This window comes from Panthera pardus, unplaced genomic scaffold, assembly GCF_024362965.1.
Source record: "Panthera pardus isolate Hobbes unplaced genomic scaffold, ASM2436296v1 HiC_scaffold_8, whole genome shotgun sequence".
Taxonomy (NCBI): Eukaryota; Metazoa; Chordata; class Mammalia; order Carnivora; family Felidae; genus Panthera; species Panthera pardus.
The window spans coordinates 68,999,159-69,071,247 of record NW_026527013.1 but is presented as its reverse complement, the minus strand read 5'-3'; the positions used below and the strand labels follow the sequence as shown (position 1 = coordinate 69,071,247).

The window sequence follows — 72,089 nt, the reverse complement described above, 5'->3', positions numbered from 1 at the left end:
CACTTGGCTTCTGGGAATGATTTAAATTTATCCCCCATCTCAAAATGTTTCTGCCAATGTAAAATCTCTTGAAGAAAACTTCCCTAAGAAGTCATGTATTTCTAAGGAGTTATTAAAGAGAGAACATTTTTCATAAATAGAAATTATTTTATTCATTTAAATAAAGGAGGTATTTTTCTCTCTGTAGAACTCTTTTTCTCCCATTTGTCTATTTAGCTCAGGAGTAACATTTCCTCTTGTTTGGTCAACTCAATTTCTTCTTGTTGTTTGAATAACAGTTTATTTTTTTTTTTAGTATGAAATTTATTGTCAAATTTGTTTCCATACAACACCCAGTGCTCACCCCAACAGGTGCCCTCCTCCATGCCCATCACCCACCCACCCCTCCCTCCCACCCCCCATCAACCCTCAGTTTGTTCTCAGTTTTTAAGAGTCTCTTATGTTTTGGCTCCTTCCCTCTCTATTGAATAACAGTTTAAAAGCATACAGTAGGGTATAGACGGTGGTTGCTAATTGGATTGTTGAGAAGGAGGTATCCCTAAAGTGTGAATAGCTTCAGGTGGGCAGAGTGGTCTCCCTGAGGGCAGGCATCTGTCCCTGCTGCATCTTTTTTCCATAAAAGATTTTTGGCACCGTCAAAGAAAATAAAAAGCCTAGAAAATGACAAATGTTAAATGTGGAAGTGGCAAACAAAATAAACAAAAATGGGAACATACCATGGTGCCAAGAGTCAGGCGAAATTGAGTGAACTGGGTCAACCACAGCATGTTTTCCACATGTCATGTTTTCAGCAAACAAAGCAAAAGTAAAACATGTTAATTACATAAGGCGATTTCCTGAAGGTTAACTAAATTTTCTGAAGATGTACGATTAGTCTTCTATGAACAGCAAGGAAGACTTCCTCTCAGGGGTAGCTGTGGCATGGTGTCCATAAAGTAACCCTGACGGTACCATTTACCTAAGATCTATTAATGTGTTTATAGCTTCTTTATTTTTTAAACTGACACTCATTAGATCTATACGCCATTGTGCTGAAGGGAACTAGAATAACAGCAAGAATTCTTGTGGCCAGTGTGGTCCAGGCATCCAGCTCTCAGATTTCCTTTGACTTAGAAATGGATGGCAAATATCTTCAGAGGAAGATGGTAATCGTTTCGCTCAAGTGTGGATTGTTTTAGCACAGCTGTGATAAATACCGGCGAGTGAAGAGCTCAAGGTTGTGTGCTCCCAATAGGAAGCGTGGGTCTACCTAATCCAGGTTTCCTAATGAAGACCAATGCTCATGAATTTACACATAATAACTTGTGGATAGAGTTGACATTCTCTTTTGAAAACTTGAGGTTAAGAAGGCATCTGCCTAAATAGAAATATGCTTTCATCCATTTCAGTGAGATTATCTCTTACCAGTGGGCAAAGTGATCAAGGAAAACAGAATGACACCAAACAGGCTGGCTCATTGAGTAAGAGCAAAAGATTATAGGTGTGTTAGGACATAGGACATCAGCCAAGGAGTCCAACCCCTACTCATGAACAATCAACCTTTAGGCAAATTAAATATTTGCTAGAAAAGTGCAAGATCCTAATATTATTTTGGAAACTGGAGATGTTTTGGGGAGTTCTAAATGGCTCCAAATTAAAATCGGGTGCTCACAAGTTTAAAAGTGCCCAATGTTTCCATCGTGTCAGGTTCCATTTCTGTTTTCAGATATGTGTTAAGCAGTTGCTGATGTGTATTTGTAATACTGGAGTCTTCTAGATTGTGTTCAATTAAACAAATCACCAGTGCATAACAAACAGCCTCCAATCGCATAAAATCACTCCTGCCTTGTTAAAATCTCATTTGTTATAGGAACTCTTAAAAACATAAGGTGCCTCCAAGGAAAAATTATTACTACTCATATTGCAACAGGAAATAATGCTCCCTATAAATCAATACCAGCAGGAATGTTCTTATTAAAAAGGAATCCACAGGTCAATTGCTAATTTCCAGTTGACAGCATAATTGAGTAAGGCATACTGTGCCCTTATGGTGGCTAGTGATCATTTTCCGAAAGAGCAGGGGTTATTTTAGTCTGGTTCTGATAGAAGCAATTTGCAATAGAAATAAAATAGGATCAAAGTCGCATATATCATCTTGTTCTGGATATTTTCATTTTTTAAAACAGCTTTAGTGAGGTATAATTGATGTACAAAGAATAACACATATGTAATAGGTACAATTTGATGCTCGCACATATGCAAACACCCATGATACCATCATCACAATCAAGATAATAGACATATCCAACACTTTGCACAGTTTTCTTGTGTCCCTTTGTGTTTTTGGTTTTTGTTTGTTTTATGTGTGTGGCAAAAATACTTAACACGAGATCTACTCTGTTAACAGTCTGAAGTGAACAATACTGTGTTGTCAACTTCAGGCACTGTGTTGTACGGCTGATCTCCAGGATGTATTCATCTTGCATAATGTGCATTTATGCATGCCCGTTAACAACAACTCCCCATTTCCCCCACTCTCCAGCCTCTGGCAACCACCACTGTATCCTCTGCTTCTATGAACGTGACAATTTTAGATCCCTCATATTAGTGGAATCATGCAGTATTTGTCCTTCTGTGTCTGGTTTATTTCACTTAGCATGAATGTCCTCCAGGTTCATCCATGTTGTTGCAAATGACAGGAATTTCTTTCATTTTGAGGCTAACAGGTGTATTCCATCAGGTGTGTGTGTGTGTGTGTGTGTGTGTGTGTGTGTGTGTGTGTAATTTTCTCTATCCAATCATCTGTCAATGGCAACATAAGCTATCGTGAATAATGCTGCAATGAACAGGGTGGGGATATATACCAAATGTATATCTTGGTATTGCTGAATCATGTGGTAGTTCTATTTTTAACTTTTTGAGGAATCTCCATACTGTTTCCCACACCTGCTAAACATTCACATTTCCGTTAACAGTGAGTTCCAATTTCTTCATGTTTGTCTCTATGTATATATATTATCTGTTTGTTTGTTTACTTATGATAATAGACATCCTAATAGGTGTGAGGTAATACATCGCTGTAGTTTTAATTTGTATTTTCCTGATGATTAGTTAGGTTGAGCATCTTTGCATATACCTATTGCCCATTTGTATGTTTTGTTTCGAGATATGTCCATTCAAGTCCTTTGCCCATTGTTTAATTGGGTTATTTATTTACTGCTGAATTATAGAAGTTCCATATATATTTTGGATTTTAACCGCTGTATGCTTATTAACTGTGTGTGCTTATCAGATAATGGTTTGCAAATATTTTCTCCCATTTTCTAGGTTGCCTTTTCATTCTGTTGACTGTTTTTTTGTTGTGTTGTGTTGTGTTGTGTTTTTTTGTTTTTGTTCCTACGCAGAAGCTTTCAGTTTGATGTATCACCTGCCTATCTTTGCTTTTGTTTCCTGTGCTTTTGATGTCATATCAAAGAAATCATTGCAAAGAACAAAATCAAAAAGATTTTCCCATCCGTTTACTTCTAGGAGTTTTACAATTTCAGGCTTTACGTCCATTTTAAGTGGACAGTGTGTATAGATGACCACAGGAGTCCAATTTCATTTTTTTTTGCGTGTAGTTACTCAGTTTTCCAACACCATTTGTTAAAAACACTTTTTTTCGTACTCTTGGCATTTTTGTCCAAGATCAGTTGACCATATGTGTGTGGGTTTATTTCTGGGTGCTCTGTTCTGTTCCATTGGTCTATATGTCTGTCTAACAGATATTTGATTTAGCATTTGAATTGAAATTAAACTGTGAAAGACTTAGTGAGAGGTGATTGCCTTAGGCAAGCCAGGGCAAGTTTCACCAAAGGAAGCTGGGACTCCTGAAGTCAGAAGCTTACAGAAGAATACAGGGAAGGAAGAGAGCATGTGATCTAAGTCTCTGACCTCAGGTATTTAGGACAAGGCACATAATAAGCAAGCCACTTCTGTACACAGTGCTGCTAATGTGCATTCAAATCTCCTGAGAGGTCTCAAAATGCAGATTTTGATTCAGGTGGAGGGAAAGGAACATACTGAGATGTGGGAAATCAAATAGCTATGTCCTGGGTTAGGAGATTATAGGGAACACATTGCAAAGCAGAAAACTACTTTCTAGCCTTGCTGAAAACAGTGGCCATGCTTCGCTTATTTAGTTAATGATTATCCAGGGGGGGCACTCACTTTGCTTATCTAATTAATGTACATCTAGGGGTTAGGTCTTGCCTATACTCATAAATTCCTTAGGCAATGTTTCTTTTTTAATTTCTTTTTTAATGTTTATTTTTGAGAGAATGACAGAGAGACAGAGTGCGAGTGGGGGAGAGGCAGAGAGAGAGAGACATACACACACACACACACAGAATCCAAAGCTAGCTCCAGGCTCTGAGCTGTCGCCACAGAGCCCGATGCAGGGGTCGAACTCACAGACCGCGAGATCGTGACGTAAGCCAAAGTCGGATGCTTAACTGACTGAGCCACCCAAGCACGCCAGGCCATGTTTTATCACATGGAATATATTACCCTGTCTTAACTTGTTTTCCCCTCACGTTTTCTATACGTGCTCACTGGCATATAGCCCACCGACTATATGTGGTGGGCTATATAAACAATATAAATATTGTTTATTGTTTCCCTAGATGTATGTTCAATGAATATGAGAGCTTGAGAGCAGCTTGGGAGACTTCTCTTAGCCTCCCTCTCATTTCTCGTGACTTGTATAGACTCTTGAGTATCCTTTATGCCGTCCTCGGCTTTGCTGGACAAAGCCAAAAGCTGAACTCACACTGAGATTCTGCATTTTGAATAGATTCTTAGGGATGAAGATACTGTTGACCTAAGGAATATAATTTGAGTAGCAAGACTCTAGTCTATTCATGTTTATCTATGACAGCCTTATCCTCTATCCACAAGAGTTACCGTTTTATAAGACAATATTGTTAAGCAAATATGGTACTGCCTATTTTACTTGTCTGTTACTTTATTTTCTAAATACGAATAGTAGCTAACATTTCTTGAGGACTTACTGTATACAAGTGCCTTATAATTAAGAACGTATGTGAACGTCACATTTATTAAGTCATTACAACATCTCTATGAGGTAAGTGCTATCATTATCCCTAGTATGTGTGTGGAAATTGAGACACTGGGGTTAAGAAACATCACCAAGCCAAGTGGGCAATGTAGGGTCTGGACTGACACCAAAATGTGGATGCCTGAACCTATGCTCATAAAATTTACTCTTTGTTAAAATTACCTAAGAAAGAAAACCCAGAAATGAACCCACAACTATACGGTCAATTAGTTTTCCACAAAGCAGGAAGGAATATCCAATGGAAAAAAGATAGTCTCTTCAACAAATGGTGTTGGGAAAACCAGACAGCAACATGGAGAAGAATGAAACTGGGCTGCTTTCTTACACCATAGACAAAAATAAATTTAAAATGGATGAAAGACCTAAATGTGATACAGGAAACCATTAAAATCCTAGAGAAGAACACAGGCAGTAACTTCTTTGACATGGGCCGTACCAACTTCTTACTAGATATGTCTCCTGAGGCAAGGGAAACAAAAGCAAAAACAAAGTATTGGGACTTCATCAAGGTAAAAACCTTCTGTACAGCAAAAGAAACAATCAACAAAACTAAAAGGCAACCAATGGAATGGGAGAAGGTATTTGCAAATGGCATATCTGAAAAGGGTTAGTATCCAAAATTTATAAAGAACTTAGAAAGCTCAACATCCAAAAAAATGAATAATCCAGTTATAAAATGGGCAGAAGCCATGAAGAGATATTTCTGTAAAGAAGACGTACAGATGGCTGACAGTCACATGAAAAGATGTTCAACATCACTCATCAACAGGGAAATACAGACCAAAAACTACAATGAATTATCATCTCACACGAATCAGAATGGCTAAAATTAACAACACAGGAAACAACAGATGTTGTTGGGGATGCGGAGAAAGATGAACCCTCTTACAGTGTTGGGGGAAGGCAAACTGAGGCAGCCAACTGTGGAAAACAGTATGGAGGTTCCTCAAAACATGAAAAGTAGAATACCCTGTGGTCCAGCAATTGCACTACTGAGTATTTACCCAGAAGATTAAAAAAAATACTAATTCAAAGGAGTATACGCAGCCTGATGTTTATAGCAGCATTACCTACAATAGGCAAATTATGGAAGGAGCCCAAGTGTCTGTCCATTGACGGATGAATGGAAAAAGATGTGGTATACATATACAATGGAATACTACTCAGCCATAAAAAACAATGAAATCTTGTCATTTGCCATGGCATAGATGGGGCTAGACTATAATATTAAGCAAAATAAGTCAGAGAAAGACAAATATCATGATTTCACTCATATGTAGAATTTAAGAAGCAAAATGAACAAACATAGTTGGGAAGAAAAGGAGAGGCAAACCCAGAAACACTCTTAACTCTAGAGAACTGATGGTTACCAGAAGGGAGGTGGGTGGGGGGATGGGTGAATGAGGTGATGAATAGGTGATGGGGGTTAAGGGGTACACATGTCGTGATGAGCACCGGGTGTTGTATGAAAGTGTTGAATCACTAAATTGTACACCTGAAACTAATATTACACTGCACGTTCACTAACTGGAATTTGAATAAAAATTTTTAAAAAAGGGACACCTGGGTGGCTCAGTCAAGTGTCTTGATTTCGGTTCAGGTCACAACCTCACAGTTTGTGCGATCAAGCCCTTGTATTGAGGTTGCTTGCGATTCTCTCTTTTCCTCTCTTTCCCTCTCTCTCTGCCCCTCCTATGCTTGCATGGGTGTGTTTTCTTTCTCTCTCTAAATAAATAAACTTAAAAAATTAAAATTTAAAACTACCTACCTAAGTGATGATAGATTCGAATACATTAATTTCGTACTTTTGAGTAAATTTTGCATAGTTTATTTGTAGGTCTTAATGGTCTCATTTTTCTGAATGTCATTACCTTTTTACCCTGTCTAGTTTAAAAGTATTATTTACCATTATCTCCTTGTTATTTAAAACATATATAAATGTGTATTTATTTTAGATAATTTTAAAAATTCAAGTCAAGGGCTAAAGAAGCCCTAAATAAAAAGAGTAGGAAGGTGAGTCCCCTAAATTGAGTCAACTTGGTGACAACTCAGCTCTGAGCCACATACTCCTTTAACATACATAAAATCCATTTTGATTTGGCAACATAACTATACAGATGGCGTCTTTTATATTGTATATGTTAATTCTACCACTTACATTGGTGTGGGTGTATGGTAATAATTTTTTTAATAAAATGACTTTACTTTCACATTTTAGGAGTAGTACGTTGTTTCTTTTTATAAGTAAAAATTACTAGGTTGAAAAGAAGGTCTACAAATATCCTGTAATATCATAGTTCAAAACCATGACCAATAAATAACATTTTGGCTTATATCATTTTAGCATTAATCATGAAATATATGTATATGCATATATAGTCACAAGAATTTGAAACCAGAATGAATTGCTTTAAATCCCAATTCTGCCATATCATCTCTCTGTAACATTGAATAATTTATAAGTTGCTTAACCTCTTTGAAACTAAGTGTCCTCATCCAACAAAGGGGAAAGAAGCAGTACCTACATCAAATGTTTATGAGAATGAAAGAAGTTAATATATGTAAATATCTTAGAAATGTGCTTGCCACATTGTGAATACCTAATAATATTAGCCATCATCATCATCATATTTTTCATAAAATTTCATGTTTTTATATTTATCAGTAATTTTCCTTGAGGTTACAAACCTTTAAATGTCTTTTACACATTAAAATAATAGTTCAGGGGGCCTGGGTGGCTCAGTCTGTTAAGCGTCCAACTTCATCTCAGGTCATGATCTCAAGGCTTGTGAGTTTGAGCCCCACGTCAGGCTCTGTGCTGACAGCTCAGAGCTTGGAGCCTGTTCAGATTCTTTCTCTCTCTGTCTCTGTCTCTCTCTCTGCCCCACCCCCACTCATGCTCTGTCTCTCTCTCTCTCAAAAATAAATAAGCATGAAAAAAAATTTTTTAAATAAAGTAATAGTTCAATTATATAACAATCGAGCTGATAGATTATTTTCCCCATGTTTGAGGTCATTTGTTTCAGAGCAAATATTAGAACTGTTTACAAATAGTTGGACTTTATATATTACAACTTTTATTTTTATTTTGTTTTACCATTTACTGGTAGCATTTGTATCTGATTGATTTTTGTGACCAACATGAATCCTTTTCAATAAGTTCCACTATTGTTGGTTCATTTGTTTTTTAATTTATTTATACATGAGTTTTCTTTGTGCAAAATTTGAACTCATAAAGCTCTGTTGAGGGCTACTATCTGCTGTCAGGGTACTCAGATTAGTCTCTCAGCCCTTCTGACTTCCACCCTGACCCTTTATGAATTTTCCCTGTTTTCGACAGCTGCTGGATGAGCAAAACCCCTGCATAAATGTCCAGGGATTGGTCTAGTGTGGTTCTGCTGGACTGAAATGACATCGTCCTTCACTGACACCTGATTCGTCTTTTGACACTGGAGAGAAGGTGCTGGGAATGAAAACCCACAGTTCCCAGGTTGCTAGGACATCAGGACTCTGCCCATCTTCTCCCATTCGAGTGCTCTGGCTTGGAGAGTGGAGCTCTCCAGCTACCCCACAGCAGCCACAGCTCAACAGAGGACCCACAGCTCTTTTCCTCACAGACCTTGCAGTGCTATGAACCGCAGCAGGGAGCATGGAGGATTGGAGGTTGCTCTGTGAGTGGGCAGGCCTGTGAGTGAGGCTCTAACTCCAGATTCATTAATGTGATGGTTGATACGAAATCCTCACAGATTCTGGCAATGCACGAACTGTCAATCTCAGTCTTTAGAAATAGAATGTGTCTTCCTCAGTGTTCATAGACGTTATTTTGGAAATTTCTCACGAGATTTCAGTTTAATCTAGGCACAACTGGCTTTCTTACTCAAATCCTAAGGTATTGTAGTCTTAGGAAAAACGTTTCTAAGAATTCTTCAATGCTCTTAATCTTTTGTGCGTTTGATACTTCTTTTGATACCTTAGAGACCATTCTATGTTTTATTTTATTCTTTTGTACCTTGAAGGGCATTTTAATTGGAAATTGCGAAATCACAAATCAGATGTCAGTTTATTCCAAACCTCGATTCAGTGTCTAGTAAGGACCCATGCAGTAAGAGATTAAACCTGGTAGTTTTAATCCCAGTACGCTTCAGCTGCTTTCCAGGTGAAGATCATGAAGTGACACTTTTAATTTTTTATTAGCGCTTCAGAAACTCCTTCACGTGCATTATCTTATTTGCTCCTTGCAGCCGCCATGTAAGATAGGCAGGGCAGGACATATAATTCCCACTGACACATGAGGAAATTGGGGATCAGGGAGGTTAAGTGTCTCATCACCGGCATGTTACTTCTTTGGTGAAAGGCATCAGTTTTGTAGAAAGCAGCATGGAATGGGAGAAAAGACACCAGCTTAGGAAACAGTGTCTTAGAATCCTGTCTTTTCCCATCTTCTGCACTGTCTTGATTGTGCCATTTAAATTCCCTGAATTCTGTGTCTTGAAATGAGACATCTAAAATGGAACACACTCAATAACAATAACACCCTACATACAAACCCAGAGGAATAATTTGAAGTTTGAAATAATGGCTATGATGAACAGAGAGTAGGGAACATAGGCAGGGGTTGGAGCAGGCCAACAGGCAGGGAAAAGCGACAAGATGGGAGAAAGATGCTAAAGAGGGAGTGGAAAGGCGACTTTCAGTATTATTATTTGTATTTATTTTCTTTGTTAGAACTCTTCTTTGGATGGAGAAATCATCACAGAGCTACAGCATTCTTACTGGGGAGGAATGTGCAGACATCATTGTCCTTGGACACTATTACAATAGAATTCCCATACCACCTGCCGCTTCTTGAAAACAATAGCATGGACAGGTGCCATTTGGGGAGACACACTTTAGAAACAGCCTGAGATGTGTGGCCCCTAGGCTTGAGTCATGTGTCTGTGGATTGTTGTGTACAAGGGTGTGATGAATAAGGCTTTGGCTGGACTAGAGGGTATCTGGGAAGAATCTGACTGCCTGCTTATGTAATTTAGACTCTACCGACAAATGAGAGACATTGAAAAGTTTTAAGGAAAGTCATGCTGTCCAGTCATTGGATGCATTCACTGGTTTCCAACTGGATTTAACAAATTAAGTGACTTTTTGTAATTCCAAATTATTTATACTATATGGTTTGATATAATTATAATTATGCACGTATTCCTTAATTTATTAGATGCTTTTTCAATAAACATGTAGACATTACACCATGTATAGATAGGCTAATGCCTTGTAGCAATAGCTCATGAAGCTATTCAGTCTCTACATTTTCTACATGTTATGGAGAATAGCACTGGACCTGGAATGAATAGTAGCGTATCAGTACCTATTTCAGAGTCTAATTTTGCTGATAATTTAGTTCTGGCATCAGTAATGTTATCTCTTCAAGTTCTCATACTGTCGATATAATTAGTATGTAGCTTATAAAGTTTTTTTTATTGAATTTCTTTCTATAATGCTCTAAGATGGGTCCCCCAGGGCCAATCTTTATCGCTGTCCAATGCCAAGAGTATATTCTTATCTTTGCAAACTTATTTCCCAATGCCCAAACACCCATTCTTTTCAAATTTATGAGTCCCTTTTTCTCATCCTCTTACTCCCTGAGAGAGTAAGGAAAATAAGGATGATCAAATTAATGTATAACAGAAAGATGTGTCACTCTCACGTAAAAGCACATTTGATGTCTTTACAGTTAGTTGTCATTTTAGAAGCTTGTGAAAATTGCTTTCATTCTCTACCCTCAAATCACAGATAATAAAATGCAAGGATGCGTCACAACAAACATTTAAATGATGTGCCAATCCTGACCATTCCGACCATGCTGGGAATAGGTATGTGCCCGTGCTGAGGAATATGAGAAAATATGCTGTCGCTGCCAATTTAAAAATGAAACAAGGCTCTCATGAAAAAGAATAAGGCACTCCTGTATTAGTGTACAAACTATTTTAGACACATCCGCCTCATCCATAACTGTCATTAAAACAATACTTACACAAAATTGATGCTTTAAGAAAAACCTGCATAAGGTAGAGGTGGAAATGAGCTCAGCGCATCTAACATTTTCTGTATACTTTCAGAAATTTGAAACCCAAGTCGAATACAGAAGAGTTTGACTATCTTTATGATTCCCCAAAGAGCTCCTTCAGGCTTAGACAAAGAACTCAGGCATTTGCATAAAGAACCCAATCAATGCTTCTTCATCCTTTTCTTTCTTGGCTTTCTTTTCTTCCTCCTTTCTTCTCTCTTTATTTACATGCAAGCATTGCATTTTTACTCCAGGTAAGAGTCTACACTACTGTTAGGAATGCAAAGATACAATCCATGTACCACTAGCATCGACCCAAAGACCTATGATTCACATTTTCAAGCCTTTGAATGTGAGATGCAGGTGAAATGAAATCTCACAGCCAAAGAATTCCTAACTATGCATGATGTAGAAATACACACGATGTTGTGCTTTAGGGGCTCATTGCTTATAGAATAGTTTTCTTTGCATAATTGTCATCATAAAAATTTTAGTAGTTTAAGGTTTTAATGTATTATGCATCTTGGTATGTGAAGATTTAATTGTTGTTTGGCTTAATTTTTAATTGAAGATACTGACCGTTTGACGTAGTTAGTAACAATGGCATGTGGTTTCAAAGACTTACAAATAATCTTAGAGTGATTGTTACAGTCCTTCCAAAATCTTTGACCTCGGTCAAGCTGAGTCAGTTTGTAGTTGGAGTATCTTGATTTTTGTTTTTTGAAAGACAGTAAACTGTGTTGACATATTTTAAAACATCTGAGTCACCTTTTTTAAATGAACAGATTTTATTTTTTAGAAAAGTTTTGGGTTTTCAGGAAACTGAGCAGACGGTACAGAGAGCTAAGATATACTTTCTCATGCCCCCATTTAGTTTTCCCTATTATTCACATGTCTCAGTAGTGTAATATTTGTAACAATTGGTGAACTCCTATCAATACATTATTATTAACTAATGCCTATAGTGTACATTACCAACTACTCTTTGTGTTCTACAGTTTTATGTGTTTTGACAAATGCACAATGTCATTTAACCACCATTACCCAATATGTTTCATATCATACACAATAGTTTCCCTGCACTAAGATTCCCAGGCACTCCCCCCATCCATCTCTCATGGGAACCACTGAACTTTTACTTTCTCCATTGTTTTGTCTTTCCAGGACATCATTTATTTGGAATCACATGGTATGTAGCTTTTTCTTTCACTTAGCAATATACATGTAAAGTTCCTTTACACCTTCCAAGGCTTGATTACTAATTTCTTTCCATTGCTGAGTTATATTCCATTGCACAGATGGACCACAGTTATTTATCCATTCACTTTTTGAAGGATACCTTGGTCACATCCAGTTTTTGGTGATTATGGATAAATGTGCACATTTATGTACTTATTTTCGAGTGGAAGATTTTTCAACTCACTTGGGTAAATACTTGGGGATGTAATTGCTGAATCATACGGTAACACTATGTTTAGCTATGGAAGAAACGGTCAAACTGTCTTCCAAAAGGGCTGTACAAGTTTGAATTCCCACCAGCAACGAATGAGGGTATCTGTTACTCCACATTCTCACTGGCATCAGTGGTGTCAATGTTTTGAATTTTAGCTATTCTGATAGGTGGGTAGCGGTATTTTATTGTTTCAGCTTGGAATTCATCTTTTCATATACTTAGTAACCATTAGTATTTTTTTCACTGGTGATGTGCCTGCTCAGATCACTTGCCCATATTTAAAATGATATGTTTTCATTCTTATGAAAATTCAAGAGTTCTTTGTATGTTTTGGACACAACTTCTTTGTCAGATATGCATTTTACAAATGTTTTCTGTTCTGTTCTCTGGCTTGTATTTATATTCTTTTGTAACTATCGTTCACAGAACAGTTTTTAATTTTCGTAAACTTTAAGTTTTCAATTTTTTCTTTCATGGAGTATGTTTCTGGTGTTGTATCTAAAATTCTTCACCAAATATATGGTTATCTAGGTGGTTTTCTACTTTTTTTTTTCTTCTGGGAGTTTCATAGTCTTGTGTTTTACATTTAGGTCTTATATATAGATGTATTAAAAACATTTTTTTTCAATGTTTATTTTTGAGAGACAGAGACAGAGTGTGAGTGGGGGAGGGCAGAGAGAGAGGGAGACACAGAATCTGAAGCAGCTCCAGGCTCTGAGCCATCAGCACAGAGCCTGACACGGGGTTCAAACTCACAGACAGTGAGATCATGACCAGAGCCGAAGTCGGACACTTAAATGACTGAGCCACCCAGACACCCCTGTAGATACATTTTGAGTAAATTTTTAGGAAAGGTATAAGATTAGCACCTATGTTCTTTTTTTTTTCTTTTTTTTTAAATTTTTTAACATTTATTTATTTATTTAAATTTTTTTTAATGTTTATTTATTTTTGAGACAGAGGGAGACAGAGCACGAGTGGGGGAGGAGCAGAGAGAGACAGAGGGAGACAGAGCACAAGTGGGGGAGGAGCAGAGAGAGACACAGAATCCAAAGCAGGCTTCAGGCTCTGAGCTGTCAGCACAGAGCTCGATGTGGTGCTCCAGCCCATGAACGGTGAGATCATGACCTGAGCCAAAGTCAGACGCTTTAACTGACTGAGCCACCTAGGTGCCCCTTCCAATTACGCTTTTATTTTATTTTTATTTTTTTGTTATTATTTTAAATTTTTTAACGTTTATTTATTTTTGAGAGAGAGAGAGAGAGAGCGCGCACAAGCAGGGAAGGGGCAGAGAGAGGAGACACAGAATCCGAAGCAGGCTCCAGGCTCTGAGATGTCAGCACAGAGCCCGATGTGGAGCTCGAACTCACGGACCGCAAGATCATGACCTGAGCTGAAGTCAGCCGCTCAACTGAGCCACCCAGGCACCCCTATGTTCTTTTTTTTTTTCTAAGTTGGTACCCAGTTGTTCCAGTACCATTTATTGAATAGACTATCTTTTCTTCATTGAATAGCCTTGTGAAAAATCATTGACCATATTTGTGTGGGTCTATTCCTGGGCTCTCAATTCTGCTCCATTGATCTATTTGTCTGTTTTGCCAATACCACACTGTCTTGATTATTGTAGCTTTATAATAAGTCTTGAGGTTAGGCAGGGTCCATCCTACAACTTTGTTCTTCTTCGGTATTGTGTTGACTTGAAGCATCCTTCTCATCACTGTGTTGTGCTTCCCTATGTGTTGATTAACTACTGTATAAAAATGAGCCTCACAGTAATGACACAGAAATGGAGATCTGGGCTATTCTATAGTGACCTTGTTATCAAAAGTAACAATAGAAGGAAATACTTATTTTTCGCCTACTATGTGCCAGGACCTGGGCAAATTACTTTGGAACTCTAAGAACAGGTTGAAGGGGACTGTCTATGAAGTGTTCATTGTCAGACAGGGGCTTAATAGTTTGGCAGTTTGGATATGTATAGGTTCTTGCACACTTTGGGAACTGTCATGAGTTCAGACTTTAAGCTAAGAGCAGTTTTTCTGAACAAAAGATTTCAAATTTTTATTATTTGTTCCAGCAAAAAAAAATGACAGAGGGTAGTGATATTTGAACTATGGTTGAGCAGATAATTCAAGTGAGACAAGAAATATCTTCACAACAAATTTAATAGTAAGGTTAAAAAAAAAGTCCTAAAAGCTTCTGGGGAAAAATCAGCTGACCAACCCCAAAATAAAATTCACTCTGGCTTCAGACATTTTCTCCATAACTCTAAATTCCAGCGATAACCTGGGAAATATATATGTGTATAGGGTATTGAGTTAATGGAAAGAGTATCTAATGTCTATATTCTTTCCATGTTTATATTTTCAAATATATTTGCATAGCTTTATTAAAAAATTTCTCTTATTTCAATTTCCTCTATATCACTTATTATATATTATTATATAATAATTATTATATATTATATATATAGTATATACTCTTCTGTCTAATAGCTGTGTCTGTAGCCAACTTTCCAGCTGGAGGGTTAATGTCTTCATATTTATGATGTTCTTAACTATTAAGGATATAAGCTACTTATCTGTTTCGTTTTTTGCCTGTTCAAGATGTTACCTTTCAAAATTGTCTTTCTTATAGAAATTTTATATTTCTCCATATTTTATTTGCTAATTTCCTTTATAATTGCTTATTTCTAATGTTTTCTGCTTAGAAGTTTTTCATGAATTTTTTCATCTGTCTTTTTTTTTCATTTAATTGTCTAATCCACCTAGAATATTCATGAATCAATGGTGAACACTGACTATGAAACCATTTATTCATCAAATCATAATTATTGACTAAATAATTCCACTTTCCCAGTTGCTTGTTCATATCATCTTTATCATGCAATTTTTTTATATACACTTGAGTATTTCTAGAACATTCATCGTGTTCTATTTATCTTCCTGTCCATTTTTTGGCCCAAACTACATTATTTTAATTATTGTATTTTCATTAGCTGGGAGGTTAACTCTTTATTCATTACTCTTAATTTTTTTCCCCCCTGGCTATCTTCCATCATTTCATTTTCAAGATCAAACTTAAAATAATTTGGCAAAATTCCAAAACAAAACAACATCTAGCTAGGATGTGTTTAGAAATGTGTGGATTTGGGAAGGATTGTCATCTTCATAAAGACTTTTTCTGTAATATGGTATGGTTTCCCACGATTAATTTTGTGCCCTCAATATTTTTGTTTTTTTCTTCATTTAGGTCTGACATCTTTCTTCACATTGCTATTCTTATTTAATTTGTGTGTTTGTTGCCAATGTGAATGCATTTATTTTTTCATTATGGTTTTCTGGGTGGCATGTAGAAAATGCTGTTTTGTATTTTAATATCTGTCTTTTGTCATTTTATAGTCAATTACTTGGCTTAAAATATGCCAGTTTTCCCTCTTGTGCTTTTAGGTAGATAATTATTCGCCTCCAAATTATGATGAGTCTAGTCTTCTTTTCAGTATTTGTTTCTTATTTTTGCATCTTACACTGGCTAGATGATCAAATCACCATTACCAAATCACAAATATCAAACAATGGTAACAGGGATCCTGGTTATGTTTCTTAGCTTAATGAACATGTTTATAGTATTTAAATTCTAATAGTATGTTCTGCTGTTAGCTTAAGATAGATTCTGTTCATTTTACTGAGAAAGTATCTCTCAAATCCAAGTTTGCAAAGAGGTTTTGAAAAGAATTTTGAACTTTATGAACTATCAATTTTCATCTATAGGGGTGATCATTTCTTAACTGTATTACAATCTTATGGTATGCTATGTCATCTTATATTAATACATTTCTCTGGGCTCACTGACTGGGGCTTCCCCACATCAAGGCTGCTTAGTGCCGCCACACTGCTGAGCATCCATCTTGCTTATAGTAAAAACCAGTGCCAAGCCGCTGGCACCATTGCCAGGAAGACCTGGTAGGTAGGAGGTTGATTACATTGGATTCTTTCCATCGTGGAGGGAATGATCATTTGTTATATCAGGAACATATAAGAATTCTGTACATGAATTTCTGTCTCCTAGGTAATGCTTTTGCCAGTGCTATCATCCTAACATTACCTCTGATCAAGGAATTATTCTACAGCAGAAATACACCAAAGGATGCATGTGCACAGAATCCACTGGTGTTACCCCATACCCCACCACCCAGTAGCAGCCGGCCCGAGAAAACAGAGACATGGCCCACTGAGACTCTGTTATGCCCCAGTTGGTATCAACATCCGGAAAGAGCATATATGATTTGAATCAGCATCTGATATGTGGTGCTGATTTTCCCAAGGCCAGCATGTAAGGGTCCAGAAAACAAGGCTGGAAGTGAGAGTGGCTCCTTATTTTGCTCTTTTGGAGATTTTGGTTCTCAAAGGACGTAGGCCTCCACCAGTATACCTGGGGACTTCATTGAATTGGCAGTTGAGATTGCTACTCGCCATTCCGAGCTTTTTATCCCACTGAACCTACTATAGATAATCAGACGTGTATTTTATAGTCTTTTGTAATTTTCAGTGTCTTGTCTTTTGTTTGGTCTTCAACATTTTATTTTCTTCCACTTTGTTCCCTACCACCCAGAATTTTGTCTATTTTATTGTTTATTCAAACAACTTTTCCTTATAGCTGCTCTTTAAGGTTTTTCTATTATATCATTTGTTATTTTTATATTTATCCTTATTATTTCTTCTTATCCTCTGGTTCATTTAAAGGACAATTTTTACCTTCTTGGGTTGAGAATGTAATTTATCCAGTTTTTTTCTTGTTTCGTAATAAAACATTTAAGAACATTCATTTTCCTCAAATTCAGATGTATGTTTATAAAACATTGATCATGTTGTTCCTGCTTTCTTTTATTTTTAGTGAGATTGAATATTTTCATATATATTGGCTATTTATATTTCTTTTCTTGAAAAACATTGATTATTTACCCCCCGCTTTTTAAAGCTGAGATGCTTTTCTTTTGCTTTCTGATTTACATAAGTTTGAAAAATAGGGAAGGATATTTTAGGCATATCATAATATTGAAGCACTTTTCCCTTAGTTCTTCTTTTGAGTTTGAATTTTTGCCTAAATGAAGTTTAAGTTTTATATTGCCATTTAATTTACTCTTTCCTAACTTTATTTTGCTTGATTTTTTTTTCCAAATAGTTAATCAATTATCTCACAATTGCTGACAGAATCATTTTTTCCCAGTGATTTAGAATGCTGTCTTTATCATATGCTATCTAATATACACATTAAATGTGTACAAATAGGTGTATATACAATTTTGATTGTCAAGGATGCTGTTGAATATTTCAAATTTTGTATAGCTTCTAGATATCTTTTAAAAAGGGTTGCAAACTCATCTGTAAGTTGAATGTAAACATTTTCCTTTATGGAGAACTAATTCTTCATGACACTATAACGTGGGTTGATTGAGGATTGACGTTTATGGTGGGAATATGGAAACTGACAGTGTGGCATTTTTACGCAATTACTCGTACTTTTAGGATGTTCTCAGACACTTTCTTCTACATGATGGTGGACCGTTGTGGTGTGCTGGACTTCAGAGATAACACTAAGTTCCAGAAGGTTGCATAATTTCCTGGTATCTCATCTTTAATCTCTCCCAGGGGGCAGTGGTAAATGGTTTATTAAAAGCAAAGGAATAAACTACCATAGAAGGCATGGCTTTCCTACAAAAATCAAGTGATGTTCATAGTGATTCTTCTGGCAAGATTTTTAGTAGACCCCATATATATTAACAAGATACTTTGAGCACAATTGGACGTGTAGAGCTGTAAGTATCAATGGGCAGAGCTATTTGCTTCATGGCCTGGACCATATAAGAAGCCTTCTTTTCCTCTGGTTTGCACTCAAACCTGGCAAACTTTCAGGTCACTCAATAAGTCAGAACAGCACAGCAGACACACATAGTGTGTGTGTATCCAAACTCCAAACAGGCCCATGAAATATGGGACTCCTTTTAGTATTAGGAAGGATAAGGTGTGACATATTTCTTCATTGTAGAAGAAATTTTCTGACATGCTTCAGACACCGGTTCAATTTTACTTATTTCTGCATTTTGTATAAACAGAAATCTTACCATAAGTATATCTTATGTCTTTAATCAATCAGGTATCCATTACAGATTTAAAATTCATCCGTAATGTTGTAAATAGCCCTAATTAAAGTATTTTCTTTGTTGTCCAGTATATTATTTTGTGAACATAGTACATATACATATATGTTACTATTAATGATTATTGGTGTTCTTTCCAACTATGGATCATTAAAATGCTTTTGAAAACATACTTCTATAATAAATATATGTGGGATAGTGGGTTTTATTGTCTTGCTCCTCAATTTTGAGTATAAAGGAAAAATATCCAATGTGCCATAACGCAGTATGGTATTTGCTGCAACAATTTTGAAAATACCCATTACCAGGGTAAACTTTTAAAACTTTTCAAGTTTTTAATCATGAACGGATGTTGATTTTCATCAGATGCCTTTCTTTCATCTCCTGGGATATGTGCATACTTTTTTATTTTGTCAATGTTGTCACAGGAACTGCTGTGGTCCCTATGGAATGGGGCTCAGCGCTTCCATATGTTTAAGCAAATTCCTTACCTGCCAATATCTACAGTTTTCTTAAAGACTGTCTTGGAAACTGCAAAAGGCTATTCTGCTCATGCCCAAGGCAGGCTTGTAGCGGCTGGAAAATTGAGCATCTCATTGTTGGTGTATCCAACTGGGCATTCCTGAAATAAACCATGTTTATTCTATGTGATATATTATACATTGATGATAAGGCGTCTTGGTAGCTCAGTTAAATGACTGACTTTGGCTCAGGTCATGATCTCACTGTTCTTGAGTTTAAGCCCCGTATCGGGCTCTGTGCTGACAGCTCAGAGCCTGGAGCCTGCTTCAGATTCTGTGTCTCCCTCTCTCTCTCTGTCCCTCCCCTGCACTCTGTGTCTCTCAAAAATAAATAAATATTAAAACAAACAAACTAAATATATATATATATATATATATATATGTATATATATGGATTTGTTTTGTTATTCTGTGGTTGATTTTTGTGCCTATATTCATGAGTTAGATTACCTGTAATTTTCCTTTTTTCCACCGTTACTGTGAGGTTTTTTAGCAAGGTAATGCTAGTCTCATAAGGGGAACCAGAGAACAAGCTACACTTTTCTATTCACTTGAGGTTTTTTGTGAAAAACTGGAATCATACTTCCTTGGATGTTTAAAGGCATACTTGAAGCTACCACAACCCTATGTTTCTTAGAGTTTATCTTTCATCCTGTAGACTGTACATATATTATTAAGGTCTCCATGGCATTATTTTTTCCTGATCTCCAGATCTTATCAACATGATGCCATCAACATGATAGATCGATAGGATTTCTGAGGGGCTGGTGAGGAGGAAAACTAAATTGTGGCTCAGACCTGGAGAGTCCATGTAATTTTGAGGCAAGATGGCAAAGGAGTACTTTCATCTCTGCTAGGTGATGAAAGTATCCTTTTATTTATTTTAGTTGCGCTAAAGCAGAAAATTACCAAATTATTAACCGCAGAACAGGTGCTAAGAGTTCTGCTGCTTTGCTCCAGTAAGTACCCATGTTTGAACCAGCAGCTACAATGCACTCATCACCTAAATATGCTTGTGATAGCCTCGACTCAAGACTCAGCTGTCTTTTGTACTACCAAAGAAAGAGGTAAATGGTTTATCCATGACTTTAATAGTGTCACTTTTTTTTTCTGTTATTGTTTCTTATCGACTATTTTGGTGAAGAGGAGAAATTCCAGGGTCCTTCAAAAACATGTCTATTAGCTAGCTAACTAGGCAGGGAAGTGATGTGGAGTTTTTCTTCTATTGCTCTGATTAGACATTTCAACTGTGTTTTTTGGAGCTGGGGAAGTGACTGCAGGTGGGTAGAGTGGTCTCTGTAGCCGATAAGAGATAAGGATAAATATTCTGTGAACTGCCTGCCTCCCTCATTTTCCACTAGACATGTCAGGGATCCCAGGATACAGTATTAGTCCAGAGTCATTGTCCAGTAACACCCCACGTCTGAATATTTCTCTTTCTTCAATGCACACTTACTCTCCAAATGTCTCAGGTCCTTTAGGGGATGCTGAAAATAATGTTCTCAGAATTCACATGAAGTATTATTGTTGAGACCTGTGATCCATTTCACGAATCTGACTCTGGCAATGAGTTTGAATGAGGAGTGAGACTTTAGTACGGTGGCTCAAAACTCTGTTTCCAAGAAAAGGTGATCACACAAGTCAAGTGCGTCTTTAAGACGGCCGCTTTTCTATTTCCTTCTTTCAAAACATTCTGATTACCTCTCTGGGTTTGTTGCTTGTTACCTGACTTTCTTCTTGTGGTTAAATGCCGTATTCTAATGTCTTCCACCATTTCTCAGGTATCTGAGGACAGCCATGGAAGTAGGCCTCAAACATGCTGGCATGCTATCTCTCCAACGTAGCTCTCAAAGCTTTGAAGAGGGAAATGTCCTCTGGAGGACCTTAGCAATTATAACTAGGGGTTAGGGATGTCTCAAACACAGGAAGGGGTTCAGATGATAATAAGCCGGAAAAAGAGCAAGACACAAACCCAAAAGAGAACAAAAAGACCAGAGACATGCACAATAACCCTATTAATCCCTTACCCCCTCATATGAGTCATGTCACTTTAGTACAGGAGAGACAGTGCATTTTTTCCCTTGGGTCATTGCTGACTTCCTGGTTTTTAAGGACATAGGAGTTTAGAACTCAATTAGATTACTGCTCTTTATATTATATACTGCCACTTAGATATGCTTGTCCTTTGTATTACATTTTGGATTAAAATGTGATTTCTTTCAGATTTTGGGTTGTAAAAATCAATCTAATGTTGTGTGACAAGTGTTAACAAAAAAGAAAGAAAGAACAAAATAGAAAATGTTAGAGTGCGTTTCACTTCAGGCACCCAATAAGGGTAAATACTATTTTGTGAAACTTTTGTTTCTTTTCCTATACAGTAAAATACAACAAAATATTCAATGACTCTTTAGATTGAACACAGTTTCAAAGCTCATATGGTAGACAGTTTATCTTATGCCTATTTATTTTTAACATCATATTTGATTCTTTTCTTGGAGCATATAGGAGGTAAGTAAGCCTAACTTTAACAAGAGTAGATACATGTGATTTTTCTGAGTCATGCCTACCTCAGAATGATTTTTGTTTATTTCTTTAATAACGGAAATATAACAGCTAAGTATAAAATTATTTTGTCACAGTATTTCCCCCACTTTCCTCTGTAATCCAGTTTCTTCTGGGATTTGTATCGTGGAGGACTCTATGATCTTATTTTTTTATTTTTTGATCATTTTTTTTTTCTGTGCACTTGCAGAATTTTCCCCTCCCTCTACCTTTTTAATTACTATGTTACACCAAGTGTCTAGGAGTCTCTTTTATTTCAACCTGTCTGCACTTTGAGTTCATATAATTCATGTTTTTACTTCAAATCACATTTGTAATTATTATAACCAGTTTAGTGCTACACCAGAAGCAGTCCTGATTATCTCCCCAATTTTTTCTTTCCCTCCTCAAAGTTATCAAATTGTAAATTAGCATTAAAATGTAGTTACCTTCCTTTATGCTTACTCTATCCCGGAGCCCCCAGACAAAAGTGTAACTTGACTATTTGAGAGATCCAATTTTGTTCCCAAAGGAGTCTTGTTTACAAGCTAAAGTATACACAGTAAGTCCAGACGTAGCCTGTGTCTGGATCTCAGAATAATAGCTCACCTTGGAATTTTCACAAACTGTTCTATTCCTCTGTCCTTGCTTAGTTCCTCTGGCTCTCCCTTGCCTGATCTTATCTCCTGCCAACCTCCCCTCACTAACTACACCCTTGTGTGTTTCTAGTGCAAGAGCCAGCCTAGATCGATTTCCCCTGAGGGAAGTTTCCTTCCCAGATCCTTGCCTGAGGGACTTCTTGTCTTTCAAGCTTAAATATTGCCTCCTCTGAGCAGCCTGCCCTGGTCACTTCCATTCACACTCCTTTATATCATCCTACTGGGTTTTCTTCTTAGAATTTATCACTAGTTTATATTCCCTTGTTTCTGGTTGTTTCCTGTCTGTCTCTCCCTAGATACAGGAAAGGGCTTTACCCATTCCATAGGTGAAACCATAAGGTCTGTAACACTTCCTAAATGATAGACTGTACCCTAATTAATGGGCAGTTCTAAAATTAAAATGATTTGGGCTTCATATTTGAAATTATGTGCAAGTCTATTTTGTAGCTGTGTAGTCTTAACTGCAAGATGAAATTATCAGTTTATGAATGACCTCAGATTACATTCACCTCTAGTAATTACTTTTTCTTATAGGAACTACTACTAAGTTATATTTAATATTTTGTTTTTTATATAAGATCAAAACCAAGACTGTTTATTTGAATAGTATTTGTGTATATCTTGTAAAATTGTATTTTAAGTTGTTAGCTTTGGCTCTAAAAAACAAAACAAAACAAAACACACATCATCTTATATCTGTTATTCCATGCAGTATATGATAAATTTAAAGGAAAATTTTTTTTCTGGATTTAAAAATAAATGTTTTCTTATATACATATGTATATCTGTATACAAATACACACACACACACCTACTATTTCCCTAAACATGTCTTGCTTCCAAGGACTTGAAGGCAAATTAGTTTAAAATAATAATCAGGTCCTTTTAGGTGCTCAGAAATGTCTAAGCATTCTTCTGTGGGACCGGCAAACCATAATCAAATCACTTTCAGAAACAGTGAATGCAAGGGACCTTAGCCATAAAACAAATACACATATATCACTTCACGCCTGTCAGAATGGCTAAAATCTACAACACAAGAAACAACAGGTGTTGGTGAGGATTCAGAAAAAGGGGAACCCTCTTACACTGTTGGTGGGAATGCAAACTGGTGCAGCCACTGTGGAAAACGGTATGGGGCTTCCTCGATACAGTAAAAATAGAACTACCCACAGACTCAGCAACTGAATTACCAGGTATTTACTCAAAGAATACAAAAACACTAATTCAAAGGGATACATGCACCCTGATTTTATAGGAACACTATCTATAATAGCCAAACTATGGAAAGATCCCAAATGTCCATTGGCTGATGAATGGATAACGAAGAAATGGTATATATATATATATATATATATACACACACACACATACACGCACACACAATGGAACTTACTCAGCCATCAAAAAGAATGAAATCTTGCCATTTGCAACGACATGGATGGAGTTAGAGTGTATCATGCTAAGTAAGTAAGTCTGTCAGAGAAGGACAAATACCATATAATTTCACTCATATGTGGAATTTAAGAAACAAAACCAATGAGCAAAGGGAGAAAGAGAGAGAGAGAGAGAGAGAGAGAGAGAGAGAGAGAGAGAGAGGCAAACTAAGAATCAACTCTTAACTATGGAGAACACGCTGATGGGTACCAGAGGGGAGGTGTGGAGGGATGGGGGAAATAGGTGATGGAGATTAACGAGTGCACTTGTAGTGATGAGCACCGGTGACTTATGGAAGTGTTGAATCACTAAATTCTATACCTGAAACTAATATTTCACTGTATGTTAACTAACTGGAATTTTAAAGAAAGCTTCAAAGAAAACCAAATACACATATGCAAAAATATGCATAAAATTTTAGTGGATCCATAGACTCTACCCAGTTAGCTTGTTTACTAACTCAGAATAAGATCTCCTGCTTTAGATGATTTTTGTTACCTTATTTTATCCTCAAGTGTTGGCATTTGTATTGTTTCATTTGTAAGCAATGTGTAAGTCTTTAAGAAAGAAAGAAAGAATCTGATTTGAATTCAGGTAAGCAATGTCAAATTTTTATGACTTTCTCTTCTGAAGAACGTTGCATAACCTTAGAAGTTAAGGTTGAGAAAGTCATATAACTTATTTTTCAGTCTTTATTTCTAGAATCATGGTTACCTATGAGGAATAGTCCCAGAGCAATACAAGGTGAAAACCACTAGAGATACTCTTTAATTTTTAAAGGCTTCTGTTCCAATATTTAAGGTTACACATTAACTTTTCGAGTTTGGAGATATAGTGTATCATGTTCTTTCTCACAGACACAGGTGAGCCAGACTCTTGGTAATGCACTGACAGAGAAGACTTGATTATTTTGGACACTGACACAATGAATCTAGTGAGAATTCTTCCCAAGCCAGCATATATCCTTTATTACGAGCGAGCATGGTAAACATCATTGATAACAGATACACATCTGTCTTGCTTTAGAGTTGACCAATCTCATGACCTGAACTTTGGGTAAAAAAATTACATGGTGGATTTTCCCAGCCTGACTGAATTAGAATCAGTATGCTAAATTACGCTTGAATGTATGTGATCTTTAGAGGCCAGATAGACTCAATTAATATTTACCTTACCATTAATTTATGCATTTGAAGTATTAAATTTTGAAAGAAAATAAATTTCTAGGTTAATAAAATAGCGCAATCAAATCCTTTATTTTTCTCATTAGACTGAAATAATAAACCAAATGGACAAGAAAAATGTCAATAGAAGTTTTAGCCTGAAACATTATTTCTCAAAGATAATGTTAAGATAATATGAAAATATGCACATTGCTTGTAATTGAAGTGCAGGAAAATCAATGCATTTACCTTTGAAAAGCAGAGGTATTCATTGCCTTCAAGCTTCAGTTTAGGACCTCAGCCTGCCAGCTACTGGCCCTACAGAGATGATCTTCTGGTTTTGTTATGAAAGGGAATGGAAGAATCTCTCTGGAAGGAAAACTTAGGTCATTTCTATCTCAACCTGTACGTATTCCATAGTGTATATGGAGCACATTAGTAGTTTTGCCTCTCATTCTTTGCCAGAGTAGAAAACAGTTTCCAAATGAAATAATCTGAATTATCATAAAGCCAAAAAATAAGAAAGAAATATTTAAAATTGTAATTCACTTAACCAGTGAAAACTTGAACACATTATCTTCTTTAGTTGGAGACTCGCAGTCATCTTTTGCATATTATATTTAGCCAACAACCAAATTTTAATTTTTAATTAGGAGGCATTAAAATATAATTAGCAGCAAATAACAGAATGACAAATCTACAAAAATTCATAAAGGTCAAAGGAAGCAGCATTTTTAGCCACAGCAAGAAGTGTTCTTCCATGAATTTAGGGAATCATGGTGACCACTTCACCTTCTCCACATTCACCTCCAAGGCAAATCTTCTAGAAGCAACATTGCTTTTTGAAAACAATAATGATGATAATCATGTGGGGATAGCTGTCAAAACCAGAAAGTGTACATTCTTCAGAGTCAAGAGACCCTCAAACCTCAATAAACACCATATATAAAGGAACATAGCAAATTTCAACACAGCATACACACAACAAAAGTAATTCATTTATCAGAGACCAATACAATTTTGAATATGCATTTTCCAGAAGGAAGCAGAGGGCAACAGAGACCACCTGCAGCTGTCAGACCTGTGGAAGTGAAACAACGCATTACAAAATTCACACCAATATATGAATTATAAGTGAAAAACAAATGTGTTATCTAAAAAAAGTTGGTTGGTGACCCAACATATAGATCTCTATATGTATATATTTATATATATGATGATAAAAATCAGCTTGCATGAGGGTCATAGTCTACCTACTTTGAAGTTATATCACACATACTAGAAGCAATTTACAGAATTTGTCAAGTTTGCATATACAGGGATTGCAAAATGAATTAAAATACATTGAAATATAGAACACTCAAAATGTATTTATATAAACCTCCCAGGATTGACAGGGATTGGCCGTAATCAACACTTGCCACCATTGAACAAAAACTATAATCAAGAAGAAGGAGAAAAAAAATCCAAGGGAAAAAAAAAGAAAATAAAAAAAAAATCCTTCTTTTATCATGTCTTATTTAAAATAACGTTCTCCTTATTGACACGCAGTGTTGATGATTTTGTTGTTGCCCCAAGATGGGGATTTCGTTTGATGATAGCTTATGTTCTGTAGCTTTTTGATTTCTGTTTCCTTCCTGCAGATAATGTGTCTTTTAGTAGGAAATCAGTGGTATCCATAGGAAATATTTACTATATCGATGACGTTCGGGCCAACCCCTGAGCAGTCAGCGAGATGATGCTTTAAGCAGCCGAAAGAAGAGAAAAAACGAAAACAAAAAATAGATCTTGCTATTAGAAAATGTCCTATCACTCCACACTAATTTTCTTGAAATAAAAGATCAGTGATTTGCCCAAGAAAATGTTATGAACAAAGCGTGTGATAGCCTCTTCGTTTATGCTTCCGGAAGCAGGCGCTCCTTGGGTAGGTAATTAGAGAACAGTGGGTGCAGAATGGTGCTTGGAGTTTAGGGTCAACTTTGCTGTCCGCTCCGTAGATTTTACAGGCGATTTGCTCTTTGCTTTAAGAAGAGAAAGTGATATTGGAAAAAAGTCAGCACTTTAGATTAAAGCAAAGCACCCTTCACAAAGCCACAAACAAGAAGCAGGACAGAAAGTCCATGGCTTGTAGCTATCATCCTTGCACCTGCGGAAGAAGTTATAAGATATTCGCTCATCTTGAAGATTTCCAATGCTCCTTATTAGGCTGTTTTAAACACATACATATATATATTTAATTAGCTCGCCAGCTTGGCTCTGGTGCTCATGAATGTCTTGGCATGCACTGCAAATAACAACACATACAAAGTATTTCAGTCCCGGGAAGTTGGTCTTGTTTGTTTTGTCTGTTTTCAAACAATGCCATCCCATGGTTGGGAACACTGAGAGGAACAAATCCAAATACTCTTCCCTCAAGGAATTCTTTACGGATCATTCCCTATAGTCATTCCGTTATTCCTCTATTGGTACCGAAAACACACGTAACCTGTTTTACTACCGCATAAGCACAAAACCACAGGAGTATACCCAACACTGAGAGCAACAGGCGTCTCATGGGTGGGGAGAATTGTGTTCTGGGATGGGTGCGTTAGGGGCATTTTGTTCTAGAGAAAGATCTTTCTTAATTGTTTATCTTGGAGATCTGAGGAAAAGTTAGTGCTATCAAGAGTTGGAAATTTTTGAAAGAGCTTGGGGAAAATGTAAGAGGGAGAACTACATTGCATTTTTGCATTTTATTCTTCATGCATTTTATACAGTAAGCTTCTAGCTAATTATGTATGAAATACCTTTATTTGTAAGAAGACAAAAATGTGATGAGGCTCAAAGTATTTTCTTTCGTTATTTTTTTTTTTTGGTTTTTTTTTCTGTCTTTTTTTTTCTTTTTTCTTTCTTTCTTTCTTTCTTTCTTTCTTTTTTTTTTTTTAATTCGAGAAAGGTTGAAACCGTTCGAAAGGATAAGGGTAGGGAAATTCACTCTTTGGAACATTTCTGCTAACGTGTGTTCAGGTCCACTTTGGCAATGATAAACATTGAGGCAAAAACACATGCTCACATTTAGTAGGCCAAAATTACCATTTTTTGGTTAGGTCACTGCCATTGATCGTCTTGTTTGGTAAGTGAGCCATATATTTAACACAGTATCTCCACACAGAAACCTAGTGCCTGAAGACCCCGAGGTTAATGGTGAGTCTCCAGAGAGTGCCTTCACTCAGGCTGGGTAAGAAGTTTCAAAAATGCAAAAGTGATAGCGTAGGTCATGTGCAGCTCTAACCACAAAGATCATGCAAGGGAAATATAGTCAATCTATGTAGAACCGTTAGCATCAGAGCTTTCCAAAATTAAATATATATTCTTGTTAGCTTTTGAAGAGAAATTCTTTGACATGGACTCATTTAATCAAAAAAAAAAAGGAAAGAAAAAAAGAAAGAAAAGAAATGATTACATGACTCCTTTAGTAATAGCTAACTGCTTTTGACGTGACACAAAGTATGTCGGGTATTGAATAAAGGTTTAAAAAATGCTAAGAGCAGTAAAACCAAGTAAAACAACTCACTCTTCAGAGAAGGTACTGTGTGAAGTAATAGTTTCCTTTTCAGCATGGTCACTGCAAATTGGTTCACACTTGCTCAACCTGTGTGTGTACCATGGTGCCCCTTTCTCAAATAATCAGCCCTTCAGAGGAGATGTCTAAGCCCACCATTCCCCAAAAGATACGAAGGGAACAGCTACTGCATTTTGACCCAACACTTCCAACCATACTCTGTCCAGCATGTGCAAGTTAAAACAAGATTGACACAAGTAGTATAATTAGAAAGAAACTCAACTGCAGACTGTAGAGTATTTTAAGGCTACTAAATTTCTGAACTGCCCTCACATAGGCAATGTGCCATTGTAACATGGTACTGTTTTTGCATTTGTTTGTTTTTCAGCTCGTAATCATTCATCTGCTCTAGGTACATGCATTTCCTAGCATATTTCTATTAAATGAAATGTATTGCTGTCAGGCCAATTGTAAAACATCCCTCCTTCCCCCTGTACGTTAGATTCTACAGCAATTTTATCATCAAATCACTGATCGTTTTTCTCTTCTTTCTGTTTTACGTCTTGAATGAAGAGATATGTGCTCCTTTATCTTTGTAATCCCAAAGATTTAGTAAAATACAAGACTCTTAAATGCTGTCATTTGTCCTGTGTAGTTTTAACAAATAATCGTCATAGTCCTTTCTATTCAGATGTACACTATTCTGAGTACTACATTGTTACCAAACATGTTGTGCTCTTCTCTAGAGTGTTAATTTTATTATTATTATTAATATTATTATTATTATTTTGCAAAAAGCAAACTTCGGCCGCTCATCATGCTTTATTCTTATCTTCACCGATAGAAACATCTCACTTTTGTGAAGTAATGAGAGCCTGGACTGGCGTTGGGAGCCCTGAGTTCTAATTTCCTCTGCTCCCCCTCGTTTCTAAGATCCCAAACAAGATATGTATTTGTTCTACGTTTTCAAAATTGAGCCTAGCGACCATTTGTGTATTATTATTATTATTTATATTAGTATGACATTGTGCTGGACTGCCTATTTTGCTTTCTTTGGTTTCTTCTGCCTTATGCCCAGAAGCAGGTTAACTTGCTATTTCCTCATAGGACCATGAATTTAAGCCACTCTTCCCCTCAAAAACCCTGCATCCACTTTGTGTATCCGCACCAGCTAGCTGTTATCTCCCGCCCTCTGAACTTCACAGTGTATTGGCTTTGCCTCTCCAATGGCCTTAATATGGCTTACATTGACCCCTGAAAGAAGAATTCATTATATTCATATCTTATCTCACGGATTACATTGCAAGCTCATTAAAGGCAAGGGGCAAAACTTCAGCAATTTTTTACGACTCTCAATGTCTAAAACAATGCCTGGAGAATTTTAAAACTTTTGCGCCCAACACAAAATACGCTGTAAAGAAGAGAGATACCATTATCTCAATTGTGTGAAGAAAATGCACAAGAGAACATGCCCGGATGAAGAGCAGGCTAATAGAACTTAAAGATTTCTCTATGACTCAGGATGCCATTTCGTAATGTCCTTTCACTTCTATTTAATAATGACGACTTCCGTTTGGTTTTATGCTTAAAGATTTCCGTGGTGCTCTCTCAGGTGTAATTCCCCACGCCTTTGTAAAACAGGCACGACATTTTCTCCATTTTTGCAAATGGAAAAGTCTAAGAAATCTTCTTAGACGTCTAAAGAGTGCAGGAACCTAGCTTCCAATTCTCAGCTCTTTTTAGACCTCATGCAATACCCATTGTCGCATCACCATCACTGAGATGTGGACAAGCAGGCATTTCTCAAGAGGCTGACTGTGACAAACGAGTCTGGCTGAGGAGAAATAGGAAAAAAGAGAAAAAAAAAGAAAAGGCTTCAAATATTTTGTCTTAACCGTAATTATTATTTCAGAGAAGAACAAAAAATTCCCTCCATTGCTTTTAAAAAAACAAAACGACCTGAAAAACTACCAATCAGGGCACGGCAGTGAGACCTTGGCATTGTCCGCAGTCCGTTGCAGATGGTGCCCAGTTCTCCCGCGTGGTGGGAACCACTGTCGGGTTCAGCTCAGTCCTGCATCTTCCTGCCTCATTTCACTCACTACAACTTTCCAGACGGCAAAGTGTGCCCTGCCCCTCTGAGGTGTCTGCCAGATGGAAGAACTTAGCTCCCTGTTAGCACCTTCCTTTTTAAACTAGTCCATCTGTACTGCCATCTCTTTCCGGCACCCACGGTCAGGAGGCTGGAAGGCACTGGGCATATTTAACAACGCGGCATCACTCTTCTCGATTCACATCAATTCCCAAAATGACTACCGTGCATCGGGGCCTCGACGATGTGTCAGGGAATTTGCATACATTGTCTTAGTTCGCCCTCTAGACAGTTCTGTATAGTAGACAAACAGGTCAAGAACATGCAACTCAGCGACCTGGAATAACTCACCCTAAGTTACATGGATGAGAGGTGGTAAAGTACAGAAATGAAGGAACAGCGAGGCAAGTCAGATCAGCTTAGAAGGACACAAGTCAGTGGGTTAAGCGTCCTGCCCAGAAGCAGGTCTGACTCTGGATTTTGGGTCAGGTGGTCTGTGGGATCAAGCCCCAAGTGAGTCTCTGTGGTGACAGCGCGGAGCCTGCATGGGATTCTTTCTCTGTCCCTCCCCTGTGCACACGCATGCACGCGTTCTCTTTCCGTCTCTCTCTCTAAATATATAAATGTTAAAACCAACCAACCAACAAACAAAAGGATTGGGCACCTGGGTGGCTCAATCAACTTCAGCTCAGGTCATGATCTCACGGTTCATGGGTTTGAGCCCTGCATCGGGCTCTGTGCTGACAGCTCAGAGCCTGGAGCCTGCCTTGGATTCTGTGTCTCCCTTGCTCCCTGCCCCTCCCCCACTCATGCTCGCGCACACTTTCTCTCTCTCTCTCTCTAAGATAAAATAAAACATTAAAAAAATTTTTAAAAAGGACATCCTTTTTTTCTGAAACTCCCTAAGGCAAACAACCTTGCTCCATGGTCTCCACATCTGTTACATCAAGATGTGAAGCTATTATTTGTATATACACTAATCTTTTCAGAGAAAATGCACTGGCCGTAACATACTTCAGAGCAAAAAAAAAAAAAAAAAAGTTTGATCTAAAGTTTCTTTCCCAACTCTAAATTGATAAATATTGGATATTAAAAAATCATCAGACTTTTAGTTTTCCCAAATATTAATAACAAGTAAAGTTTGTTTTGCTCTGTATAGTGTACCAACTGTCCTATGACATAATATTTTAACCTTTTGGTTTCATAGACTTTTACAGCTTAAAGGTTCATCCAGATTAACTTAAACATTTGAGTAAAAGGTGGCTCCACCATCATTCTTCCATGCCTTCCTCTTTCTAAGAACTTCTTTTTTCCAGGAGTGTCTCTGTGGCTCAGTTAGTTAACTGTTCGACTTTGGCTCAGGTCATGATCTCGCAGTGTGTGAGTTCGAGCCCCGCATCAGGCTCTGTGCTCACAGCTCAGAACCTGGAGCTTGTTTCAGATTCTATGTCTCCCTCTCTCTCTTCCCCTCCCCACCGCTGGCACTCTGTCTCTCTCTCTCAAAAATAAGCATTTAAAAAAATTTAACGAACTTCTTTTTTCCAAGTTTTTTAATTCAGATTGATAGCCTAGGGCCAAAAAAGTTAACTTGTCTACCAGGAAAAAGCATTAGAAGAGGCTATGGGTATTGAATTCAAAGAACCAGGTGGAGCGTTTAGACAACTGTCTAGACACTTTATCCCATCGCAATTTTACCAGCTCTTCAAATATCCACTTTTCCTTGGCCGTGAATATTTTCTGATGGATTAATTTCCTATGTGAGTACAACTTTTCATTGGTTTAGATACGAAGAACAATCGCAATTCAGGGCATCTGTCTACAAATTTGGGCATAATTCTCTCCTTTCTCTTGTTTGAGTATCTACAGGAATTAAAAGGAACAAGAAAAGAGAAAGAAAACAATTTGTCTCCAGTTGTGTGGCTCCACGGTCTTACTCCAGTCTTTATTTTGTGAAAGTGAATATTAGCAAGGTTTATCATCTGAACAAACCTAAAAATGAAAATGCTCCAATAAAAAAAGGAAGCAACTGTCAAATACCTTTTTTTTTTTTTTTTTGTCTGTAAGGAGGCCAAGTTTATAAAGAATGAGTGTCCATTACAGCTCTGGGAACAGACATACCCTTTGACATACTTCTCTTTTATTACAGATTCCAGTTTTAAGAAATGAAAATAGCTGTGTGAGAAAATTTGGGCTAGCTTTTAATGCAATTTTTATTCAGGTTTGCACATACTAAATCACTATTTAAGGGGAAAGGTCAAATAATAGAATGATTTTATCCTATAATTTTTTGAAAAGAATATCTTTTTATTAGAATTCTTACAGATCCAGTGCCAATTTCTTCCAGAAATCCATTTTTTAAAAGAAGTGTGCTTCATTTTGACCTAATACATAAATTGCCTATTTTACTGTGCCCCAGCATGTTGGCAGGTTAGCTGTTTAAATTTCCTTTCCTGCGTTCCTTTCGTCAGCAAATTTACACCTCTATTCTAGTTATGAGGCCTCTTATTGGAGCTGGGTGGGGGGGTGGTGAGAAGTGCAGTTGCCCAAGTACTCAAGATCTGACTGACAAGATGATACGCCATTCACAACAGAATTTTCGAGAATCTAGCCTTGGCAGGATTTCAGGATTTCTACCTACCTTGTACGCTGACTTGAGAAGGAACATATAAAGCGATGGTGCCTCCCACCTGCTAAGGCCATAGTGCATCTCACAACACACTATCATTGTAACTCATTCATCCGGGTAAGACTGCTTTGGGTGCAGACCGGATGATGATTACAATGGCAGCAGCTAATATTTCTTGAACATTTGTTATTTCTTGACCTCTGCTTGTGATCCCATGAAGTTACGATAATCATTTTGCTACTTAAGGACCTCTCTGTGCTCGAGTTTACCCAGCCAGTGGGTGGTGCCGCAGACATTCAAAACCAGTTCTGTTTCACTCCAAAAGGTAATTTGTATCATAATTTCCTCCCGTGATTCTTCATGCCTGAAAACTCTAGACTCTCAATTCTGCCTATTAGAAATATTTGGAAATATGAGCTGTTTTGACAAAATGGAAGGGAGAACAATATAAATTAGTGGAAAACAAAATGTTCTCAGAGTGAGGTTTTTAATACTACATGCATTTAATAACTCCTTTGATGCATGAATAAGAATGATTTATTATTAGCGTCACATCCACCAGTATATAAATAAATGCTGCGGAGAGGCTGGCAACTCTTTACCCACGGAGTTTAACTATCCTTCCTGCATGTATGTTTTCATTATTAACTAGCATATTCTTTATTCATAACGCAAAGGTAGATATTAATCCACATCTTGTTGGTATGATCACAAACCCCCTGTTAGGGACTGCACACACACGTGGTTTTGTTGCAGTTCGACAGTGTTGTTGAACAACGCCACCTTTCCCAAAGAGCTTAAATAAGCACATTCAACTTGGGGAATGTAAGAGAGGAAATTATGAAGACAACTGGGATCAATGTGGAATGACCTTGCGTCAGGGTAGGCTATGACTGTCTGCCCTGAGTGAGGAAGCTGATACAAAGAGCACCACAGGGGCTCCTGGGAGGCTCCGTCAGTTAAACATCCAACTCTTGATTTTGGCTCAGGTCAGGATCTCATGGTTCCTAAGATCCAGCCCCATGCTGGGCTGCATGCTGACACAGCAGAGCCTGCTGGGGATCTTCTCCCTCCCTGTCTCTCTGCCCCTTTCCCCATCTCTCTCCCTCTCCCTTCCCCCCCACTCCGCCTCTCTCTGCCCTGCCCTACTCTTTCTCCCTCTCTCTCTGTCCCTCCCCAGCTCTCATGCTCTCTTTCTCTCTCTCTCTCTAAATAAATAAATAAACATTAAAAAATAAGAGTACACCACAGCTAGAATTATTGACTACTAAGTGAAGAGGTAAGAAAGCTGTATTTTCAGATTTGAGCCATCATTCACTAATTGGTGAAATAAAGAATCTGTTGTTATAGATCACCCTTCCCCTAACATCACCAGAGAAGAATTTCTCGTCAAAGAAACACATCTCATATTTTTAGAGAAATGGCAACTGCGGCACTCAGAGTGAAGAAACAGAAGTCAAGGAAAGACAAGGAAAGAAAAATAGCTGTGGAAATGTGATTTCACTTTTCACTTATCCTCTTACATAAATTGAAAAGTAAAGATTTCAACAAAATGTACACAGTAATTTGCCTACATTTAAACATCACCTTTGGGGTGCCTGGGTGGCTCAGTTGGTTAAGCATCCAATTCTTGGTTTAGGCTCAGGTCATGATCTCATGGTTTGTGAGTTCGAGCCCCACATCTGGCTCTGTGCCATTGGCACAGAGCCTGCTTGGGATTCTGTCTCCTTCTCTCTCTGTCCCTCCCTTCCTTGCTCTCTACCTCTCTCTCTTTCTCTCAAAAGTAAATAAATAAACATTTGGGAAAAAAAATCTTAAAAAAATCCATTTTAATTGTACAGCAATGTTTGCTTTTGAGGAAAAAATTATTTGAGTACCTACTGCCAATAGGATGTAGAAAAACCTTGGGGCACCTGAGTGGCTCAGTCGGTTAAGCGTCCAGCTTCGGCTCAGGTCATGATCTCAGGGTTTATGAGTTTGAGTCCCATGCCGGGCTCTGTGCTGACAGTTCGGAGCCTGGAGCCTGCTTCAGATTCTGTGTCTCCCTCTCTCTCTGACCCTCCCCTGCTCACACTGTCTCTCAAAAATGAATAAACGTTAAGATTTTTTTTAGAAAAACATCAATTATATAGCTTCAGAAAACACACCTATTTTAACATAAGAAACATGTTTTGAGACTTTACCCATATATTTTCTAAATTTGAGCCCATGGTTTTATCCTTTTCCTTAATCCAGCCATTTCAAAATTATCTAAATTATAATGTTTTACAAATTATCCTCAGAACAGAAATGACCTTAGCCATCAGAATTATGTAATTAACAGACATAGTTGAAGCATTAAAAATCCCCTTTATCAAGGCATGTGCATACAAGAAAAATATGTAGTTGCCAGGACTGCTTACCAAATGTCCTAAACATAATTTGTTATTAAATACAATTTTAAATACATGAATATTGTTGTCATGGTATGTAATGAAGGATGGTGCAATTGTAATTTCTAATCCTCTCTCTCCATTAATACATAAGGGGCCTGGGGTTCTTTTCTTATAGATTGACTGAATTACATAAAAAATCATGTAACTTGGGCGCCTGGGTGGCTCAGTGGGTTAAATGTCAGACTTTGGCTCAGGTCATGATCTCTCAGTCTGTGAGTTCGAGCCCCACGTCGGGCTTTGTGCTGACAGCTCAGAGTCTGGATCCTGCTTCGGATTCTGTGTCTCCCTCTCCCCCTCCCCTGCTCACACCCTGCCTCTCTCTCTCTCTCTCTCTCTCTCTCTCTCTCTCTCTCCCTCTTTCTCTCTCTAATTACATGCTAAATACAATAGTTAGACACTGCATTAACACCAAAAATATCTAGACATAGTTCATATTTATAAAATACTTATATTTTCAGATTGTTTGAAACTGAGTTTTTACATTCTAAAGGGTTTTTCTTTCTATTTAGTACTTGGCGATCTTATTATTTGCTCCCTACATGTAGGGTTTTTCAAATTAACCCTTTACATTGCTAAGAGAAGTGAGAAAAATTAATAAACTTATTTAATCAGAAAAATTAAAGCTCAAATGTGTTCCAGGGCTGAAGAAGATGTTGCTGAGATTGTGTCTATAACACAAAACATAAATAAAACAAGAAAAAAAGCAGTCCCATAATAGACCCCCTCATTGCGCAATGCCTAAGACCTGTCTGCTTTAAAATATAGAGTGACTGCATTAATCTTTATTAAAGTATTTTTGTCTGTGAAGCTAATAAAATTGCTTCATGTAATTTCTTGCAGTTTACTTTTCAACAGCTCCACAGTCATCAGCTTCACGGAATAGGGAATCCTAACGCCTAGTTTTACCATTGGCTTTAGTTCAAACACCAAGAGTTTAACCTGTCTTGGGTTTGTTTTATACATATAGGGTTCTAAATTCATGCAAAAATGCTCTCTCAGGCTTTTTAAAAGACATATTAAATAAAACATAATTATCACTTATAAATCCTCCGGGGTACTAATTTTCCTTGATAGCCCCAATGACTGCACCATTATTCATCACTCTGAAATCCCTCTGAATTGGGGGCCGAATGCGTCATGCTATTGAGAGGAAAATGATTGCATGATATGTAATTTATGGACTTTATATGAGTTTGATTAGTTTCATCAAAATAAATTTATCAAGATCACACTCGTTATGTTCAGAAAAATAAAAAAAAAATAATTTGACCGTCAGATTATCCATCCAGCTCACAGGAAATAAGATGCAGTGTTCTTAACTTAGATGCTACTAGAATTTCTGAGAATTCCTACTTCCATGCTAGGACTTCTAACGTATGTGTGCACATACGTGTGCACGTGTGTATAAATATGTGCATGTACACATACATGTATGTGTGTATATGTTTTTAATTTGTCATGACCTCCACAATCATACACCATTATTTTACCTTGCCTTTTTGTTTTTATTTGTTTAATATATTTTATTTGTTTGTTAGTTTGTTTTCTCTGTCATGAGTTGCCTGTCACTGGACTATCTTTAAATCTGGGAAATTTTAAATGATGTGTTTTTTCCCTCCAATATAACAAAAGTAATAAATTATCACCATATAAATGTTAATGATACAGACAAAATAATTAAGCAATTAAAAATCATAACATCTTGGGGTGCCTGGGTGGCTCAGTCGGTTAAGTGTCCTACTTTGGCTCAGGTCATGATTTTGCAGTTTGTGGGTTTGAGCCCTGCGTTGGGCTCCGTGCTGAAAGCTCAGAGCCTAGAGCCTGCTTCAGATTCTGTGTCTCCCTCTTCCTCTCTGCCTCTCTCCTGCTCTCTCTCTCTCTCAAAAATAAATAAACATTAAAAATAATCATTACATCTTGACTTCGGACGTACATTTTCATATATTTCTTGTCATTTTTCTATGCAAGTATCTCAGATTGATTTAAAGTTGTATATCCTATATTTTTGACTTTAATGTTTTGTCCTGTATCTTTCACATTATATTATGTGTTGAATCTTACCTAGTTTCATTAAAACTTGATTTTAGAAGCTGTGTAACAGTCACTGTATGGTTTTAACATTTTAACACATTCATTAGGTAACTTCCTTGCTGTTGGTCATTTTTGAGTATTTCCAATTTAGGGATGACCTCTGTAATAAGCATGGGTCTGGGCCTACTTCCCACTGATCTTTCTGGAATCTCCTCCCAGGAATATTACTTCAAGCACCAGTGGGCCACACAATCTAAAGCCCTGTGACTGATCTTTCCAGATACATTTTTCTCCAGAAGGAAAGTACCAATTCACCATGTAAGTAATCATATACCAAAATGCTTGAGTCCCTGTAACCTTGATGATACATATTGATTCTAAAAATCTTTGCCAAGATTATATGTGTCAAGTTTGAAAAAAAGACTAGGGTTTTCACTGAGACTGCATCAAGTCTATAACTGCTTTTGAAAAACCTGACATTTTTTAAATTGAGATCGTCCATCCAAAGACACAGCATATTTATTCATTTATTCAAACCTGAACTCTCTGAACCAAGTGTTCCAACGGTCTTCATATTTAGAATGCTTGTTATTGTCTTTAAAAAGAAAACTAGATACTGTATATCTTTCGTTTTTGTTGGTACTGTTGAGAATTATTATTATGCCCCAAATATTTTCTATTTGGGTATTGCTGTCCATACCCAAATAGGCTTAAGTGTATTTTGCTACCTCTAAGTCATTTAGAATGGAGTACATAATCATAGTATATGTAAAATTGATATTATTTTATTCTTTTCTGAAGTATTAGATGTACATATTTCCTTGTCTGCAGCATCGTGGTTTACTTACATTTGACTTAATCAAAAAATTTTAATTTCTTACAGTAAAATGTTATTTTCACTTGTATATTTTGTAACTTTAAATCTTGAGAGCCTCAGGCATCTGATTTTATGTTAATCTTTCTAAATCTGATTTTTCTTTTCTGCTCTGCTCTTTAATTAATTTGAGTTCATCTGGATATATATCCTAAATTATGACAATGTTTCCTTTTGTCACTTATTAATTAAATCAATCCTTTCTTAATTCTTGTATTTTTTAGTTCATCAGTATGATATTATTTTATGTAATTTTAGAGCTTCCCAGGCTTATTATTTTCTTTCATCCCTATTCATATTTGTGTTCCTTTGCTACCTCTTTAATCATAGTTACTTAATAATATGCTTCAATATCTGGTAGGTACGGAAAAAGGAACCAATCACTGCCAGGTTTACCCTGATAGATAGTTAAAATACATCATGTCACTTACTGCTGGAAATGACCCTTAGGGCATATGTGTTAATATTTCAGTGTCATAAATAATGACTCCTGAGGTTCAGAGATATTTTGTACACAGCTCACTCAACAAACAAGCTGAGGGTTATTGGTTTATCTAAATCCATTTTATCTTTTTTCTCTTTTTAAAGCTTTTAACTAGTCTCATTTGTTTATGTTTTCAGATATATGTTTAATTATTTTACAATTTTAAAAATTCTGAGGGTCATTTTTGGAAAGCTTGAAATTAATTAAGAGAGCAGCCGAGGTATGTAATTGTGGTTTCCAAATACATGTTGCTTATTCCGGCCACACAGTTCAAATTCCTAACAATCCTTTGGAGTTTTATTATGCTTTACAATAAGGATCTAGTTACAACCTTGGGCAAGACAGCTGGTGGCCAATATATTTAGTATGGTTATCTAGGGGGAAATTTATCATCAACTAATGGCATTGTGACAGAGTAAAAAAGGAAGTTCTGAAATTATGCACAACAAAACGTGGGCCAGGAATGAAGACTCAGTCTTCCTTCTTTAATTCATCACCTACACACACTCAATACACACACTCCGCCACAGTGGAGCCAGGTGGTGTAGACCATGTACTCTCAGGACTTCACGGTCCCTAATAATCATCATCATAATAACAAAACACATGCAACAACAGTCCTATTAATACAACAAGTAGTTATCATTTATTGAGGGCTTGATCAATGCCGAGCTCTCTCTGTATCTAATTTCATTGAATCCTCAAAACTCGGTGAGGATTATACCATAATTTCCATTTAATAAATGAGGATATGGAGACATGACCAGCTATGAGTGATGGACATGAGATGGGGACGGACGTCCTTCTTAAGTGCTGTGCCTACTGCCCCTGCTGGTGAAGGCCAGGGCAAGAGGCAGAAGGTCTAAGGAACACCTTCCTGTTTATTTCTACCCCTTGAAGCTGATATGAATGCACCTGTGGTAGCTATAGGTGGCAGCAGCGATCCTTGGGAGAAGGAACGCTGCATTTTCTCTTTTAAGATGTGTGTTACGTTGGCCTACCGAACTAAGTCTTTCCAGCAACTTCTCAAACCTTTGGTCATCTATCCAGATAGCTGCTTCTCTGGCAGCTTTCTGAAATCTCAAGAATCATGCAATCATTAGAGACAAGAGCTTAGAACCCTGACAATTCTGCTTTATGGCTCCGTAATTACAGAGCTCCTGGAAATCACAGGTAAACCTTAATGTGTCCAGTCGTGCATTGAAAAGCCCTCCCAACATATAACTAGCCCTTGGTTTTATAGACCCAGATAGGTACTGAATTTCAATGAGTGAAGTATGGTTTGCGAGAGAATTTAGCCAGTATAGACTTTTAATCTACATAATTCCGGTTCAAACATGGCTCGAGCAGATTCCTTGGCCGGTATTATCTAAAGCACTGCCTCAAATCTATTTTTCATCTTATTCATAGACACTTGATTTACATAGCAGCCATTTAACTGATAGAATTACGATGATCAAATTAATTTAACCTGTGTAAGCAGCCAAGTTGGATCATTTAAACCAAAATCAACATTGAGGTCTAAATTATATCATGGGCTTTCTACCTGGATGCAACGCACCATTTCCTCATATTTTAAGTGAGGAAAACAATCTCCTGCAAGCCCCTCAGCCCCTCAGCTGCCCCCTCCCATACCCCCCCCCCCCACCCCCACCCCCACCGGCAGCTTTGAATCCTGTTTCAGGATCATTCTTACTAGATCTGGCCACTTTTGGAAAGCAGCCATGTTTATCGGCAGCAGGGGAGCTCCAGGAGCTCTTGGCATCTAGCAGCTGTAGCAAGGCAGCTGCCTCTCAGTGTTCAGGTTCACCTCCTGGTGAAAACACAATCATCATATTTCGGAGTTCAGAGAATCAGCGTCCCTGCTGAGTGACTAGAGACTCCACACGCGGAAACAGAACTACCCCTTAACCAATGGCCAGATTTCCTGTAAGTGCCAGCTGCAGATCACGGGAGTGAAGAGAACAGCTTTGCACAAGTCTATCTCTACACTGGAAAATAAACGATGGCCAAAGGCCAGTTTCAAAAAAAAGGATTTTGTAGCATCGAACACATGCATGCCTATCTCCTAGGAAACGATACAAAATTCTTTCCTCGCCTATAAGAACTTTGTAGAGCTAATGATTTTCGTAATTTGCTGCACATAAAAATACTTCTTTCTGGTTCTCGATTCAGACTTTCATTCAGTAGGTCCTGGGTGGAGTCTTTGAATATGAATTTTTAACCAGCTCCCTTGGTGAGTCTGGCTTAGGTCGTCTGCACTACACTTCGAGAAACACTGTTTTAGAGTCTCGTTCAGTTTTGGAATAGTGGCAGTATTATGTACTTATGCAAATATAATTATAAGGAAAAAAACAACAAAAACAAAGATTTACTGTCCCTCTCTGTTTCCCTTTCCTCCAGCAAACATGAACTCCACTTGTTCCAGGCACCTGGTGGATTGCAAATGCAAATTGTAATATTTGGAGCCTACGAGTTATAGTTGGGTGACCGACTATCCCCTGAGCCTGAGGCTTCCCAGTAGGGCAGAATCCAGCCAGGAAATGAGGAAAGCCCCAGGAAAAATTCCTACACTACACTACAAGGCACAACAATGGCTTCAAAGTTAAGTGTAAACAAGTTGCTTTGAGCCCTGAAAGAGGAAACAACCAATTCTAAGACGAAGGAGGAAGCTTTATAAAAGAATTTGCATTTGAGTAGGAACTCAGCAAAGAGGGAAGGGCCCACGCAGGGAAAACACAGTTGCAAAGTCACAGAGGTAAAACAGTATCTGAAAATGTTGCAGAAATACCAATTAAGAAGATTATGGGCGTGAGGATTGGGAAAGCGGGAGCAACAAGGCTGGAAATTACACCACGCAAGTTTGCGATGGTGCTTTGGAAATAGTAATTATATCATACTTGCTCTGTTGTGATCTTTTCAATGCATTAGAATTTAAACAGGCAAAGTATTAGGAGCTGTTGCAAGAGATGCGGAAAGTGAACAGGCTCCATCTTGAGAACAAAGTCTCTATTGGTGGAACAGGAAAAAAAACGCAGTTGTTCAAGGTTATCTTAAAGAGACCATTTGGAAGACTGAATAACTGATTCATTGTGGCAACCGGAAGAAGAGGAAATAAGAACATTTTCAAGATTTCCACAAGACCTGTGGATGGTGATCATGTTGTTAAAAGGATTGGGGAACCCCGGAGGAAGAACATTTCTTTTTGGTGAGGAAGCTAAGACAATAAACTCAGTTTTGAGTTGTTTGCGTTTGGGGGCCTAACCTAGATATCACTGTGAAACAAACCATCCTACAACTCTTTATTATTTCTCAGGAGTTAATGTCAGCTGGGCTCAGCTGTAAGGTGTTGGTTGAAATAGCAGCGAGGGCTGAAGGTAAGGGTTGGCCCGCTTGGGCTTCTGTCAACTCGGTAAGGCGGTCTCAAGGTAGCTGTCCTTTTATGACACCTGGCTTCTAAGAGGCCAACAGCAGAAGCTAGAAAGCCAACAACAGAAAGGCTAGGTCTCTTGACCGGGCATTGCAGTGCTTGCATAACATTACCTTACACCTTCCTGTCTAAGTGTCTCATGCCAGCTGGGCTGGGGGGGGGGGGGGGGGGGGAGCAGGGAGGAAAGGCCCCACGTGTCAATGGGTACAGTCAACAAAGGTGCAGCCCTCTCTACCCTGCCACAGTGCTTGTAGAAGGCACATGTGGAGATGCACTGGTGGACCAGAGTGAACCGCAGTCTGGCTCTCCAGAAAGAAATCAGAACTGGAAACGGGTGGAGGAGTTTTCTGAGGGAGAGTTAGCAGTGGAAATCCTAACAGTGGATGAGAAGTTCAGGGAGTTGAGAATGGAAGAGGTCTACATTCAAGAGAGGCGTTTTGGGAAGAAGCCAACAAACGTGAAACTCTACCAGCCTATCAAGAGGACACGGGAAGACTGATGTTCCTAGCAACTGCGCAGGACAAGACAGGGGAGGTGAGGGGACCGGGCTGGGGACTGACTGCAGGGCTGGCAGGGAAGGAGGTGCTAGGAAGGCGGAGTGGGCGCCGGCGCCCCCTGCCGGATGGTGGTTGGCGGCTAGTGCCTTCAGTACAATTTGCCAGTTTTCCAGGCGTGGGGAGGGGTCCAGCCGCCGGGAAAGAAGAGAGGGACAAAGGGAGGACTGGACGGTTGCCTGTGGGGGGCACCTTTGGCTCCTGGAAGGGGGATGAGACGGGAAGAAGCAAGTAGACAAGGGTGTGTAGAGGGAGGTGTTTGGGGAGGCAGGAGCGCTCCAGTACGTCTGGGTGTTCCCTGTGAAGATGGAAGTAGAATCAGGAATTTCTTCGTCCTCAGAACATCTACAGGACATTTTTTCAATGTCAGTTATGGGTGCACAAAACTGAAGTTCAAAAGAACTGGCAATGAGAAAACAAGGGGTTGCAAAAGCCAGGTTTGGTCTATCCGTTTGCTTTATCATTTTCCCTCATTATTTTGGTTTTAATTGTGCATTAATCAAGTGAATTGGAAAGGCGATGTCATAAACAGTTTAAAGCCGGAGGGTCCAGTCACATGCTAACTTTTGGAAAAATGGGACTAGCTATATTAAATGATAGTTAAATGTATCTTTATCTTGTGATACGTAGATGGTAATAGGCTCTTCTTCCATCTTTTTTTTTTTTCATGTAAATTTCTGTTTTTAGGAAAACTGGTTAATTGTATGACAATTTGAACATTATATCTAGGTATATATACAGAGTTACTTTCAGTTAGTGCTTGTCCTACAGAGAGACAAAAATCCTTTGACAGAAAAATACTATGAATTAAGAGTTGAGTAATTCAGCCTAAATAATTTACTCAACCAAGTCAAAGACTATCGTGAAGAGAAAAGGCCAGATAAACCAGCCTTTTGTAACCCAGGTTAATATTGCAGTGTCTTATGTACCATGGATGAAGCATGCCTCCTGGTAGCGAAAATAGACAAAAGGTTACTATCTTGGCCTGTAAAAGCAAGATTTTAATTTCTGTGTCTTCATTATGTCTTGCCTTTAATAGAACAAGGGGGAAAAAAAGATGCATGATGAATGGAATTTACAAATATTGTGTTTGCTCACAAAGAGAGGAAGTATGTCTCCCATTTTTGTGTCATTGTGCCTGGCGTAGAAGCTCTTGGAAGGATGGAGAGTGAATAAATGAAGCATGGGTATTGAAATCAGCTTTATTTGGACATAACCTGGAAAATTATAAAGCAAAATTATAAATCAGGATGTAGGTGTTACAGTGAATCTACTATATAAATATCCATCCCAGATACTGTATTGTATACAATAATTGTGCAAGCTCAAAAACTTACACACATATAGAATGGGTGGCTGGGCAACCCCAGCTTCTGAAGTAGTTAAAAAATGTTACTAAATGTATCAAAAATATTTTCTAGTATTTCTACTGGTAGAAAAACATAGACATGAAAGATTTGGATATATTTCATATTAATCTTTGCTATAAGCAGATGGCTTTGGATGCATATCTGGATGCTTATGCATGAAGTCTACATCCTTTCTTCCATATGCATATATCCATGCATATCTGGATGCATATCCATGGATGCATATCCATGAAGTCAGCATCCCTTCTCCCACTTTGCTTTAGAGAAAACAAGTCAAGCTGGTGGTGTGGTGGAAAATAAGCGGTGATTCCTACTTGAAAACTGTTAGAAGATATCTAGAGTTCTACCATTTAGCTCCAGTCACAATACTGAGAAAAATATATTAAGATAAGTTAGCTATTTTGAGAGTACGTTACCTAATCCAAAAGTAAATAATTTAGAAATAGAACATTTCATTCCATGCTTAAAATCCTCCATTGGAATAGGTAACCCATTTGATTTTATTCAGTGGAACAGATTTATGATCTCTAGTTTGGAGTAGTCTATGTAGGCTAATAATTTCACTTCCATGATTTGGAGTTCTCCCTAATAAGGTTGTAAACTGTCTGCTGAGGGTACTCTAATTTTGCATATAGTGTCTAGCTTCTGTTTTTATCTTTGCATGAAGGGGAGGAGGACAATGTCTCCAAAGATGTTGAATCTCTATTAAATAATGGACACAAAAATTCTAACCACTAGGGGTGTGTGCGTGCGTGTGTGTGTGTGTGTGTTCCCGTGTGTTACATATGCATATGTGTATATACATATGTATACATATACATATATATGTACATATATATTCTAGCTGTGGTCTCTGTGGTCTTGTTTTTTAACTTGGGAAACAAAAGAGATGATAAGGAGGAAAATGAGACAAAGCCACACAAACTGAGCCTTAGAGAGGCTAAGGGGCTAAGCTATTTATTCATCAGACTGGCAGAAACTGCCAGGACCAAGGCAAACTCACCCACGTTTAAAGGCGATGCAAACCCCCAGGGACCCTGAGTCAAGCTCTCCACACATCATATCCATTAGCACGTGATGAATAAGAAGGAAGCCTAGGTTGGCACACATTATCTTAAAAGTGCTGTTCACCAGCAAATATGTAATATACATGTACACATGTATCTGAAACTATCCTAATGAATGCCCAGGTTTTTGTATTTGACGGCTAAAGTGACCTTGAATGTTAGCAGTGTCATTTGCTACTACCAATAGTAGTATCAATACTTCTTCAATGATAAACGGTGAAGGGAAAAACTTAAAGAATGATAAATTAAGTATTTTTATGCCGCCTGCATCCTGTAATATTACGTCAAGTGTTTGAACAAAATACAGAACAGTCACGGGGTCGTGCAGGGGACTGCTCATTCCAAGAACCCTTTATCCCCCATCAAGGTTAAAACTTCAATGAGTTTCCATTGGCTGAGTGATTGCATAAATTAATGCTATTCAGAACAGCTTTAACTTGCACAGCTGACTTGGGAAATGTGTGACTAAGCTCCTAAATTGGCATCGAAGGCACATTTGCGGGGAGTTGCCGAAACCCTGCACTACTTACTGCCTTTCATCCCCCCTCACTTCCTCCCATTATCATTATCACTTTCATCACAGGCAGCTGAAGTTTCTCCTTCAAAATCAAAAGCCCTTGGAGAACAATCCTGCCTTCAAGCTAGGGGCCGCTGAAAATGTGTTGTCTCTTTCATTTACATTTTGATTAAGTGAAAGTCTCTTAATTTGGGCCATTATCGATACATAAATCTGTAGAGAAAATGAACATGCATTTATAATGCGACCAACATGACATGATTTACTGTTCTTCTAAGGTGTAAATACAGAAGGAAAAAAAAAAAAAAGTCCAGCTCTTAGGTCCCCTGGACGTGTACACGGCCAGAGACTAACGGGGCGACTCACGTCCTCTGGGAAGGCCCCGCGTGCTTCATCTCGTCATCATTCCAACTGCACTACGTCTCCAATTTTAAAACCATCATACACAAACCTGTCTACTCTACTTGACCGATCTTCCTGTGGGAAGGTTTGTGAGTGGTAAAATGAAAGGCTCAAAATGGGTTTCCATACCTGATTGTGGACTTTGTTTGGGGATTTTGGCTACCGCTTGAGGGCTGGAGGTGGAGTGCATTCGCTGGTTGCCAGAGCTGTGGATGCTGCTGGGAATGGCCACTGAGACATTCTTGCGAGGCTTCATATCCTGCAGCCACATGGGCGAGGCTTCGAAGGCCTGCATCCTCCTAGCATGGCTGTTGGCATTGACTTTCAAGTAGGCCTGGGCTTTGTGTTCCTGCAGCTCTCCGTAATTAGCGTCCGTCACCCTGCATTCATACAAGCCTTCATCCTTTTTCCTCACTTTGGAAATCTGAAGCTTGTGAGAGATGTCATTGCCTTGGACTTTCACTGTCTGAAAAATTGCAGGTGGAAAAAAAAAAAAGTGCTACATCAAATGATTTTGTTCCCATACGTGCTCCTAAGCTTGCTAATGTTGGAAAATGAAAGGGTCTTAATAGCCTCGTAGCCACAGTCAGAGAGCTATTTATTTTCTCAACAGTCAAATACGAAGGTCGTATTTATCCCATTGCACTAACAACTGGCTTCACAAAATCATGGGGTAATTAGTTCAATCCGGCCAGCGCCAGAGCCTCTCAGCCGCGTGGTCCCCAGATCCTAGGTTCCAGGTCTGCCATTTTCCAACCATGGGATTGACCTCCGCCTGGTTGGCTCCGTTGAACGAAACACGGACATAATAAGGTAAAGGATATAGTTTGTACCGCCTCTTGTCATCGCTTCAGGCTACAACTCTGAGAGATCACAAAACTATGTTGTTGGGGACACCAGGGTTTAAGTGAGAATGTGTTTTTATCCCTACATTGGGGATGCCTTACTAAAGGTAGTGACACAAGGCTTGAATATTAAGTATTCTTCTCAAGTGTTTGGTGCAGGCTTACCAACAGTCATGGGGTGGCATGACTTGGGGTGCAGATTAATATCACCTGGTCTTATGGGCAGCGTACATACTTCCGGCAATGATAGGGTTTTTATGCTACTGGAACTGGAGAGGCCATCAATCAGACGCTGGTTTGATTTCCAAGAGTGAAACCGGCTTTCTTATTTCTTCTAATAATTTTGATGCCAGATTAACAGCAAAATTATATATAATTGTAATATGTAAGATTATATATAATTTTATATTATGTCAAATATACATATACACATAGATATCCATAAGTGTCTTTATCAGAACAGCTAGATTTTATATACATCATATATTATCCATGATTGACAGGATGATGGATTTCATAAGACACCCAGGATTTAAGGCCTTGGATGATTTTGAAAGGCAGGGAAAGAAGTGAAGAAGGCATACACTTTCAAATGCCCCAAGTAATTAAGAAAACTTGGGGAGCGCTCATCTGTTTTTACCTACAGAGTTGTATACAGTTTCCAACAGTTGAACCATAACCATAGTATGTATTTATTTGTATGCAAAATTACTTATAAATATACTAATACTATAAAAATAATGGGGACTAATCATTTCAAATATAGTCAGTTGAGTCTCCTAATAAAGTTTGAAATAGTTGGAGTACTTATATGATTATTTTTTTACAGTAAACTGAGATTTGGGGGTTTGGATCCGTGATTCTCAGCACTGATTGCACATTAGAATCCTCTAGGGAGCTGTTAGAAAATGGTCTCATTTGGATTAATGTGGAAACATTAAGTCTGCATCTCCAAGAGGTGAAGCTATCACAATGTTTCATAAAAGAATACCTGAGAATTCTAAGTTAACAACCGCTGGTTTAAGACACATGACATGGCCAAGGTCACCTTGTAGGTAAACTGGGAACAAACTACTTTCTACCTCAGTTTATAACGAGAATTTTTTGCTGATTCACTAGATTTTATTAACCTTTGGCATAGATAATACTGTTAGTCGCAGTATGTAGTAGCTGTGTGCATGACCGTGTTTCTTAACCGCATGCTTCCTTAGTTCAGGATGTGGGAAGCTATTTTCCTTACCGCTTTTTGGAAGATATAGGCGTGGGTGAAGGGTGAAACCTGACTAGTCAGTGAACAATCCAGCCACATATATATGTATATAAAATGAAATACTTAAGAAAAGTATTGTCAATAATTAATTTTACCCGTGAGCCTTTCTAGCATCATGTGAAAACAATAATTGTGTGATAGCATAATAATTGAATTAAAATATTCTAAAGTCGATAAGTTTATGAAGGTAAATTGTAGTTTTGGGTTTATGTCTTATTTTTGTTTGATATTTGCTTCCATGTTTAGATTATACATTTACATTTATTTTATAAAGTATTAGTTTCATATTATAAAAATTATAGAATATACAAAATATTATGTATTTTTATAAAATACATGTATTTTATAATTTATATACATCAGTGTTTTATAAAAGAATTCCTAAACATATATATACGCTAAGGAGACCTTGTACTTCCTGATTGTACAACTATTTCATTTCTAGTAATGGAATCTTCTTTATTATTTATGAATGAGCTAGGCGGTTCTATCAATATAAAGTGATTGTAGGAGGTTTCAATTGTGGTGTAGTAAAAAGATACAATTTTCTTTTTATTTCTAATTTCACAGAGAGTTATTAAAAGTAATAATCAGGACAGTCGAAATACATCTCGATATTTTCAATAGGTCAACCTCCTCCACTATGTTTTATATTTATATTGGCTTTGGCTTTATATGATTTTGAGCACTGGCATTAGAAATACATGGCATGCATTATGAATCACATTGAAAACTGAGTGTTTTCAATACAATTTCAACATCCCGTTGGATGCTTTAATTTTTTCCTGCCTAGGAAGATTTTCATAAGTTAGTGTTTTACTTCCTATTAAAGGATAATTCTTTCTATGATTTTGAATGAAGATTAGCCTTGCAGCGCTACAGGCTTACAACTATTTATTTAACTGTTAAAAAAGAGTGAGAAAAAAAGCGTCACACTCTTTGGCCGGCAAAATGAGTCTTTAGTAATTGTTTGAATACTTAGGATATTAAAGTAAATAATTTTATTGTGTCATCTTTAAATCGGCTTCAATTTTTTTGGGACCCAGTGAAATAAGAAAGGGAAGACTGGTTCTCGTCCTGCGTTCGTGACATTGCCGTTCTCGGGGACAACTAGTTAAAAGGCTTTTTAAAAAACCTAAAATTCACTAATTTTCACCTGGGGCCTGCCTGGCAGCTGACAAAGGCACGCGCCCCCTGTCGCCTGTCGCTGTGATACTCACGCTGATCTTAGTCCCGTCGTTGTCCGGGTCTCGGTCGGGCACCAGCTCCACCTGCGGGAGAAGGAGACGACGCTCAGACTCGGGACCCCCACGGTCCCCATCCTGTCCCGGGGGCGGCCGCGTGGAGCCTGCCCGACGAGCCCCGAGCGGGGGCGGTAGGACCGTCTCCGGTGGGGTGATTCAGAAAAGAGACCGACGAGGGCGAGCGCGGCCCAGGCCACCGCGGCGCGGGGAGGGGACCGCGCGGGGGCGCTGCCGAGTCGCGCGCGCGGGGAGGTGGGTCCCGGACGCGCCGGGCCCGCGAGGGGGCGCGGGCGCGGGTGGAAGTTTGCGGGGACGGGATTCTGCGTCTTAGCCCAGCCTGCGACCCCTCCCTGGGGTCTCTGCCAGATTTTCCTTTTTATTTCCGCTCCGATAAGGCCGCCGTCTCTTTTGCTGAACTGTTCAATCTCTGCTCGGACCCTCTTTTCCTCTCTCACCGCTTCTTCCCTTTTCCTCTTCTCCTCCTTTTCCCAGCCCTGCTCCGTTTCTCCACACCTTCCTTTCTCTTCTCACCCCACCCCTCCGCCCTCCTCTCCGGGGTGTTGAGGAGTCACCTCCGGGCCCCTCCATCGTTCACTCCCCATACCCTCTCCCTTCCGTCTTTCCTTCTCTCCCCGCCTCTTTCCACCGCCCCCGCCTTTCTTCCCCCACTCCGTCGCTCCCTTGCCCGCCTCCACTTACCCCTCCTCTTTTCCCTTCTCTCTCCCCCTCCCCCAATCTCTTTTCTGACAACCTCAGTCGTGAGAACTGACGCTGTGTGTGTATGTCTGTGTGTGTGTGTGTGTATGTGTGTGTGTGTGTGTGTGTGTGTGTGTGTGTGTGTGTGATGGAGGCACAGAACAATCCCTCCCCACCCCACCGTCCCGGAAAGGGGAGGAGAGTGTCCTGGGATGTGTCAACACAGCAGTCCCGGAAGGACAGCTCCACCATCGCCGGTACTAAAAGGAGGAAGTCATTCCCAGTTTTAACTGGGGAAGACTCCACAACAGGACGTCCTCCTTGGTTTTAACGTGATATCAGCAGGACACATTCCTTCTCACTGCCTGGTATTGCTGGCATCAGTCGCGCTAACAGAACCACGCGGGCCCCCGGGGGCGCCCCCTAAACTGGACACCTAGAGGACTAAGGGGGTGAGTGGGACACACTCAGGGGGGCGTTGCGGAAGACGCGACTCCGCTACCTGCGCACCAGCCACCTCGGCCCCGGGCTCCAGGTCCTCGGGCCCCCGCAGAAACCACCACTGGATCTCCAGGTACACCGAGGCAGAGCCACTCTGGAAAGCGCAGGACATCTCCACATTCTGCCCCTCGGTCGCTGTCACGTTCCGCGGAAACTCGGTGAATTTTGCTGCAAAACAGAAATGCATCTTGTTGGAATGTACACACCACTCTCGTCAGCTTCTCTTTCCTTGAGAGCTCGCTACATTTTTCTTGGACTTAAAAATCAGGGCAACAAAACCCCTCCGTGACATCTCGGACTTTGCCTGGCTCCCCAACCCCCCTTCCTTTGCCTCGTTCCTGTCTCATTTTTGGGATCATGCCTAAATAACTTTGTTGTTGATGAAGTCCAGATAATGGAAAGGCTAACAAGCTTGCCAAATAACTCCCCTCTGTTAGCCAAGATGCCCACATACCTTTTGTCAGACTGCAGCATTACCCAAAACTTACAGAGGGATTCAGTGAGCTACATTTTTGACAAATCTGTCAAGCTGATCTATGAGGAGAGCCTCTTGCGCTAAGTTTCTAAACAATCTATGACTAACTGGATGTTCATATAACAGAGAATGGATCGTGATTACCTGTCAAAATGCACCTTCCTGATATATCAAAACAATGGTTAGCAATTGCGATGTTAAGACCACAGCAGTGAAACAAGTTGCACACGTTCTAAGCTGCGAATATTTCTTTCTTTCCAGATTCACCTTTGTATTTGTTCTCATCAAGCCATCACGCTGCCAATTGCTGTACATCATGGCATGTAAGAATCACACCCCTCATTTGAGTTCAGATTAAAGACTATTTTGAAGCCACCAGAGATATATTTTTTTTTTCAGTGTTTTCACTATCGATCTGGACACTGCTACTCTGCAAAATTCAGAGTTAAGAAGAAACTCACGAAAATGAAATGTTCCCTTTTCCCCAAAGGCATTTCTTCAACATAGAATGCTTTGGGTGTTTGTTCTTATCTTGTCTAAGGGACACTTTGCAAAGAACTGATGTTTCCCTGAAAGTAGTCTTAGGGAGATTTGTGGGTGATGGAGGTGCACAACTACAACGCACACTCATGGACAGGACTGGGGGGCTGTAGCACTGATTTTGGGTGGGTGCACCTTCCCCCCACTTTTTAAAGAGAGGCACCGTCAGTGTCTCTTTTCAAAATTTTGTGAAATACCAAGACGATCTCTACCGAAGTGGAACCGTATTTATACTTAAAGGAAGTAGCGGATGTTAAAGAAGACATTCGGCTCTGAAAAGGACTTTTCTGTTTCAGCTCCCAGGAGGAAGATAGCATTTCTGCTTGCAGAAGTGATGCAGTCTTCTGGCAGCAGAGATGTGATCTGTTCGTGGTGCTGAAATGATCACTGCAGCCTGCGAAGTCCTGAACAACTGGATTCAGCAGGCTGCTGCTGTTTGTGATGCAAGTCGTGCCTTTTTATGGGTCCTCAGAGGAGTCTGTCCTTTGATAAACACACATGCAAACGAAGTCGCAAGGACCCAGAAAAAGGAAACTCTAAACCAATTCTGCCTACACTGAGGACTGGCAATGGAGAGCCCCCCATCCCCAGCTCTGTTTGTTTGCGATGATTATGTATGCATGAGTGGTTACCCAGTGCATGCACACAGATACAAGGCGCACATACACACACGCACACACACACACACACACACACACACACACACCCCTGTGTTTGCGCTTGCACAGGAACCCACTTCATTGTCAGGCACCAACTAGGCTTGCTCTCAAATCTAGCTTGCCTACTATTTAATAAACTTTAAAGAAAAATGCCAAACAGAACACTATTCCACCGTTACTTGCTAAGAATCTCACTACATCTGCTTGGCCGTTCTTTGAATGTAGAGAACACACACACACACACACACACACACACACACACACATTCCACAAGCAAATGTATATTTGCCAATGAGCACACACTTACCTTGAGAAGAGAGCCCTTGTTGTACATATAAAACGGAAAAGAAAACAAATCCAACATACGCCAAAAAGATCCCCATCATTCCAAAAAGGGGAGGGGGGGTCACATCAGTGTAGCCGACAGCCAAAAAGCCCTAAAAGAAAGGAATGCAAATGTATCAGAGGCTCGGTCTCAGAGCCCTGGGCGCGACACTGCAAACATCCTGCTGCTGGTTCAGCGAGCACTGGCTTTGGGGAGAGGGGAGCGCAATTCGCAAAGGTTAAAACCAGCTGGCTCGGATTCGGAGAGGCTTCGAGTCCACACTCGGGCTTGCAACGCGGGGAAGTGCCTCAGCTGCTTCGCTGCCTGCTCTCAGCTACCTGGCAGCTCGTCCAACGTCAGCCCGCTGCTCCGGCTTGCGTGATCACTGCCCTCCCTAAACGCCGAGCCAGCTCGGGAAGTGGGGAGTGGGCAAGGGGGGCGGGCTGGAGGACTTCACCGGGCTCGCCGCGCCGCAACTTTTCCCTCTAATGGCTGCGATGATGCCTTTAACTCTCTGCGCGCCGGACAGCTCCCCAGCTGCCGGGAACTCGGGCCGGGCAGCCCGCGGCAGGCTTGGGGCTTGGCGGCTCCGTCTACGTTTTCCTTCTGGGGAGCAGGAGCATTTATTTTTTTCCAGTTTGCTTTTTTCCTCCATGGATTGACTCCTTCTTGCCTCGGCAGACCGGATCGCTCGGTGCTTAGGAGGACAATACAGTTGTAGGATTGCGGTGTAGGATTGCGGGGGGCTAGGAGCTGGAGATTTGGGGAGGAAGTTGGGGCATTGTTGAAGAGGAAGGGAGGAATGGGATGGGGTGAAGGAGACTGCTTTAGGGCGAGGAAAACAGTCGTTTGAGGGAAATGTCGCTTAACCAGTTATTAACTGCTTTAACTAGAATGATCACATGCTATTATTCCTCACGAATTTAGTGCCGAACAGCCTCCAGCGGAGGAGAAAGCTCATGCAGGCACCATACCACTCTAGCTGGCAAACGGAGAAGACAAAAAGTACGAAAAGTCACGTATTGAGAGAATTTTCCAGAAAGAAAAACCCACCACACGACGATTACTTTTATTGTATTATTTTTTAAAAAATTCATATGCCCCTCTGCCTTCCCTGCTTCTGTCTCACACGTATTTTGGAATGGGGGAGGGGTTTTAAATACCATTAAGGTCTCCATTGCACGGGTTTTCTTTTTGTTTCTTTGCTTTTCTTTTGCATAACAATAATTATCTAATGCTCCCTAGGATTATATGAATAAGGAATATTCTCCTAGGGAAAAAAAGCACAATAAGTTTTGGAATTTGAAACAAATCCACTTATTTGCCCTGGAGAAGGTTTGAGATAGAGATGTTCTATTTCTTATTAAGAACCTAAAAACAGTGTATTAAAGACTCCATTTGTCCTTATGAAGTCCAACCATTAGCCACTGAATTTAAATCTTTTTAACAAAATTAAAATCATTTCCTATTTAAGCAGAATACCAGATATTTTATTCCCATTATTATTTCTATGCAACTATACCACAAATTTTCAATATTATTTGGAAATATGACTCAGCCTTAACAATGCTGTCAGGAAACCAATGCAGTATATGTATTTTCATTTTACTGGTAAAAAATCTGTAGTTGGCTAATTCCTTCACTAACCAGACCAAAAAAAAAATAACCATAACATATCTGTTGAGTTTTTAAACCACTTATGCTTCTGCTGCTGAATGCAGCAACAACTTAAATGATCAGAAAACCAATACACAATAACTTCATAAGAATATTATTTATTTTCTGAAGATATATTTATTTTTCACTCTGAATATAAGATTTATAAGATTCGAAGAAAGTCATGGGGAATGTTTTACATTGGTTTGTGTTTAGGCCAACAAGACTCCATATCCTTGTATTGAGCAAAGGATTCTGAAGTATGTCATTTCAAGAAAATAAGCTTCTTTATGCCCAAATACTTCCTCACGGAGAATGTATTTAGAGTACGGAAACAATCCAAGTTAATATACTTGCCCCGTACTTAACATTATTTGGAAAATAAACAGAACTTTGCAGGTATTAGATCCTCAGAGGTTAACTTTCAAGTTATCCTTAACAAGATATGTTCAATGTTTATCTCCTGGTTTTAGCTTTAGTTGAATATATAACATAACCATGAGATTAATATGTCATGAAAATGACCTGACTTCAAGGTTATCTGCTGTTCGAACAGTTTCCAGTATAAAGAAAAGGGCATCCATTTTAAGCAAGGGAAGTTCTGAATTAATTTAGCAAAGCACTTCAATTTCTTTTAAGGGGAACTTGATCATTGTAACTATAGAAGTACAATAAAAGTAAGTTGAAAAGTGTTAAAGTATGAGAAAAGCTTTTATAGGACAGATAAACTATCAAACTACTTTATAAGCATTTAAGCAACAAAAGAAAGAAAAAAAAGAAAAGAAAAAGAAATAAAGAAACAAGAAAGACAAAATTGGAAAAAGATTTATGTTCTTCTTCTTATGAAAAATGTCCGATAGGTATATTATTTTCACTTTTGCCAAGATAGACCAATAATTTCATCTTAAATATCTGCTGTATCATTTCAAGGACAGTATATAGTGCTGGCAAACAAACTTGCATTATTTCCTTTAGAACATTTGCTTTATTAAAGACAAAATATCTCTATATTAGCAGTTTGAAATGATAAGAAAGTTTAATTAAAAAAGTAAATATACCCAATATATCAAATGTCACAGTTCTGAGGCAAAGTCCCACTATTCTTTATTAAGTTCCTGTAAAATACCACATTCTTCTATAAAATTGGTGGTAACTTACCAGCACAGATAACTTGTTTGCATCCAGAAATGGGAGAGACATTTTCTTCTCATTTCTCCTTTCCCAGAATGATTGTTGGTCCCTCACCCTATAAAAATGACTGCAAATCTCTTCTTAAAACAAACAAGCAAACAAAAATCTATCTATGAACTAACGCTCCAAAAATAAAATCTTACAATCTCATTTTTAAAATTGTTTTCTTGCCTTCTAAACTAACTTTTGTTAATTTTTTTTGCTGTTTTAAAATTTAAATATTTGTATCACCAGAGCTACTTTTCCTCTGAACTGTGTAATAGGAATGCTTATTTGAATATGTTCCTTCCTTGGGTATAATTCAGTCTGGTTGAGTTCATTCCATTGCCTTCCTTTGATATCTTATTTAGATTGCATCATACTCTTTTCTTGTGTATAAAAACTTGTTTAACTTTATCTTTCAAAAACTGCTGCCTTATGATGTCCACAGTCTCACATACACTTTCAGAGCCTTTGATCCACTAAGAATTAACTAAGCAGGAGAAGGGCTCTTCAAGATCTGTGATTGTAAACTAGATTGGCCCTTTCTCCTAAGAGGGCTTTGGGGCATCTGTGCACCTTGAACTTGACGGGGATCACCATTTTTCACTTCCAAAGGCTCAAGATGAAATTACTTTCCATATTCCATTTGCATAATCTGTCCTAAATTGAGACTTAGTGCCCAATGTAAACTTTTAAAATTTTCTCAACAATTGGAAGATCCAAGATTATGTATTTTATTTATAAATAACCTTTAAAATAAAACTAAGAAATTGGAAGATCATCCTCATGGGTCTAGAAACATAAGCTTCATTTCTTTACCTCTCTGACAAGCAAGGTTAGTTGAGCAGCTCAGATTTTTCATCCATGCACCTAGAGGTACATTCTACTGTGTTCTCAAACATGGTCTTTGGAGAAGCTCAAAACTGTATAGGAGAGAACATTTCAAGATATTGAGGCATATTTTCACCTGTAACCTCATGCCTGGTTTATTTTTTCTCACTTGGGGAAATAAAAGGAAATATTACAGAGTCTTTAGATACGGAAGCAATATATAAAAAACCCACAGAGAAACTCTTTCAATGGAAGAAATTAGAAGTCTAGGAGAAATTCACTAATTCATATTAAGCAAAGATGACCTTTTAAAATTTGTTTTGGTAGTGCTGGGTTTATTGGTCTCCTCCACATGTCACATTCTCAAAGATATGAGAAAGTCAAGGACAAGATAATCATAACAGAAACAATATAAATAACATCTCTTGCTGTATATGTATATAGCATGTCTCCTTAAAATCAATGAATTTCAGAAATGGAATGGAGCTATCAACCAACCTGCTCACTCACAGATGACAGGCCAGGGGCTGCAAGTGATGGTCACTCCTTTGGGTCATAAAACTAAATCAAGACTTTCTTTCATCAAGATCCTAAGATCTAAAATGCTTAAAACAAAGGATTAAGGATTGCATATTTTAAGGCAAGCAAACAAAACATGTTCATGCTCTTGGTTCTACAGGTTTTACTGGAAAAGTGACCGCTGGAAAGAAATCACTTGCACCCAAACTCTCTCCTAGATGCTGGTAAATGAGTCACTTGAAATTCCAGTCTTTGAACCTCCTCCACATACATTATGATTGTCTCATATCTTGCATCTGATAAAGTAAACAATTCAGGGAGGGAGAATAACAGGTGGTCATTGGAAGTGATCAGTATTTTAAATAGCCAGGTGGTCTATATTGCCTAATTACCCCTTGTATGGCTACTGTTCATTTTAATCTTCCACACGTAATTTTCCCCTTTATTTTTTTCCTTTAATGCATGACCAAAATAGAAATTACTTAGATCTAGCTTATATTCTGTGAATCTCAATGTAACTTTGTAGCTGAAGTTCACAAAGTCAGACCTCTAATTATTCATGAGGTCATGTTATGTCATTTTTAAACTGTAATATCTGGTCTAGATGTGACCGCTGGAAACAGCAGAGGGAAGCTTCACATTTTCTGTAACAGTTAATATCATGATCTGCTTAGACGTCCTCCACAAAACTCACGGATCCTTCCATTCACCTTTTGTCTAGTGAGAGATTAAAATGGGCTCATGATCAAACATAAATTGTATCTGGTAATTTCTTCATTAGTAAAAAAGCTAACATGAATATTGGGTGCCCACCCTTAGTGAAAAATATAAAGAGTCTATAGCTGGAAGCTGTGAAGTTAAAAAAAAAAAACAAACAAAAAACAGACAAACAAAAAAACCCCTAAGGATCGCGTAGCTGCGTCTACTATCTCTGGAATATTTCTTCTGGCTTCAAAATTATGCTGCAGTTGAAACTCAGGGTTTGTGATATTTATTAATTTCAATATATGCTTTTTTTTTCCATTAAAAATCCTGTGGGTTTGATTAGACATGAATAACTATATTCTACATCTATTTTTGTGCAACAGATAATTATTTGGGGTGAAATAAACCCAAAATACAAGAAAAGCAACAATTTTGGTAGAGTTTATAGTTTCTATGCTTGTCCATGTTTCTTTGCCTATATTTATAATATGAATGAAAGTAAATAATAACTTATATAATAAGTTATAATAATGCTTTTGAACATCTTTCAAGAAACAAAGCGATTTACAAACATTTAACTAGCTTTACATGCTTAAGTATATATATTTCCTAATTCAAAACATTTTTAAGTATACATGTTTTCTAATTATTGAATATTAAAGATTGAGTTCAACCTTCCCTTTAGCATTTATTATCTGTATGCTTTTAAGCAAGTGACTTTTCTTTCCTAAATGTCACCCAGTTGCCCTGTAAATGACAGCTCCTGTTTTATACTTTGTGAGGAAATGCCAGGTATACAGTAAGTGTTCAATAAAAGCTAACTATTTTTTTTAATTTTCACTTATTCCTATTTTTCACTCATAAGCCCAAGATTTTAAGATATTCAGGATGAATAAAAAGGGAAGTCTTATTACCCTTATAGTGATCTTTTAGAAGAAATGTATGGGGGTATTCTGGGCTTCCCCACAGGCAAATGGTGGCAAATTATAATCATTTGTGTTGGAGGAATAAAGAACTCATATTTGAGAGGAAAAGTGGAGTTAATTCAAAACAACAAGACTAAATTTGAAAAATACAATAGGACCGTGAAACTTCATTCATGAGATGTTGTAAGAAGGGGGCCAAGGCAACAAAGTTCTAGGACTGATTTAGCAGTGTTCTAGCACTTAGTTATTTTGAGAAAAGGGCTTTGATGTGACTCCAGTATGTATGGAGGTCCCGCTCACCTCCATTAATCTAAGCCAGGTATATTAACAAATGGGTATAAGTAATTCTATATGGTAACAAACTTAACTGGAGTTAGTCTGACTGTAGTCCGAAGGGCTGAATGACTTAAATAATCAACCCCTGTCATCATAAGAACTTGGTGCATTCCCCTATTCAGAATCTTGAGCCTTTTAAGGGAGCATCATACAAGTCCTAGGTTGATTAAAAATATAGTGATCACATCAGAATGGTCTTGGTTCATGTCACTGTCTCACTATAATTGTTAATATCACATACTTCTGCTTTCAAAAGCATCCCTTTCTGGATGATAAATTATATGACCACCGTAGTTTAAGAGGAATATAGAGCCCTTATTCCGGTGTCAAGTTGACGATCATGACTGTGTAACTTGCGAGGTATAAGAGAATATTTAAGAGTCCTGTAAATGGCCAGGATTTAGTTGTGAAGGTATTTGAGGTTGGATGAAAGAAAATTTGATCCCAAGTCAAAATGTTCTAAATACAGAGAGTGGGAGTCAGCTCACATTCTCTCTGGAAGACCCAGAGGCCCTGTGGGAGTAGCCCCTGATAGCTGGGCTGAATCATCAATTAGTCTTGGTAATTGCTAAGAGGAAGCAAAAAAGCTTTACATTTAAAGAAACATAAGTACAGGAAACTATACTTTGAGAAAATGCTTTGCAATTTAAGAAAGAGGGAACAAAAAAGTAAAGGAGGTCTTTAGAATTTCCTGGGATTTGTTTTATATTTGGAAGGTTTGATTCACAATTATGGAAGGTGTGTTCACCAGTCCATTTTCAGAGGAGAGAGGTGTATGTGTATGTGTGCTGCAGCAGTGACATTCAGGGGTGGGATGGGACAGGAGAAAGGGGAGTAAATACATACAGGGCTAAAGGGAAAACTGTAGCTGGCCCTTCATTCTCTTGTAATGTTTTGGCCACTTTTGTTGACTTTACTAGACCACATGTGTATCCAGCATGCTTTACCTATCTGTTCCCCACAGAGGATGTGTTCCAGGCTTCTCTACTCCATGGAGTCCTTATGCCCATGCTCTAGCCAACATTCTTCTCTGGTTCTCTCTACTGTGTCTTCTGAGATTAAGAAACTTTCTTACATCTTCACCCTCTTCCCCATTTTTGTCTTTTGTACACATTCAGCGTGCAACCAACCAAAAGCCTGGTTCTCTTCAACTGATACAACACCCCAGGAAACCTTCACCTTCACCTAGGCCATTTGTACTCTAACATTTCAAGTTACTGAAGAGCAGAACTTCCTAACCTGATATTTCCTCCTTGAATTTAACTGTGTCCCTTTGGAGCTCATGTTATTCAACTTAGAACATGTTTCCCTCTTTGTTTATAGACTTTCTTAATTTATCAGCTCTTCCCTGCTCTTAGTTACTTCAAAAACTACTAAAGGATACTTCCCTTTTCCTTAGTTATTTCAATATTCAGTTAGAGGATGCTTTTAAAATACTGATTTCTCGGTTTTTAATTTTATATCAAATAAAAATATTACTCACCCTACTTTCAGTCGCATACCTCCTTTGTCTCATTGTGGACTTTGCCATTTCCTAGATCTGTTGTAACTTAGAAATAGTAAATTTACATTGCCCGTCACTTACCAAAACCTTGCATCCTTGATCTGCAACTCCCACACCATTAGTTGGTCAACCATTTAAAAAATTCATATCAGTTTCTCTTTGGACATTTCCCCATATATCATTTCATTCCTTCTTGACTTCCTCCTCTCAAAGGCTGGTTCAGTGTGCTATCACTTTATCCACTATTAGCCTCCCTTGTTTTGGCCAACAAGTCATATAAGGATTCTGCAAACTGCTCAGCATATCTTCCCTAACACCATTCAAAACAAGGGGGAAAACCACAAGTTTGGCCCACACACTCATCAGATTCAAGATTCTGTGTATGACCTGATTTCCATTAGCCTTTAATATGGTGAACTATGGTAGCATATTAGGTCCCCAGGCATTGATTGATGTATCAGGAGACTTCTTCAGGGGACCCAGAGACTTTTGCACTCAAGAGGTTTTTTTTTTTTTTTTTTTTTTTTTTTTTTATGATCCAGAAGAAAAAAGAACTAATATTTAAGAGAAAAACTAGTATTAGTTCAAAACAAAAAGACTATGTAAAAAATATACTGAGCCTGTGTCAATGAAATGTACATGTGAAGGGGGCCAATATAACAGTCTAGAGTTCTATAGTTGATTTAACCATGTTCTATCTAGCATGGAGTTGTCAGAGAAAAAGCTTTGGTATGACTCCCCATTTGTGATCTAACTTGTGTCTGAGCACTTGGTGAGAAGATCTTTTTGTTTTGTTTTGTTTTGTTTTGTTTTTTGATATTAACTTGTTTCCATTCAGACATAAAGTTCTACCCCCCTGCCTCCAATTATATAGATTGAACACTACTTTGAAAGATAGTCATCTATTTAAGTTTTAAGTACATCATGATCAATTGGCCAATCCCTGAAGGTCAAGGCCCTCTGATTGCCATGGCCTTCCTTTGGCTTATTATTATAACTTTGTAGTTAATTGCAGCCACAAAATGATCATTCCCATAAAGAGCTCGTTATAGTGGTGCCCTACAGAAGACTGACCCCACCAAACTAATTATATGGAAGCTGGTGATGCTTGACTGAAGTATTTGTCAATATCTTAGTGAATGAAGTGTCTTCTGAGTCCCCTCAGGGGATAGATAGTGAGTAGGTTAATGTGTTTCACATAACAAATACATACAACATTCCTATATTTCTAAAGCTTTGGATATCTTCCTCCACATTATGGAAGTTCATTATTTTGACCTCATTTAATGTAGGCCATCTTTAAATTCAAGTTTTAATCACCTAGCCAAATAAATTCTTAAAGTCACTTTCAATTTTGGATGCTAGCTTCTTAAAGTATGAATCTCTTTTAGTGAACCATTTTGATAATTCAATAAAAATGTGATAAAATTTAATATCCATTAATGATTAGTGTCCCTTATTATGCAGGAAACAGAACTTCCTAAACCTTATAAAAGAGATCTACTAAATGCTAATATTAAATATCATATTTAATAGCAAAATGTGTGCCTCTGAGTTTGGGACGTAGACAAAGATGCCCACAGTCTTCAGTACCATACAACATCGTATTGGAGGTACTAGCTAATGTATGAAGACAAGAAAAAGAAATAAAACATGTAAGGATAAGAAAATATTGAAATTAAACTGTCAATACTTGTGGTTGATAAGATTATATATGTAGAAAACACAAAATATAAATATAAATTATTAGAATTTATAAGTAAATTTTGAAAAAAATTGTTGGATATGAGGTCAATATATCAAGTCAATTGTATTTCCACACTGTAGTAACACAGATTAGAATATTAAAATTATTTAAAGGGACGCCTGGGTGGCTCAGTCAGTTAAGCATCTGACTTTAGCTCAGGTCATGATGAACCCCAGGTCGGGCTCTCTGCTGTCAGAACAGAGTCCACTTTGGATTTTCTGTATCCTCTGTCTCTGTCCCTCCCCTGCTTGTGCTTTTTCTCTCTCTCTCAAAAATAAATAAACACTAGGGTGCGTGGTTGGCATAGTTGGAAGAGCATGAGACTCTTGATCTTGGGGTCATGAGTTTGAGCCCCACACTGGGTGTAGAGATTACCTAAATAAATAAAATAAAATAAATTAAATAAATTAAAAAATAAATAAACACTTAAAAATACAGATATGGAATTTACAGGAGAATAAAATTATCAAATATCCATGAATAAATCTAATGGAAAATTTGCAGAATCTCTGTAAAGAGGTTGGGAAAAATAAAAGAAGATCTAAATAAAAAGAGAATATTCCTATCTTTGTTGATTAGAAGACAAATTAACATATGTATCTATGCAGTTTTACTCAAAATGTCAATAGGTTATCTGTGGTAATTGACAAGTTAATTCGACATTTCTTTTGGTAATTTTTGAATCGAAAGTAGCAAAGATTAAGAAAAGAGAAAGAGAAATGAAGATGATTTGGTAGATATATCAAGACAGTATAAATAATTTATAAGACATTATCATATTGGCATGATTACAGATGGAAAAAGTGAAATTAAAAAAATCTAGGAGCACCTGGGTGGCTCAGTTGGTTAAGCGTCTGACTTTGGCTTAGGTCATGATCTCATGGTTCGTGAGTTCAAACCCCACATTGGGCTCTGTACTGACAGCTCAGAGCCTGGAGCCTGCTTAGGATTCTGTGTCTCCCTCTCTCTGCCCTTCCCCTGCTCATACTCTGTGTGTGTGTGTGTGTGTGTGTCTATCAAAAATAAATAAACATTAAAAAAATATAGAAATCTTCCTGCATGTATTTGGACTTTTATATGCAACAAGGGTGAGATTTTAGCTACATGGTCAAAGGAAAATCTTTTCTATTAATGATTCTTGGCAAATTGGCTATCTACATAAAGGAAAATATAGTCCCTGATTTATGGCACACAGAAAAAAAAATCCAGGTTGATTATGACCTAATTGTGAACACCGAAATATTTAAGTTTCTGGAAGATGATATAGGAGAAAATCCTCTTGATTTTGGCCTACAGAAAGATTCCTTAAATAGGTTACAAAACCAACAGCTACTAAGATTGATACATAGGAGTTCATTAAAATTTAGAAGTTCTGTTCATCAAATGACATTGTTAGCTGAGTAAGAATTAAAAACATAGAGATGAATAGTTGGAATATACATAAGCAACAAAACACACATATCCAGAATATATAAAGATTTCCATGGATCAATAAGAAAAGCATACTATTTTTCTTATTTATTTGTTTGTTTATTTATTTATTTATTTATTTATATTTTTAAGTTTCTTTTAAAATTTTTTTAACGTTTATTTATTATTGAGAGACAGAGAGATACAGAATGTGAGCAGGGGAGGGGTAGAGAGAGGGGGAGTCACAGAATCCGAAATAGGCTCCAGGCTCTGAGCTGTCAGCACAGAGCCCAACGCGGGGCTCAGACTCACAAACTGAGATCATGACCCGAGCCAAAGTCAGTCGCCCAACCAACTGAGCCACCCAGGCGCCCCATATATTTTTTAAGTTTTTATTTAAATTTCATTTGATTAACATACAGTTTAATATTAATTTCAGGTATACAATTTAGTGATTCAATACTTACATGTAACACAAGCACCCTCCTTAATCTCCATCACCAGTTAGTTAACCCATCTCCCCATCCACCTCCCCTATGGTACCTACCAGATTGTTCTCTATAGTTAAGAATCTGTTTCTTGGTTTGCTTCCCTTTCTCTTTTTTCCCCATGCTCATTTGTTTGTTTCTTAAATTCCACATAGGATTGAAATCATACGATATTTGCCTTTCTCTGACTTATTTCACTTACCATTACAGTCTCTAGCTCCATCCATGTCATTGCAAATGGCAAGATTTCATTTTTTTATATGACTGAGTAATCTTCATATATGTATATATATATATATATATATATATATATATATATATATATATATATAGCTTCATCAGTTGATGAACATTTGGATTGTTTCCATAATTTGGCTATTGTAGATAAAAGCACACTATTTTTAAAAATGGGCAATAGACTTTATACTGACTTCACAAAAGAGAATAAAGATCAGTAAAAATATGAAAAGATGTTTAATCTCTTTAATAGTAATGTAAATTTCGATGAAAGATGCAATGACATATCCCATTAGGATAGCTAAAATAAAAAAAAAATAGTATTCTCAATTACTGGTCTGCATGTGAAGCAAAATAGGGAAGCTCCTTCATTTAGGTGGGGGTAGTACCCAATCGTGCTATTGGTTTGAAACATAGTTTGACATATCTGTTAATTCTAAGGTGTACTTACACTGTGAAATATAACTCTACTCTTATGTACAAATGCAACAAGAATATATGTATAGGTACTCCAAGAAATTTGTGTAGGAATATTCACCGTAGCATTACTTTTAATAGCCCAAAAGTAAAATCAGATGTTTACCTACACTAGAATAGGTAAATTATGGTATGTTCATCTAACAAACATCAAAGAAGATGAACAAAATAACCATAAACAACAAAATTGATACATCTTATAAACATATTGAGCACCAAAAGTCAGACATGAAGAATATGTACTATAGCATACAATTCAATACAATTAAAAAAAACCCCACAGGTATAACTAACTATATTACAGTGCTGAAGTCAATATCGGGAAAGGAAAATGGGTGTTGTGTTAAAAGACTCAACTGGGGGCTACTCATATTCTATTTCTTGACCTGGAGACTGGTTACATGGGTATTCTCTGGGTGATAATTTATTGATTTGTAAATTTATGTTTTCTGCAGTTTTCTTTAATAAAAAGTTAAGTAACAAGAAATTCAAAACCATTTCCACTAAACTGACATCTGACCACTAAACATTTATTATCCCCAGTCTCAAATGGGCCCTTGATGATGTCTGTAACTATATTATTTTCATTGTAATAGTAACAAATCAATTATTTTCCTAGTTGGCTCACTCCACATTATCCTCAGTTACTATTTTAAATTTTGCCAGCTTCCTAAAACCTTCAGCCACAAGAGTTTCCTTTTTATGATGTGCAAATTCTCTCTATTCTCACTCTAAATATTAAATAGAAGTAATCAGGGTGCCTGGGTGGCTCAGTCGGTTGAGCGACCGACTGACTTCGGCTCAGGTCATGATCTCACGGTTTGTGAGTTTGAGCCCCGCGTCAGGCTCTGTGCTGACAGCTCAGAGCCTGTAGCCTGGTTCTGACTCTGTGTCTCCCTCTCTCTCTGCCCCTCCCCCACTCATGCTCTGCCTCTGTCTCAGAAATAAATAAACATTAAAAAAAAAAAAAGAAGCAATCAGAAAAAAAGCTCATCTAACTTCCTGTCACCAAACACACAGACTTACCTGAAGAATTCACACTAATAATTTAGAAAGGATATATATATTTTTTTAATTTAAATCTGAGTTTGCTAACATATAATGTTAATGTGTAATAATGATTTCAGGAATAGAATTTAGTGATTCATCACTTACATATAACACCCAGTGCTCATCACAAGGGCCCTTCTTAATGCCTATCATTGGCTCCCCCACCCAACACCCCTCCAGCAACCCTCAGTTTTTTTTCTGTATGTAAGAGTCTCTTATGGTTTGTCTCCCTCTCTGCTTTTATGTTACTTTTGCTTCCATTCCCCTATGTTCATCTGTTTTGTTTCTTAAATTCTACATATGAGTGAAATCATACGATATTTATCTTTTGTCTGACTGACTTATTTCACTGAGCATAATACACTCTAGTTCCAGACACAGTGTTACAAATGGCAAGATTTAATTCTTTTTGATCACTAAATAATATTCCATTGTGTGTGTGTGTGTGTGTATATATATATATACCACATCTTCTTTATTCATTCATCAGTAAATGGACATTTGGCTTCTTAACGTACTTTGGCTGTTGTCGATAGTGCTGCTATAAACATTGGGATGCGTATGCCCCTTCGAAACAGCACACCTATATCCTTTGGATACCTAGTAGTGCAATTGCTAGGTTGTAGGGTAGTTCTATTTATGATTTTTTGAGGAACCTCCATACTGTTTTCCAGAGTGGCTGCACTAGTTTGCATTCCCACCAACAATGCAAAAGAGATCCTCTTTCTTCGCATCCTCACCAACATCTGTTGTTGCCTGAGTTGTTAGCGTTGGTCATTCTGACAGGTGTGAGGTGGTATCTCATTGTGGTTTTGACTTGTATTTCCCTGATGATGAGTGATGTTGAGTTCTTTTCATGTGTCTGTTCATCAGCTGGAAGTCTTCTTTGGAAAAGTGTCTCTTCATGTCTTCTGCCCCATTTCTTAACCGGGTTATTTGTTTTTTGTGTGTTGAGTTTGATAAGTTCTTTATAGATTTTGGATACCAATCCTTAATCTGATATGTCATTTGCAAATATCTTCTCCCATTTGGTTGTCTTTAGTTAGCTTATTGTTTGCTTTGCTGTGCAGAAGATTTTTGTCTTGATGAAGTCCCAATGGTTCATTTTTGCTTTTGTTTCCCTTGCCTCTGGAGACGTGTCAAGTAAGAAGTTGCTGTGGCCATGGTCGAAGCGGTTGTTGCCTGTTTTCTCCTCTAGGATTTTAATGGCTTCCTGTTTTGCGTTTAGGTCTTTCATCCATTTTGAATTTATTTTTGTGTATGGTGTAAGAAAGTAACCCAGATTCATTCTTCTGCATGTCACTGTCTAGTTTTCCCAGCAACATTTGAAGAGACTGTTTTTTTTTTCCATTGGATATTCTTTCCTGCTTTGTCAAAGATTAGTTGGCCGTACATTTGTGGGTCCATTTCTAGGTTCTCTATTCTGTTCCATTGATTTGAGTGTCTGTTCTTGGTGCCAGTACCATACTGTCTTGATGACAACTTTGTAGTACAGCTTGGAAGTCTGGGATTGTGATGCCTCCTGCTTTGGTTTTCTTTTTCAAGATTGCTTTGGCTCTTCAGGGTCTTTTCTGTTTCCATACAAATATTAGGATTGTTTGTTCAAGCTCTGTGAAGAATGCTGGTGTTATTTTGACAGGGATTGCATTGAATATGTAGACTGCTTTGGGTAATATCAACATTTTAACAATATTTGTTCCTCTAATCTGTGAGAATGGAATATTTTTCCATTTTTTTGGTGTCCTCTTCAATTTGTTTCATAAGTTTTCTATAGTTTACAGTGTATATGTTTTTCACCTCTTTGGTTAGGTTTATTCCTAGGTATTTTATGGTTTTTGGTGCAATTATAAATGGGATCAATTCCTTTATTTCTCTTTCTGTTGCTTCGTTATTGGTGTATAGAAATGCAACCAATTTCTGTACATTGATTTTATATCAAATATAAAACTTTGCTAAATTCATGTATCAGAACTGGTGGAGTCTTTTTGCGTTTTCCATATGGAGTATCATGTCATTCATGAAGAGTGAAAGTTTGATTTCCTCCTTGCTGATTTGGATGTCTTTTATTTCTTTGTGTTGCCTGATTGCTGAGGCTAGGATTTCCAACACTATGTTGAATAACAGTGGAGAGAACGGACATCCTTGTATTCCTGACGTTAGGGGGAAAGCTCTCAGTTTTTCTCCACTGAGGATATTAGTTGTGGGTCTTTTGTTAGTGGACTTTATAATCCTGAGGTATGATCCTCTATCCCTATTTTCTTGAGGGATTTTATCAAGAAAGCGTTCTGTATTTTGTCAAATGTTACCTGCATTTTTGAGAGGGTCATGTGGTTCTTGTACTTTCTTTTATTAGTGTGTTGTATCACATTGATTGGCTTGTGGATATTGAACTAACCCTGCAGCCCAGGAATAAATCTCACTTAATCGTGGTGAATAATTCTTTAATGCACTGTTAGATCTGGTCTGCTAGTATCTTTTTGAGAAGTTTTGCATTCGTGTTAGGGAAAGTGGTCTATAGGTATCCTTTTTAGTGGGGTGTTTGGTTTTGGAATCAAGGTTATGCTGGCCTCGTAGAATGAGTTTGAAAGTTTTCCTTCCATTTCTATTTTTTGGAACAGTGTCAAAAGAATAAGTGTTACCTTCTTTAAGTGTTTGGTAGAATTCCCCTGGAAAGCTATCCAGCCCCGGACTTGTTTCTTGGGAGATTTTTGATTACTGATTCAATTTCTTTACTGGTTATAAGTCTGTTCAAATGTTCTATTTCTTCCTGTTTCAGGTTTGGTAGTTTATATGTTTTTAGGAATTTGTCCATTTCTTCCAGATTTCCCAATTTGTTGGCATGATTGCTCATAATATTCTCTTACTATTGCTTGTATTTCTGTGGTGTTGGTTGTGATCTCTCCTCTTTCATTCATGATTTTATTCATTTGGGTCCTTTCTTTTTTCTTTTTGATAAGTTTGGCTAAGCATTTATCAATTTTGTTAATTCTTTCAATGAACCAGCTCTTGGTTTTATTGATCTGTTCTACTGTGCGTTTTTTGTTTTTGTTTTTGATATCATTGATTTCTGTTTTAGTCTTTATTATTTCCCTTCTTCTGCTGGTTTTGGGTTTTATTTGCTGTTTTTTGTTTTTTCCTACTCTTTTAGGTGTAAGGATAGGTATCAAGATATTTGAGACCTTTCTTCCTTCTTGGGAAGGCCTGGATTGCTATATACTTTCCTCTTATGACTATCTTTCCTGCATTCCAGAGGTTTTGGACTGTTGTGTTTCATTTTCATTGGCTTCCATGTACTTCTTAATTTCCTCTTTAATTTCTTAGCTAACCCATTCATTCTTTAGTAGGATGTTCTTTAATCTCCAATATTCATGGTCTTTCCAAATGTTTTCTTGTGGCAAATTTCATAGCATTATGGTCTGAAAATATACAAGGTATGTCTCAATCTTTTTGTACTTGTTGAGAGATGATTTGTGGTACAGTATGTGATCTATTCTGGAGAATGTTCCATGTGCACTTGAGAAGAATGTATTCTGCTGCTTTAGGATAAAATGTTCTGAATACATCTGTTAAGTCCATCCGGTCCAGTGTGTCATTGAAAACCATTGTTTCCTTGTTGGTTTTCTGCTTAGATGATCTGCCCATTGCTGTAACTGGGATGTTGAAGTCCCCTACTATCATGGTACTATTATTATCAATGAGTTTCTTTATGTTTGTGATTAATTGATTTATATATTTAGATGTTTTACATTGGGGGAATAAATATTTGCAATTGTTTGATCTTGATGGATAGACCCCTTAATTATGATATAATGCCCTTCTTCATCTGTTGTTACAGTCTTTATTTTAAAATCTAGTTTGTGTGATATAAAAATGGCTATAAAAATGGCTTTCTTTTGATGACCATTAACATGATAGATGGCTCTCCATTCTCTTACTTTTGATCTGCAGGTGGCTTTAGGTCCAAAATAAGTCTCCTGTAAGCAGCATAGAGGTGGGTCTTATTTTCTTATCCATTCTGATTCCCTGTGCCTTTGATTGGAACATTTAATCCATTTACATTTAGAGTGAGTACTGAAAGATATGAATTTAGTGCCATTGTATTGCCTGTAGAATTGGTGTTTCTGGTGATGTTCTCTGGTCCTTTCTAGTCTTTGTTGCTTTTGGTCTTTTTTATTTTTTTCTGTCTTTTCTCCATTCAAAGAGTCCCCCTTAAAATTTCTTGCAGGGCTAGTTTAGTGATCATGAACTCCTTTAGTTTTTGTTTGTCTGGGAAACTCTTTATCTTTTCTATTTTGAATGACAGCCTTTTTGGATAAAGAATTCTTGGCTGCATATTTTTCCAATTCAGCATGTTGAATATTTCCTGACACTCTTTTCTGGCCTGCCAAGTTTCTGTGGATAGGTATGCTACAAACCTGATCTGTCTTCTCTCATAGATTAAGGCCTTTTTTTTTTCCTTGCTGTTTTCATTTCTTTCCCTATCTCTATATTTTGTGAATTTGACTATGATATGCTTGGTGATGGTTGGTTTTTGTTGAATCTAATCAGAGTTCTCTGTGCTTCTTGGATTTTGATGCCTGTATCTTTCCCCAGATTAGGAAAGTTTTCCATTATAATTTGCTTATATAAACCTTCTACTCCTTTTTCTCTCTCTTCATCTTCTGGGACTTCTATGATTCAGATATTATTTCTTTTTAAAAAGTCACTGAGTTATCTAAGTCTTGTGTCATGATTTTTTTGCTTTAGTTTCCCTCTTTTTTTCTGTTACATTATTCTCCATAATTTTATCTTCTCTATCGCTGATTTGCCGCTCTGCTTTGTCCATCCTTGCCATCATGGTCTTCATACAAGATTTCATCTCTGTTATAGCATTTTAAATTTTAGCATGCCTAGATTTTATTTCTTTTATCTCCACAGAATGGAATTTTCTGGTGTCTTCTATACTTTTTTCAACCCTAGCAAATATTCTTATTATTGTGTTTTTAAATTCTAGTTCTGACATCTTACTTCTGTGTTGATTATGTCTCTTGTTGTCATGTCTTCCTGTTCTTTCTTTTGGAATGAATTCTTTTATTTTATCATTTTGGAGGAAGAAAAAAATTAATAAAATAGAGAGTTAAAATAAAAAAATAAAAACAAAACAAAAACTGAAAAAAAAGGAAGGTGGATACAGTTCTGTTTCAGTCTGCTTGTTGAAAGAAGTTTGATAGAATGGAGAAAAAAAGAAAAGGAAAGAGAAAAAAATGGTAATAAAAATAGAAAAATTAAAAAATATATATATAATAAAATAAAATAAAGAAAATGAAATAAAATTAAAAATTTAAAACAATATAAAATAAAGTAAAAAATAATAAATTTTTCTCTTTCTGTGTCCAAGAAAGAGAAAGGAAGAAAGAAAGAAAGAAAGAAAGAAAACAATTTATGCAAAAACAGAAGCAAAGAAAACAAACAAATAAGCAAACCAGAAAACAGAATGAAACCCAAAGAAATGGGTTTCCAGTTTCCCCTAGAAATGAAACTATGAAGGCTTCTATAGGCAATACACTAAGCAGGTAGAGTGACTTGTATTGTCTTCTGGGGGATGTGATTGGAGGACGTAGTTGGGCAGGCCTTGGTGTAATGGCTTTGTTCTCCACTTCTCCACTAGGTGGTGCTGCTTAGCTTACTGGGGTGGATCAGTGTGCATGGGTGCATGCATGTACATGGGAGAGGTGAAAAAGGCTTTACCCAGCTCCCTAATCTCTGGCACAGGAACTTTGTGCTCTCACCAACCTGCCATCAAGTATCTCCTTTGTCTCAGACCTCCATCCACTCCCCACCTCTACCCTGTCCCTGTCCAAGCTCTCCACCTGCCAGGTACACCTCCCTCCAGAATGTTCTCTCAGATGGGGTTGTATCACAAAATCTCACACTTCAGAGATCCCCCACGACTTGGACTTAGAGAGGATAGGTTTATCTGTAA

At 37.8% G+C, this 72,089-nt stretch overlaps 1 protein-coding gene across 4 annotated transcripts; it reads right to left on the bottom strand.

Moving 5' to 3' along the window:
• Positions 1-24,868: 24,868 nt before the first annotated feature.
• VSTM2A (V-set and transmembrane domain containing 2A) lies at positions 24,869-53,519 on the bottom strand. Of its 4 annotated transcripts, XM_019451035.2 has the most exons (6): positions 53,407-53,519; positions 53,051-53,180; positions 51,071-51,237; positions 49,849-49,899; positions 46,643-46,979; positions 25,160-27,111 (listed from the first exon to the last, which is right to left on the bottom strand). In XM_019451035.2, exons 2-6 carry the CDS (start codon positions 53,127-53,129, stop codon positions 27,023-27,025), a joined length of 723 nt encoding a protein of 240 aa, XP_019306580.1. In that variant the 5' UTR covers positions 53,130-53,180; positions 53,407-53,519; the 3' UTR covers positions 25,160-27,022. The 4 variants fall into 4 exon arrangements, with proteins under 4 accessions (XP_019306581.1, XP_019306580.1, XP_019306579.1 ...); XM_019451036.2 differs by having other exon boundaries at positions 24,869-27,236; positions 53,051-53,452; XM_019451034.2 differs by having other exon boundaries at positions 53,051-53,444.
• Between the last annotated feature and the right edge of the window lie 18,570 nt (positions 53,520-72,089).

What these genes read in the sequence shown, in the direction of transcription:
- VSTM2A (XM_019451035.2), bottom strand. Translation starts at nt 53,129, where the DNA reads ATGATGGGGATCTTTTTGGCGTATGTTGGATTTGTTTTCTTTTCCGTT. An exon ending in ACAAGGGCTCTCTTCTCAAG is followed by an intron (nt 51,238 to 53,050) that starts GTAAGTGTGTGC and finishes TCTGTTTTGCAG; the next exon opens with CAAAATTCACCGAGTTTCCG. An exon ending in CCGAGGTGGCTGGTGCGCAG is followed by an intron (nt 49,900 to 51,070) that starts GTAGCGGAGTCG and finishes CTTCTCCCGCAG; the next exon opens with GTGGAGCTGGTGCCCGACCG.